Source organism: Lactuca sativa, chromosome 5, assembly GCF_002870075.4.
Source record: "Lactuca sativa cultivar Salinas chromosome 5, Lsat_Salinas_v11, whole genome shotgun sequence".
NCBI lineage: Eukaryota > Viridiplantae > Streptophyta > Magnoliopsida > Asterales > Asteraceae > Lactuca > Lactuca sativa.
Genome location: NC_056627.2, coordinates 350,930,465 through 351,002,553, shown reverse-complemented (window position 1 = coordinate 351,002,553; position 72,089 = coordinate 350,930,465). Strand labels below are relative to the sequence as shown.

Here is a 72,089-nt window from a genome sequence, read left to right as displayed (position 1 = left end):
CCTGATTCTAATTCCAAGATTATACATTTCTTATTCTCCTTGACTTATAAGTTCTCCACCTTTGGTTTTCCCCTTCCATGGAGACTTCCAATCCCACACCTAGGAAGGAAATTTTTCCAAAGATACCCCTCTTTCTTTTGCATATTTCAAAAGAGATTTCAGTTGAGCTGACAAACGAAAGGGAAATTCATGAGAAAAACAGTGTGCATCATTGAGTAGTCTCTGTTAGGCATTTTGTCGTACACCTATAATGCATTAGAAAAACGAAAAGGAAATTCATACTTAGCATTGGAATAACACTATTCCAATAAACACAACCACATCACTTCATAAATATTTTGCTTGAACTAGAAAAGGAATAACCTGAAGCTGAGAATAAGTGAAGTATGTCATCGCTTAGCAGCCTTGCTGCGACGGACTGGAGGTTGGGGGATGCCTGCCTCGTGTTGCTGAGTCGGTATGAATTTGCATCGTCAGCATAATACGACTGGCATAGTAGAAGGCGAACAAGGAATGACTTCGAGTGTAAACGACCAGGGTTGCACTGCACAGTGTGTGAATGTCGACCGGAAGAAACGAAGGTATCTTTGGGTTCGACGAAAGATTATATCTGTGATTTAAATAAATTGTTTTGTTTTTAAACAAATATCAAAACTACGTAGTTTTGTGGTTAAGAGTACCTAACCTTATATACCCTTAAGGGTATATTTACTTTTCCCATATATATATATATATATATATATATATATATATATATATATATATATATATATATATATATATATATTCTAATAAATAAATATATTTTTTCTACATGTCACATTCTCATTCGTTTTACCACATGTAATTTTATGGTTTTTTCATTTTATTAAATTTCATATATATTTAAATATAATAATAAATGTATATCAATTTCATTAATGAACTTCTCTTCTAATTTCAAAATTACTAAATTAAAGCCTCATTAGTTTCCTTTATTTATTTATCTAAATTATTTGTTTAAATTTAAAAGAGAAAAAAAAACACTTTAATTTTAATAATTCAATATTTTTCTCAACTTTCTTATAAATTCAAACCTTTCAAATGTTTATATTTCATATTTAATTTTTATTTGAAAGAAACTCATGTAATACATAGGTCTCACACCTAAGATTATATATACCCTTAATGGTATATAATCTTAGGTACCCAAACCCACCATAATACGTCGTTTTGTTTGATATATTCATTACAATGTTCTTAAACTTCAACCCGTACCTTAATTTACTTTCAATATTTTGGAAATTTCACTATCATCTTTCTCTTACATCATATTTTTTTGCCGAACACCTAATAGGCTATATATATATATATATATATATATATATATATATATATATATATATATATATATATATATATATATATATATATATATATATATATATATATTATAGTTGAAAATGAAAGTTATGTGAGAGGAAGATAAATATGAAGTTTATAATTTTTTTTGAAGTAAATCAAGTTAGAAGTTGAATTATAAGAACCTTGAACAATTACAATGTATATATGATACAAAACAACGTAATATGAAGAGTTTGGTTACCTAAACTTATATACCCTTAAGGGTATATTCACTTTTCCAGTATATATATATATATACATATATATATATATATATATATATATATATATATATATATATATATATATCTTCAACTGCCTATTTATCTCTCTCTTCCCCCTCTTCTCTTCACCCTTCTCTTTTTGGTACACCACTCCTAATAGTGGCAAACATGGTGGTAAAGTGAAATACAGGTGGAGAAAGTTGAGGTAGAGTCTTTGTTATGGTAGAACCGTGGCAGGACACCTACCAACCTAATACGGTAAAACCCTACTAGTTAAAGGTAGATGTTTATTGGGATATGGATAAACAGATAATTTCTATGAAACTCGTGACTTCCAAGACAATTGCAACCCACATAGCAGAACCCATAATTATCGTTATGACTGCTTAATTATGCGATCTTGAATTTTGTTTAGATTTTCATAACTATTAGGGTTTTGATATTCATCTCCAAGTCATCATGGTTTCTTGATAATTCTTAGTTACTTACTTGGGTTTTGATTTTAATGATTGCTTCAATTTTGATTTTGTTTTTTTTGTTAAATGTGACCTGAGCATTTGGAGCATTCTTATGAAACATATGGTTTCAGCGATACACTTAGATGTGATGACACACTTGGATATGATGGCACACTTGGATATGACGACACACTCGGATATGATGGTACATTAAGAGAAGCACTTTGCATAGGAGGAGTCACCAAGTGACATGGTGCCACTCAATGGCTCCTGATGGCGCATCGAAAATGTTCTATGCACATGAAGTGCCACCAAGTGTAAAGGTGTCACTCAATGACACACTGATGTGTCGTCATTGCACCTTGACGATGTGTCATGCATTGGAAGTGTCACAGAGTAATAAGAGGTGCCACTAAGTGACATGGTGTGTCATGAAATAACACCTGATGTGCAAGTGGGGCATCGTTGGTGCCAATGCAATGTCCCACAAGGTTGAAGGTTCTAGAAGTTGTTGCATGGTGAATTGTGATTCATTAACACATTTCATGGGCTAGAGTTTTAGGTCTGATCCCTAGTCTATAAATAGGGATGTTTGCTAGTCATCTGTTTATGTATTGAATTATAGTTTAGTAGGTAAATCTTTATTGATTTATATTTGTAATCTTTATCTGAGAAATCATAAATAAATAATACGCCCCTCTTGGTTATTAACGTATGTCACCTTGACATAAGCATTTAAATATTGTGTCTTTTGTGATTGTGCTTTCGTGTTTTATCTGCTTTATTTCCTAACAAGTGGTATTGTAGTTGTGGTTGATGTTTTGTTGATAATGACGACATCTCACAAGTTTGATTTGGTGAAAATTCAATGGTTCAAATGACTTCACTTTGTAGAAGGTGAAGATGAGGGTACTCTGTAGCACCCGAGTCGCCAGGTATGAAGTTTCTGACTTAGTTTATTTTTTAATTCAAGTAAGGTGGTGGAAGGATGGTGGGTACGGTGGGCGTACATTATGTATGCATGGCGTACTCGTTGCATACGCGCCGTACGGGGGTCCTCAAGCATAATGAAACATCCCAAAAATACAAGCCAAAATTTTCATTTTTAAAATCATTTAACAATCATAATATTATCACCATAAAATATAAACATCAACCATGCATCTCAAAATCTCATAAAATCTGTCAATATATAAGTCTCTCATATAGAAATATCAGAGTAAGCTCCCAGGCTAATAAAATTGTGGTGTGCGTGCCATGCGATCAACTCGAGCCCTTCCCCTTACTAGCTGAAGTACCTGAAACCAAATCTGAAACTGTAAACACAAAGCTTAGTGAGCTCCCCTAAACTACCACATACCATACAAAACACATATAACAAACAACGTAACTTTGGGACTACTCCCAACTGCATCGGGACGAATCCTTGCATCGGCTTACCCCGCATCGGACTCCTTTCCGGCATCGGGCTCACCCCGGCATCCGACTTACCCCAGCACATACATAACATAATCACATAATCACATAATCTGCACCGGGTTTGCCCCGGCATCGGACCGGAGTCCGGAACAACAACATATAACACATAAACTAGCATCATTGGGCTTGCCCCGAAATACATAATACATGGCATAATGACTAACTTACATCGGGCTTGCCCCGGCATAGGGCTTACCCCGGAACACATGACATATAACATAATCACATATACTGCATCGGGCTTGCCCGACATCGGACCGGAGTCCGGAACATATAACACATAACACATAAACATGCATGAATCACAAAGACATCAAGCATACATAGCTACTTCTCGGGACCGCCCCGACATCGGACTGAAGTCCGGAAGCATATAAACTACATCGGGCTATCCCCGACATCGGGCTTACCCCGACATGCTCTACTACTTAAACGGGTCGGCATTGGTGCCTTAGACCCGTTCATACTAGAGGAAAGCTCACCTCACACTGCTGAAGTTTTGCTGACAAAACCCTAGCTGTTAGATGACAGATTTACGAATATGTCAATCATCAAAATAACACCCAATTAATAATTTGGTTCTAACACATCTACTCATAAGTCAATGCTTGGGGTAAAAGGCTGCTTCACCCCATACAAGCTCAAAGCCCAAAAGTCTAATAATGAACCAAGGCCCAACTATGGCCCAATTTTCCAAATTGGTCCCAAACCTCTACATGGTTTTGCCTTAAAGCCTAACCATTTATTCTTGGTCCCACACTTGACATTCTGATGGCCCAAAATCTCGTAATCATCAAGGCCCAAACTATGGCCCATATATGGCCCAATTTTCTAAATTGGGCCCAAACCCCTTACATGGGCTTTACCATAAGTCCATTTGCTTGCTCCTGGATGGCCCAGTATTATCCCAATCACCAAGGCCCAATAGGAAGGCCCAACTCCAAGTCCAAGTCCAATTAGGGTTTCACATAAAATGACAATTAGGATTAAGTGTTTCTCACTTAACCCATTAAGTCCTTTACTCTACTAGGTAAATGATATGGAATAATTTGGGCTTAATACATAATCCAATCTCAATGCCCCAAAGGTGGGTCCCAATAAGTCCAAGGCCCAAATACTCACAATTAGGGTTTTCTAAACCCTAATTAGGGTTTCCACCCAAATATGGCCCAATAGGCCCAAAATTAATCTTTAGAAAGAACGAAGAAGTAAGGAAATGAGACGACTCTTTCTTGAACTATATTATAAACAGGCCTTTAAGCCCACTAGGGTTTTGCTAGTGGGGCACCACCCACTACCACCTCGGGTAGTGGTGGTCAATGGCCGCTCGCGGCGGCGGCCACCACCTTACGGTGGTGGTTATGGTTCTTTTCATTATTCTTTTCTAATTACAATTACAATGCTTAATTCAAAAAAATAAACACACATACTAACTAACACACACACACAACCACCCTAGTGGTGGCCGGCGGTGGCTCGTGGCGGCAGCCACCATAGCTGGCGGCCATGGTGGTTATCTTCTTAGTTTTCCAGCCAAGATTACATCTCAACAACATCACAACCCAAAATACACGCAATGACACCCTAATACCCACACACAACCACCCACCCTTGGTGGTTGTTGGTGGCGGAAAAGAAAGAGTGGTGGCAGCCACCATGGTTGGCAGCCATGGTGGTCTTTTCGCGAGTTCCGACCATCCTCACGCATCGAAATGATGAACGTATACTCCCTCATCGCCCTAACTAGACACACACACACACCATACACACGGGATGACAACCACAACCCACAACATGAACATTTCTGAAACAATAGCTCACATAAAAAAATAAAGAAAACGCCTCCGCAACCACCTTCTCTGCGACAGGCGATGGTCGAAGGCAACAACAACGTGACGGCGGCAGACTTAGGCTGAAGCAGAGAAGAGGATGTGTGTGACCCAACCACGAACAACAACAACACCCACGAACTGCGATTTATGATGTCCTCGTGACTATTTGTCTTTCCCGGCGACGGAACCAGGTCGATGGATGCTCTGGTGATTCTTCGGTGGTGGCGAGGGGATGGCGGTTGGGAGAGTGGAGAAGAAGATGGTGGCGGGTGGGAAATAATGTGCTAGGGTTTGCAATGTAACAGTAGGGTAAAGAGGTTACCGGGTATATCCCGTGTTCCTCCAAACTTCGATCCAAATATCCAACTTCGGCCCCTCCTCACAACTTTGTTTTGAATTTAATTCCAAAACTTACACTTTAGCCCTTGCCCTAGAAAATCTTTACAACGTAGCTCCAAAATTTACACTTAACCCCCACAATTCCAAAAATTATGATAATTAACTCCCATGGCTAACATCCCTTGATTATTATGGATTTTAAGACTCGAAAAAATAATATAAAAATATATTTCTCATCCTCGAGGTTCATTTATTAATTTATTTGTTTATTTATTAATTGAACGGGGTGTTACAACTCTCCCCCACTTAATTTGGATTTCGTCCTCGAAATCAACCTCTATAAATCCTTACATGCCAACCCACTCAAGTAGCCTGGCCACAACCCTGGGCACACCCAAGCCTTCTCAGGGTACCCGTGACCAAACTTCGCAAGGCCCTAAAATGCGCAGATGAAAGAGTTCCTGGCAACAAGATCACATCTAATCTGTCTGAAATCTGTTGTCTTGAGATAGTCTGAATCCCCGACAGACCACTCATGCTAAATCATTATAGATGAACCCCGCGGGGGTGACTTAGCATTACTCAACAATCTGTTATGCTTACCATACATGAGAACCTCAAATACCATTATTGTTGAAGACCCAAAACTGCCTGAAACACTGATCTGCCTGAAACACTAACTGCCTGAACATTGAACTGCCTGAAACACTGAACTGCCTGAAACAGTATGCTGCTACATGGCTACTTTCCAAAATCCATCGAGACCCTCCTGGTCTCAATTCATTCGGCAGTCATCTGAGATACCGAGTTCCAACCTTACTGTGGAACCAAAGGGCTCCCGTATAGTCACCTCACATGACTTTCGTACGAAATCCTTGTCTGGAACTATTTGCCACTAGTTATCATGCCACTGTAGTTCTAACAACCTACCGATCTAACCTATCTATCCAAGACTAAAAGTGATTGATACCTAACCAATGGTAGCCTTATGTCATGAATGACCTTAAGCAGTCCCCTGCTTCCTTGCTCTCATAGTTGTAGTGGTGCTTCTACAGTCTTATCACTGGCTTAACCAGGTCTAATCCGTCTAGGTAATTTCAAAATCTAATCCTTAGATTTCCATATCCTCACTGCTACACCCGAACTGGTGGGTGCTACTGTTCCTTCCGCGTCCTGACAATGTACTCACGCTATCTACCAACCTAGTGAATGCTACGGCTACACCCACAGACTTACAACACTCTATCACTATTTGGCTACTATTAAATGTTACGACTACACCCGCAGACTTACAACACTCAAACACTATCTGGCTGCTAGTGAATGCTACGGCTACACCCGCAAACTGACAACATTCTAACACAATCTGACTGCTAGTGAATGTTACAGCTACACCCGCAGACTTACAAGACTCTATCACTAGATCGAACACGCGCTTGAACCACACTCAACTAAACTCATGTCCTGACTGGAATCCCAAACCTCATTCCCCAAGGCTTGATGGTAAACATTACGGGAACACGATCTCCTTATTGGCAAGTTTTCCCGAACTTCCATCTCACACTATCCTCAAACCATACAAACGCTTGAGTTGTCTCCCTTCCTGACAAGGATGCGAAACTTATCCCAGTTTCAAAATTGCTCATACTTCTGAATCCTTAGATGATTCTCCCCCACTTTGATTCATCTAACGTCTTACATCACACAATACTGGAATGATTCTCAATCCTTCCCACCATTATGTGCCCAATCTGCTGAAAACCACGCTTACCATTGCTAGTGTTTCAATACTAGCCGGCCCAAAAGATCACACCACCTCCAAGAACCCGAATAAATCTTCGGTAATAACCCGCTAAACCCAGGAAGCTCCGAATCTCAATTGGAGACCTCTGAATCTCCCACTGCATCATGGCCTCTATCTTGGTCGGAACGACTAATATACCCTCCTAGTTGACAAGGTGCCCAAGAAATTGAACCTCGCACAACCAGAACTCACATTTGGAGAACTTTGCAAAAATTCTTTCCCTCATCAGAGTCTCTAGCACCTTTCTCAGGTGCTCCTCGTGCTGTTCCTTAGTCCTAGAATAAACCAATATGACGTTATTGATGGGTTTTAGCTATAAGAACATCCTATGTGCTCATACAAACCCTAATGCTTGGATCTAGGTTTCTCTATTGTACATGCAATTCATCCAAGACTATAAACCCTAGATCTAGAATATGATAATCAATATAACATATAAATAAGGGTTTAGATCATACCTTGATTGTTATGTAGCAATAACAATCTCAAATCCTTCTTGTATTGACTTTAGAAAGCTTAGAGTCACAAATGTCACTCCTCTAATGGTTCACAAACACCAAGAGCAAGAGGATGAAGAGGAGAAGAGAAGGAGGCTGCCCAAGACGTGTGGAAACCCTAGAAGAAAGCTTGTCCACGTTTTTGGGGCATAAGGGCTCTATATATAGTGAGGCTATTAGGGTTATCTAACAAGGAAACCCTAATTTGGATGCTTAAGCCCTAAGCAACCCATGGACTCCTTTCCTTAAAGGCCTTGGACAATTTCTAATGGGTTTCCCCATAGAATTCGTCCAACCTTATAATATAAGGCAATCCATAGCCCAATTGCAATTATCTTATAATTACAATTCTAATCCCTTAAGTTTAATTAATCTCTTTTAGTCACAAACTTAATTCTTATTAATTATTGACAAATATTAATTAAACAATATGATTTCTCCTTTAATATATTATTCTCATAATATATTAATAAATCATATTTAATCCTTTATCTCCATAATTCATCCTATCAAGTTGCTTTGGTGAAGGCAACCCAAAAGGACCATGCACCATCGGGTCAAGTACATACCAAAATAGTTATGGACTTAGACACTAATCCAACAGCTATACTCTCCCAATCCTGCAATTTGGGAAATGCTCTATCACTGTTCACTAATGCTTCTCGGTATGCAATTGGCATATTAAATCTCTTGAAAATATAATTCAGACACAAACCGGGGATAACTCATGGTTACACTTACTTAAACCCTTGGAACGAAAGACTCCATCGTGCAGTTTCCCGCATGTGTTGTACTGAATCCAACCATGCTGGTCCCTCAAAAGCTGATTTGAAATCTAGGGTCTCCTCCTGAGACCCCTCGATATAAGCAACTGATCTGGTTCCCTCTTACCAATGTGCTCCAATTCCATATCCCGTTCTCAAGCTCTAAAAGTCATATCATTCAGGGTCTTGCACGCCGAGATACTCATGATCTCACTGCTATCATTCTACAGTATGTTCTGATATCTTACCTTACTCATTTCCTCTTCTGTTGCATATTGCGGTACCATAAAAGCTCTTTCCCGAGACTTAGCAGCGATCACTGTCATAGTGTCAGTCGTCTAGTGGAGATCTAACAACTCTCGCGCCAACTGTTGCGCCTCAATCGCCTGGTCACACTCTGCCCAGAATCTAGTCTAAAACTCATCCAATGACATAACATGAACTACTTCATCACTTAACTCACTACCAACCTCTTCCAATCAATCTCGTTCTTTGTCCCTCAGGAGACAGGAAGTAAGTCGGATCTTGTCTCCTTTCGAGACAATGTCTAGTACGAAAAGTGTTGGTGACATCTGCTAACCATCTGCTGGTAACAATGAGATCCCTACCCCTCATGACAATTTGAATCCTCACAAACTCTGAATTCCCGAAACATCAACGTACGGGTCCCTATCATGACTGTTATCTCAGTGCAGATTGCACTCGGCCTCTCATCACAAATCTCTATAATGCCCTCTTTGATCATACTGAGGATCATAAGAGTCTGGTCAATGATACTGCACGTAATCTCAAATAGGATGAACTCCCTCATCTGATCATCGAGCTGCCCAACTACAGAGTCCGAGCCCGATCCCGATCCCTCGTCGACACCAGAACTACCATCTGGTCTACCACGTAGCGTCACTATACTCAGAAATATACCATCACTAACATCACAATACTCATCAAAACTCGAGGGATCTTACACACTACAAGTTCCTTAGTCTTATCTCAACCCTCCTTGATTCGAGTACGGATCCTCTGCTTTTAGTAGTACGGGCCCATAATACCTTCCACATCTATCCGTACTTTCCTCAAGAACTGCCTCGACTCCACCAAGTCCCTTCTACTACTACCGTTCTATGCTACTTTCATCCTAGGCTTGCCCTGGGCTAATCACCAGCTCACTCTCTTCCATCAGCTGCATAAGAAGTCCCTGTTATCTTCCGCTAACTAGATCGTGAATACTATTACATATCACTAAGACTAGATAATTCTTCGAATGAGAGATCCTACCCTACAACGGTTGGACTCAGACAAGAGCTGCGCAGTAGAGCTAGACCTAACCTTATGAAATTATTTAATCCTCACAATATGTAATGTAACATATTCATTTACTAGTTAGTAAAAGACAACTAATACTCCTAAAAGCACAAAGCAAGCAGCATTCGAGCGTCGAGTACACATACTCAAGCATCCACTACCCTAACTATCATACTTACTAATTTGTACTAGCATGCAGTTCTCATAAAGTTGAACACATATAACAGGCACATAAGACATCCTTCCTAAATCCTTAGTCCTAATCTAGCATGTTGTTCTAATAAAGTCAATAATCATAACATAGCATAAACTTGTATGGGTAATTTGAGAGTACTTACTTGAGCTCGGCCAATTGCATGCATCACACCCTTTTCTCTTTTCAAAGTTCTTTTCTTTCTAAAAATTCTTTTCACTTTTCCTAAAACTCTTTTCTTTTCTCAAAACTCCTTTTTACAATAATTGGTTTTCCTTTGAAAATTTCTATACCAATTCCTTAGTTTGAGTTCAGACACATCCATAAGTGTGCCCGAATCCCTCAAACCAATGCTCTGATACCAAATTGAAACATCCCAAAAATACAAGCCAAAATTTTCGTTTTTAAAATCATTTAACAATCATAATATTATCACCATAAAATAGAAACATCAACCATGTATCTCAAAATCTCATAAAATATGTCAATATATAACTGTCTCATATAGAAATATCAGAGTAAGCTCCCAGGCTAATAAAATTGTGGTGTGCGTGCCATGCCATCAACTCGAGCCCTTCCCCTTGCTAGCTAAAGTACCTGAAACCAAAATTGAAACTGTAAGCACAAAGCTTAGTGAGCTCCCCCAAACTACCGCATACCATACAAAACACATATAACAAACACCATAACTCTGGGACTACTCTTAACTGCATCGGGACGAATCCCGACATCGGCTTACCCGACATTGGACTCCTGTCCGGCATCGGGCTTACCCTGACATCCAACCGCATCGGACATCGGGCTCACCCCGGCATCAGGCTTGCCCCGACATCGGGCTTACCCCATCACATACATAACATAATCACATAATCTGAATCGGGCTTGCCCCGACATCGGACCGGAGTCCAGAACAGCAACATATAACACATAAACTAGCATACATCGGGCTTGCCCCGAAATACATAATACATGCCATAATGACTAACTTACATCGAGCTTACCCCGGAACACATAACATATAATATAATCACATATACTACATCGGGCTTGCCCGACATCGGACCGGAGTTCGGAACATATAACACATAACACATAAGCATGCATGAATCACAAAGACATCAAGCATACATGGCTACTTCTTGGGATCGCCCCGGTATCGGACCGAAATCCGGAAGCATATAAACTGCATCGGGCTATCCCCGGTATCGGGCTTACCCCGACATGCTTTACTACTTAAACGAGCTGACATTGGTGCCTTAGACCCGTTCCTACTAGACGAAAACTCGCCTCACACTGCTGAAGTTCCGCTGACAAAACCCTAGCTGTTGGATGACAGATTCCTGAATATGTCAATCATCAAAATAACACCCAATTAATAATTGGGTTCTAACACATATACTCACAAGTCCATGCTTGGGGTAAAAGGATGCTTTACCCCATACAAGCTCAAAGCCCAAAAGTCTAATAATGAACCAAGGCCCAACTATGGCCTAATTTTCCAAACTGGACCCAAAACTCTACATGGTCTTGCCTTAAATCCCAACCATTTATTCTTGGTCCCACACTTGACATTCTGATGGCCCAAAATCTCGTAATCATCAAGGCCCAAAATATGGCCCATCTGTGGCCCAATTTTCCAAATTGGGCCCAAACCCCTTACATGGCTTTACCCTAAGTCCATTTGCTTGCTCCTAAATGGCCCGATATTATCCCAATCACCAAGGCCCAACTCCAAGTCCAAGTGCAATTAAGGTTTCACATAAATGACAATTAGGATCAAGTGTTTCTCACTTAACCCATTAAGGACTTAATCCAGTAAGTCCTTTACTCTACTAGATAAATGATATGGAATAATTTGGGCTTAATACATAATCCAATCTCAACCCCCCAAAGGTGGGTCCCAATAAGTCCAAGGCCTAAATACTCACAATTAGGGTTTTCTAAACCCTAATGAGGGTTTCCACCCAAACATGGCCCAATAGGCCCAAAATTAATCTTTAAGCCCACTAGGGTTTTGCTAGGTCCATTAGGGTTTTGCTAGTAGGGCACCACCCACTACCACCTCGTGTAGTGGTGGTAAATGGCGGCTCACGGTAGCGGCCACCACCTTACGGTGGTGGTTATGGTTCTTTTCATTATTCTTTTCTAATTACAATTACAATGCTTAATTCAAAAAAAAAAACAAACACACACACACAACCACCCTAGTGGTGGCCGACGGTGGCTCGTGGCGGCAACCACCATGGTTGGCGGCCATGGTGGTTATCTTCTCAGTTTTCCGACCAAGATTACATCTCAACAACATCACAACCCAAAATACACGCAATGACACCCTAATACTTACACACAACCACCCACCTACGGTGACTGTTGGTGGCGGAAAAGAAAGAGTGGTGGAAGCCACCATGGTTGGCAACCATGGTGGTCTTTTCGCGATTTCCGACCGTCCTCACGCATCGAATGGATGAACGTATACTCCTTCGTCGCCCTAACTGGACACACACACCATACACATGGGATGACACCCATAACCCACAACATGAACATTTCTGAAACAATAGCTCACATAAAAAAATAAAGAAAACTCCACCGCAACCACCTTCTCGGCGACAGGCGATGGTCGAAGGCAACAACAGCCTGACGGCGGCGAACTTGGGCTGAAGCGGAGAAGAGGATGTGTGCGAACCAACCACAAACAACAACAACACCCACGAACTACGATTTACGATCTCCTCGTGACTCTTTGTCTTTTCTGGCGACGGAACCAGGTCGATGGATGCTCCGGTGATTCTTCGGTGGTGGCAAGGGGATGGCGGCTGGGAGGGTGAAGAAGAAGATGGCGGCGGCTGAGAAAGAATTTGCTAGGGTTTGTAATATAACAGTAGGGTAAAGAGGTTACTAGGTATATCCCGTGTTCCTCCAAACATCGATCCAAAGATCCAACTTCGGCCCCTCCTCACAATTTTGTTTTCAATTTAACTCCAAACCTTACACTCTAGCCCTTGCCCTTGAAAATCTTTGCAATGTAGCTCCAAAATTTACATTTAACCCCCACAATTCCAAAAATTATGATAATTAACTCCCATGGCTAACATCCCTTACTTATTATTATGGATTTTAGGACTCGAACAAATAATATAAAAATATATTTCTCATCCCCAAGGTTCATTTATTAATTTATTTGTTTATTTATTAATTAAACGGGGTGTTACACGTACCTATGTGTACGTTGGGTGTAACCAAGCAAGCGACAAACCCAAATTTTTTGGTTTGCACCATATTTAAGGACCTTAAATAGGGTGCCTCAATTCCCTTACCTTTTTCATCCTTCATTGCTCTCGTAGGGAAAATCTCGAAACCTTAGCCACCTTGAGTGCATTTGTGAGCTTTCTTGAGTGATTGTGGTGTTCTTTGGTGACTTTGGAGGAGAAGGAAGCTTGGGAAGAAGCAAGGACGTGGAAGGAGCTTGTAGATCCAAAAGTTTGGCACCATTTCTAGCCTATTAAGGGTATAAAGTCTGAACCTTGATCATTACAAGCTTAGATCTAGGTTTAGGGTAGAAAATGGTATCTTTTGGGCCCATAGTTTAGATTCTTGGAGTATGAGCAATTTTAGATCGTATGAGTTGTCCTTTTGGACTCTTGGAAGTGATTTGAGTCATAAAAATCGGATCTTGATGGTTAAGCTTCAACCGTGCAAGTGTTAGTAACCATCCAAGTGTGCTTATGGACTTGATTCATGATTTGAGCCCCATCCTTGCATGCAAAATCATAAAGTTTGCAACTTTCTGGCTTAAGACGTTATTTGGGACTTGGATCTAAGTTTTGGATGTTGGGTCTTAATGGATTAAGACATGGAAGTGGATTTGGGTGGCATACTAGTACGCCATGCGTACTTCAGTGTATGTTGCACGTACTGGGCAACATCACGACTCATGGTCAATACCCACGTACGTTGGGCGTACAAGCCAAGTACGTCGCGCGTACGCAGTTAGTGGGCCTAGAATATTTTTGTGGCTCGTTTGGTGTTGGGATTTGTACTTGTTTAGGTTAGGCCTCAAGCCCAACTGTTGTAACAATACATTTTTGGACCTAAGGCCATTTTAAGTATTTTTGGGCCATATTGGGCCTTAGAGGCCCTATAGTGGGCTTGGATGCCTTTTTGGGTTTTTGTGGATTTAGGCCTTGGAGGAAAGGAGGCACAATTAGGAAAAGGTAAAGGAACCCTTTTACATTAAGTCAATAATTAGGGTTTTAGACTTTCGGGTTAGAGTGTGACCTAATTTCCAATTAGTGTTTTAGGCTTGTGCGATAGGGAGAGGAGTTCGCGAGTCATCCATTGAATGTAATTTGATACCCACGATCTGAGGTGAGTCTTGCTTCGCAGTATCAGTTGGTCGAAGGCACCAAGGCCGACCTACTAGTTTATGTTGTAGTACGATGATTGTATTTGTGATAATTATCAGTCATGCCTGTATTTGCTTGATGGCTTTGTGATTTATGTTATGATACTTTGTGGTAGCAGTAGGGGTGAAATAGACCTGGTATCTGGTTGAAAATAGACTGAAGGGGATTGCAAGCATCCATATATGCTTGATAGTATCTGGTTAAAATAGACCGAAGGGTAGGCAAACATCGAGATACGCTTGGCAGTATCCGATTGAAATGGACCGAAGGGGGTAGGCAGACACCCATATATGCTTGACATTATTTTTTTTGTATGTGGTATTTTAAGAGAACTCACTAAGCTTTATGCTTACACTTTTCAGTTTATGCTTCAGGTACTTCCAATTCGAAGGGGAAGGGTCCGACCTGATCGCACCACATCACTCTATGTTTTTTTCCGCACTTAGTGATTTCGGGAATTTATACTATGATAACATGTTACAATTATACTATTTTGACTATTTGAATATCAGTTTCTTATGAAAGAAATGAATTTAAAAACAAAATTGTATCTGTATTTTTGGGATGTTACATACTCTTAGTTCAACAATGATGCACAACAACATTGGACGGAGAAGCGAAACTGCCAAAGAGCATGGCGGCTATAAAGAACATGCATATTCTGACAAAGTCACATGGTGCCATTACGTTGAGTTTGACACATGAAATACTGAGAGAAGTTGTGGATCAAACAGGTATTGTTGGGCTTTGGGATAAACTTGGTGGCAACTACCAAAAACAATTCTCTGACAGCCAAGTAGTATTAGAAGCAATGTTTGTATACACTAAGAATGTCTGAAAGTAGATGAATGAAGGATCATATAGATAACTTCAATCACATTATATTGAATTTGCAAGGGGTTGATGTGAAGATTGAAGATGAAAATCAGGCTCTCATTCTCTTATGTTATATTTCGAACTCACATGAAAATTTTGTTGATACCATTATATATGGTATGCCAGCTATCACAGTGAATGATAATGATTCTTTGATGTCTAAATAATTGAAAATAAAGTTTCAGTTGGAGACAAAAGTTTCATTCCTAGTTTGTTCGCATGGATAAGAAGAACAAAAGATATAAGTGGGGAAGCATAGGGAGCCCACATTCAAAATTGAAGTCTAAAGGTTCATCTAAGGAAAAATGTAATCACTGTAAAGAGAATGGGCACTTCAATAGAATTTGTCCACAACTTAAGAATGGACATTTCAAGAGTGAATCAAGCAACAATAACATTGTTGATGTGGTTCAGGAGAGTTTTGATGAAGGGATGATGGTGATGTACTGATTGTATGTAAAACTAGTTCTTCTAATGCTTGGATATTGGAATCAGGAGCATATTATCATATGACATACAATCATGATTGGTTCGGCTCCTTTAAGGAGTGGAATGACAGAATCAAGACGGTGATGATGGGATGCGTTGTATCAAGGGTAGTGACATTAAGCAGAATAAGATGTACGATGGTATGGTCAGGAAGTTAGATTGTTGGTATGTTCTGGATCTTCAGAATAATCTGATTTCTCTTGACACTTTGGCTAATAATTGAAGTATGTATGATGGTGAGGATGATTGGGTTAAAGTCTCCAATTGTGCTATGGTGGTGATGAATGGAAAGATGAATCATGGAAATATATCGTGGAAGGCAGTGCAGTTAGGGAAACGGTGGTTGCATCCCAATCCTTGGATCAATGTGATGATAAGACAAAGTTATGGCATCGTAGGTTGGGACATATAAGTGATAAGGACATGTTGGTTCTAAGTAAACAAAGATTGTTTAGTGGGGTGGTTACCAGAAATATGAAGTTTTATGAAGCTTGCATTAAGCGGGAGCCTCGCAAAATGAAGTTCGATATTGGTCAACACACAAGTAATGAAACCCTTGTATATGTTCACTAGGACTCGTAGGGTGCATATCTAGTTAAATCTCATGGTGAGTGCTCATAATTTGTGGCGTTCATTGACGATTATTCAAGGAAAGCATGTTTGTATTTTTTTTAAAGAAAAAAATATGAGGTGTTCGGGAAGTTCAATGAGTGGAAGACAATGGTTGAGAAACGGACCGGAAAACATGTCAAGATCTCTCAAAACTGATAATGGGTTGAAGTTCTACAATGATCCATTTGATAACTTCTGCAAAACATAATGTATAGTGAGACACCACACTGTACGACACACCACAACAAAATAGAGTGGCAGAACGGATGAACCAAACACTCATTGAACGTGCAAGGTGCATGCGAATACTTGTTGATTTATCTAAGCAATTATGGGCAGGATCAGTGAACACTGCTTGTTATATATAGTGAACAGATCACCGTCAACTGTTATAGACTTGAAGACTCCTCAAAAGGTATGGTCCGGGAAACCCTCTGACTGTTATGGTTTACATATATCTGGATGCCCTGCATATGCTCATGTGAATGACGGTAAACTTGAGTCAAGGGCAATGGAGTGCATATTTATAGGATATGCGACAGGAGTAAGAGGTCATCGACTACGGTGTATAGAAGAAGGAATAACTCCTAAATTTATCATGAGCAAAGATGTGACCTTTAATAAATCTACCATGGGTAACCAAGGAGGGGTGATAAAAGTATAACATGGAACAAAGATCAAGGTGTTTGTAACGTCCCAAAAATTTATAGTAAAATTTTCATTTTTAAAGCAATAAACCATACAAACGAGTTGTTCCAAAACCGATCAAAGTGAATATATTATTTAAACATCATACTATATATTGAAAGTTGCCAATGTGGAAAAATCTGGTGGATATGGTGCACTCACGATGGGCCCTTTCTTTTCGTACCGGAAGTACCTGAGACCATAAACATAAAACCATAAATACAAAACTTAGTGAGTTCCACAAAATACCACATACCATACATAAGAAAATGAATACTATGACCTAAATCATAGTCTTACAATCACTTCCTGCCATGTGTCAAATCATGGTCTTTCCTTGCAATGCCGAGGGCCAAATCCCAGTCTTACATACAAGTGTCAGAGGCCAGATCCTGGTCTTTCATAAAATTATCACAAAGACAACTAGCATTCTACATAACAAAGTAATGGGCCAACAATAGTGTCTTCGATCCTTCAGACACAGTGAGGAGGCTCACCTCTCAATCGGAATGATCGCTGAACAGGACACTACTCCAAATATCAGCTCTACCAGTCACCTATTCATTGGAACATGACCAAACTTAACTTATAATAAATATACCCAAAATACCCCTAGGTCAAACTCCTGATCAAAGTCAAAGTCAACCGAGTCAACTCGGTGAGTACGTTGGGCGTACCCAACAGGTACGCGGGGCGTACTACACGTTTGACCAAAGTCGAGGGGCTGACCACGTACGTGTAGCGTACCCTTTGGTACGCCCAACGTATGCGACTACCACCCTTTATTCCCATTAAGAGCTTAATCCTTAAGCTCTTTAGTCCAAAAATCCAGATCTAGCCCTCAAATGATGTGATTAATCATAAAGTTTCCAACTTTATGATCTTACATGGCTAATAAGTGCTCAATACCAAATATCCTAACTTATTAACTCTTTAATACAACTTAGCTCATGCATGGAAGGAAACTAAGGTTTAATATTACATTTTTATGGTTTCTAGTAACCCCATGCTCGATAAAGTTTCCAACTTTATCCATTAGAATGGTCCAAACAACAAAGATTTAGTCTTTAAGTTTCAAAGGGACCAAATGTAACATCCCAGAATAGCAAGAGTAAAGTTGAAGGGATAAAAGAGTAAAATGGGAAAGAGCGACTCGGCGAGTCCACGAGTGGACTCGGCGAGTAGGGTCGTGACTTAGTCGCGTGTTAAGTGGCCGACTCGGCGAGTCAGTGGATGGACTCGGCGAGTAGGCGCTGAGTGGAGGAAACCCTAAATCCGAAGGATGAGCCCTATATAAAGAACATTATACCCTCTCCCCAACCTCTTTACCCTCTGTAGAAGTCCAGAAAGCTCTAAGACGTGATTGTGAGGGATTAGAGTACATTTGGAGCTTGGAGAGGTGATTGTTGAAGAAATTTTGAAGGAGAAGAGACTTGGATCAAAGGGCTTTGCAAGGATCCGAATTAATCTTCTCTTGGAGCTTCCTTTTGAGGTATTATTTCATTGTTTGAGCTGCTATTGTCTAGATTCTTCATTTTTGGGGGTGTTGGAGATCATATCTTTTGGTGTATTGGAGTTTAGAGGTTAGATCTGAGGTTGCTACCTCAGATCTGGAATGGAGAAGGGCAAGAATGCATAAAAGTCCCTGTTTGTGAGTGATTGATGGAGTTATCTTGTCCCAAGCCCAAACCCTAGAGTGAAAGTGCCTAGATCTCCTTGGATTCACGTAAAGTTTGCCACTTTACATGATGGATGGCCTTAGGAAGAGTAGATGTATGGTTTGCATCATCTGCATGGATTGGAAAGTCTCTGTATGGATTCAGACCCGGTGGTACTCGACGAGTCATATAGGTGGACTCGGCGAGTTGCTTGAAGATAGGATGGAACTCGACGAGTTGGATGGTGATGGCCTGGAACTCGACGAGTTGGAAGAACAACTCGGCGAATAGGTTGAAGATAGCCTTAGACTCGACGACTCTGTTCTTGGACTCGGCGAGTCTTGTCGAAGAGTCCCAATCTTTTCTGGTTGAGCCGTGAATCGGTGAGTCAAGGGATGACTCGGTGAGTGTGTGTGAGTGGACTCAGAGTTGTTGAACTCGGCAAGTCTCGGGGTGACTCGACGAGTTGAGTCGCGGATTGGGGAATTTCTGAGCATGGGGACTCGGCGAGTCATCGGGTTGATTCGACGAGTAGATTCAGTCAGGGGTTGACTTTGACTTTGACCAAGGGTTAACCAGTTGTCTTCCAGGGGTATTTTGGTAATTATTGAGTTCAGTGCTTTGGTGTTGTTCAGTGGAGGAGTTCGTGTCGGAGTTTGGAGCAGTGGGATCTTATCTGTTCAGTCGGCAGTTTCGAGGTGAGTTATCCTCACTATATCGAAAGGGTCTAAGGCACCAAGGTCGGCCCTTTTATCGGATTGAGATCCGGGTATTTGTTGTATGTTATCGCTTTGATATGTTGCATCCTGGTAGCTAGGATGGTGTATGTTAGAGACTTGGTTGAGATCGGTATCCTGAGATGTAGGGTGATGCTATGCTAGTGACCGGTTAGGTCGGTATCCTGGTTAGGATGATGATATGCTATGTGATCTGTTTGATCGGTTTGTTGACTATGAATGCTTATATGATTGTATGTTTATGTGCACATGGTTGTTTGGACTGGAGTTGGGTTGAGGCGGGTCCTGCTTTGTGCTGTAGGCCAAGATACCCAAGGTGGACCGGTTGTCCCGAAGGCCCAGCGAGCGGTCCGGATAGACTGTAGGCCCCAAGAGGGCGGACCAGACGTGCCGAGGCTCGGAGAGTGGACCAGGCCGACTGAAGGCCCGGTGTGGGCGGACCAGTCATACTATAGACTCAGAGAGTGGACCAGGAGGATTGAAGGCCCGGGGCGGGCGGACCAATCACACTGCAGACTCGATGTATGTGGTTAGATTCGGAGAGTGGACCAGGTGGATTGAAGGCCCGATGCGGGCGGACCAATCACACTGCAGATTCGAGGTATATGGCTATACTCGGAGGGTGGACCAGGTGGACTGTTGGCCGGTGCGGCGGACCAGTCACACAGTAGACCCGAAGTGCATGGCTGTTTTGTGATCGGATATGTTATGGCATGTTATGCGTGTATGGTATAAGTGGTTGGTATTTTTGGGATATCTCACTAAGCTTTCGGGCTTACAGTTGTGGTTTAATGTTTTTTTTAGGTTCTTCAGGAGACCGTGGCAAGGCGAAGGCGTGATCGTACCGCTCCTCGTGTTTATGTTGTGATGAGATTCTGGGAATACTTTAAATAAATTGTATTGAAAACCTTTTTGTAATAACTTTAATGGAATCATGTTGTTTTTGGAAATTTTAAATTGGTTGGAATTTTTGGTCGTTACACCAAAAGTGCATATTTTTCAGCTTAATCCATTAAGTCCAAGTCTCAAACCTTTAGATCTAAATCAATATGATTTTTAGATGGATAAAGTTTCCAACTTTAACCATAACAAGGCCATAAACTTTCAAGATCTAAACTTTATGCACTAAAGTGACCAAAAGCTCATAACACACAGAACTAGCTAGTTCTAACAAATGCATCTTCAAGATTCAAGCTTTATACCTATAAAAGAAAGATCAAGGTGAACAAAGTCTGGATCTACAAACTCTAATGTACCCAACACTTCCCCAAAGAGCTCATTTTTCTTCAAGATGCACCGAGAACACTACAAAGCACTCAAGAACACCTTCTTTTGCTTAAAAGACTCAAACTAGTGTTAGAGTTTTAAGAGAGGGAGTTGTAGAGGTAAAGACCAAGAATGGAATGAGTTTGGAGAAGTTAAGAAGCTTAAATAGGGCTCAAACCACGAAAATAGGGTTTGGGAACTGATCGCGTACTTTCGACGTACTCTAGGTATGCCTAGTACACATTTTGTACTCCTAACATACTATACTAAGCCCAAAACTTTCCTAACTTCAAACGATCATAACTTCTTCGTTCCAACTCCATTTTCAACGATCTTTATATCCACATAAAGGTATTGAAGAGCCCCACACTATTATCTAAGTTCGAAACATCACTTTTTCTGTTTTACCCTTTGACCCTAACACAAACAAACTCTTGGATACCGTAATCTACATTACCCACATCCAAATGGGTCTAAACCTCTTTTTCCCAAAGCCCGAAGCCTTATGATACTTGATCTTCGGGTTACGACCCCAAATTATAAAACGACTTGAAACATGGTGTTACAGTGTTAACCAGAAGGTAGAGTTCGCAACATAAACTCCATACAGAGTTGTGATAAGTGAAGAACAACAGTCAGGCAGGGAACATGTAACATCTAATATAGGTATGAGTCTATGCTTCGAATGTTAAGTTTTAGAGTTGAGTTTTTGTGCTTTAGCCCCTTCCACGGTGTGGTGGGTGGCTTACCACGACACCACGACGTGGTATTCATTTAAGGTCGCGTTGGGCCGCTGCAATGAGCTCAAAACCCTAAGCCTTTGATCATGAACCCTATTTAAGGAACGATGGGGCTAGGGTTTCGCGTGATCCCAACCATCTTTTCCAGAAATGACCAATACCCTAGCTTCCCTAGCAAGTTTCTAAGCTTTAGAAAAATTAAATGCTTTTTTATTTTTTTTTCATTTATCTTGTTACTCATATAAGATTATGACATTTGGATACAATTAATTGTGTTTTTAGTCTTTTGATTTTTACGATACTTAGTAAAAAATAAATAGTAAAAAAATATACAAGATATTTGATTGTAGTTGATTTCTGATAGATTTATATCACTCCGCAATCCAAAGACCAGGGTTTTTATAGAGTACCAAGGGTTTTTTTATTTTATTTCTTTGTTGCTCCTCAAATCTTCCACTTCGAAGAAGAAAACACTGTACAAAGCCTTTTCTTCTTCCAATTTTTGACCAGCTAAATCTATCTTTGGTAAAAATGGCGACTCTTGTTCCCCCTCCACCAGCGGCGGCGGCGGCGGAAACTATCAAACCGGAGAAAGTCGATTACATGGACCTACCATGCCCTATTCCTTACGAAGAAATCCACCGGGAAGCCCTCAGTTAATATCTTGCTGCTCTTGAACCTCAATTATTGAATTGGTATCGTTAGTTTTGTTTTAGTTTTTGCTGTAAACGATTTAGGTGATTGATTTGAATGATCACATAAACCCTAATCCATTATCATCGTTAAACCCTAAGCTACTTGATACTTTTGAAATTTTTTACTTTCTTGATTGGAATTATTTCTATGGTCACGAAATATACGTATTTATCTCTCCGTCTTGGGGCACCGGAGCCTTTATCATGGGATCAAGATACCTTCATAGTATTTTTCAAATTGGGGTTCTTGCTCAACTCTACATATATAATGCACCTTTTATTCAAAACTTAAACGTTCAAGAGCAAATCCTACACAGACATTCGATTCAAGAAGTTAAATCTATTGTTATGGAAATAGTATTTTCCTTAGGACGATTTGTTGGTAAGTGATGCAACAAGACTTATAAGCAATGACCACATTGTATCAATTCTTAAATAATGCATTGTTATTTTCTTATTGTATGCAACAATCTGTGATTGGTTGACTATCTTGATGTTTCATATTGACCCAAGGCACATTCAGTTTAACGGGTAGTGATGCTTCCATTGAATCAATCACCTGTAAACTAGAAACATAAATGAAGTTTTACCTTCAACAGCATCTTAGATTGAATATTTTCTTGTTCTCTAGTGTCCTTAAAGGCTGATTATTTTGAGGGGATGCGAGTTGATTTTACTAAGGGACTCAATCAGAGATTCTCACTAAGTCACAGGTACTAATTCCAAATCAACATATGTTCTTTGAGTTCATATGAACTTTCCTCCATTTCTGTTTTTATAATTATCCATTTTTGAACTTTATAGTATTGCCATGGGACCCACGGAGCTTCCTTCTCAATCTGCTGAAGTAATTAAAATTCCAACTGCAAACTATGAGTTTGGTGCAAACTTCATAGATCCAAAGGTAGGTTATTTATGAGTTATGACACTGTGTCATCTTTAGGATCTTAGTTTGCTTATTGGAAGGGCATATTTGTAATTGTTTGGTGTGCTGTAGTTAATGCTTATTGGAAGAGTCTTGACTGATGGACGAGTCAATGCCAGAGTGAAATGTGACTTGTCTGAGAATCTTACCATGAAGGCCAATGCTCAGGTGGAAGGGTAGATTAGTAATTCTTAATATTTACATATAATACACATTAAGCCTTTTTTGGATGAATGAACATTATCGATAATTCCTTGTGTTTTTCTTCTCAGCTTACAAGTGAGCCACACATGTCTCATGGAATGTTCAATTTTGAGTACAAGGTAAATTATTAGTCTTGTATGCTTACAAGTTCTCCATTTTATTAAATTTTATGTCATTTTATTGGTAACTGGTTATGCAATTTGTATGCAGGGTAGCGACTATCGGAGTCAATTCCAGCTTGGAAATGGTGGTTTACTTGGTGCTAGTTATATTCAGGTAAAAGATTTACCATCTTTTATATTAAATGTCTGGTTTTATTTTTTAGTGTTAAAAAAATAAAAAATTAATATTTTGGTTGCAGAGTGTTACCCCTCACTTGTCATTAGGTGGGGAAGTATTCTGGGCAGGTCAGCATCGTAAGTCTGGTCTTGGTTATGCTGCCCGATACAATACGGATAAAATGGTAAATTTCTCAAATTTTAACATGTAGTATATTTTTATTTCTAGTATATGCATAGTCTATTCTATATTTCTATTATTAACTCAAATTCATATTCTTTGTTGCTACAGGTTGCCTCAGGACAGATTGCTAGCACTGGAATGGTGGCTCTTAGCTATGTTCAGAAAGTGTCTGAAAAGGTAAAATCTTGTTAAATGTTGTTGGTATTTTTTTTTTTTCACTTATCAGCTTATTACATTACATTTGTCTCCTTTGTTGTATGTAGGTTTCATTGGCATCTGATTTAATGTACAATTACATGTCAAGAGATGTCACTGCCAGCTTTGGCTATGATTACATACTTCGCCAGGTAAGTGAACAAAGCCATTACTGATTTTTTTTTTTTTATAATTTATTTTTTATTTTATATAAATAACGTTTGGGAAATTGGCATGGAGAGATTTTGCCACCAATTTTCTTCATTCAAATGACATGTCTAGCTACACTCAGCTTCTCATGCTTTTTCTAATAAATGAGCATTTTAAAAACTCATCTTTTTAAGCCACATATAATTAATTTTTTTATATATAAAGACTTCAATAAATATGAATGCTCAAAAAAGGCTTCAATTTTTTGTCACAAAAATAAATAAATTGAACTAAAATACATTGGGTACAATAAAAAGTTATCATTTTTCGATTCCATTGATTTTATTATTTACATTGACAGTGTCGGCTTAGAGGCAAGATTGACTCAAATGGCTGCACATCTGCTTTTCTTGAAGAAAGGTTGAGCATGGGTCTTAATTTTATCATCTCTGCTGAGGTCAGTGCATTTATATAAATGGAAGAATTAGAAATATACCTTTTCTTTAATTTTATTCTTATCACAACATTCTACTGTTAAAATTCTACCTATGTTTAGTAATCTCATCCAAACAGAAAGCAGTTTTCATTGCTAGAACTAGTAGTTAGATTTTTTAAAGTATTAATAAGAAAAAAAAAGTTGAAAATACAATGGCATAATTAGGTAGAAATTTCAAACTAAAATGTTGTAATATAAAGAAGTGATAATTTGCTATAATGACCTTATTGCTAATTTTTATCAACATTCAGATCGACCACATGAAGAAAGACTACAAGTTTGGGTTCGGATTGACAGTTGGAGAATAGATAACAACATGCTTCATTGCTTTGTGAGTCAAATTGATTATTTTTTTCAATCTTGAGGACACAAATATTTGAGATTTATTTTTATCTTTTTTGAGCAATATAACTTGTGGGTGGCGCTTCCAGCTGCATGACAGTTTAGAGTAGCATTTACCAGTTGTAGGCATTTAATTTTGCAGTTTGGAGATGTAATTTAATGTAGTCTGTTTTCAGCCATTTCCATTCCCATTTCCATTTGTATGGATGAATCATAATAGGGGATAAACTACGGTTGATTGTGATTGTGATTGATGGGACAAAATCCAGAAAAGATACAAGTTCAAAAATGAGAAACCCTTGTCAAATATGACCAATCCGTGAACCAATTGTGGAAAATGTTGAACCCATTAATTTAGTTTCTTGTTAAATTATTTTACAAAACCAATGTTTCCTTAATGAGTTGAGAAATTGTTAGTTTTAAAAGATTCATTAGTATTAGTGTTAAGATGAAACAATTTAAGATTTACAAGTTACACAAGCTACTTGAACCAAGAGAAAACGGTACCATTAGACCATCCGGTATGGTAGGGAAAAGGCCGTGTAGGAGCTGACATGGCATGCCAACCTACGCGTGAACACCGCTCCAGGCGTCCGTAGGTGGCTTGTGGTGTTGTCCCATCCACGAACGAAGACAACGAATCGCATGAGGAGAGAGAAAGCAACTTAATCAACTTAAAAAAATATATTATTAAATTTTTAAATTTAAATAACATCTTACATCTTTTACCTATATATACTATACACTTTACACTTCTAAAACAAAAATTTCTTCTATTTTCTTTATCTTTTCTTTAAAAATGGATCCAAACCAAAATACCTTACCCATTCCAAACACCTCAAATACTCCAAATGGTTATCAAATGCAAGAGATTTTCTAATACGTGCCCTAAGGACACATACAAGAAACATTAAATATCACAAATATTATCATACTTAAATGTGAAATTCATTTATTATAAGGAATATTATTATAACTAAATATGAAATACATTAATAATAGTTTTCATAATAAATGAATTTCATATTTAATTATGGTAATATTTATGATATTTAATGTTTCTTATATGTGCCTTAGGACACATATTAGAAAATCCCTACATGCAATTATTGGACTCTCTAATTCAACAATAACCTTTATTCACTAACCTTCCATACAACCCACAATTCTTCCAACAACAACGACCACAACAACAATTCATTCAACCCCAATTCCAAGGTTTTCAACAACATTCTCAACAATTTCAACCGCAACAATTCCAAACACAATCATCTAAACTCTCATTATCTCAATCCCAAACTGTAAACCTCGACAACGACGAACGTGTCCAAGAAACACCACAACTATCTCGAAGAAGGCAACCAAAATCAAAAGGGGAAAAAAGCAGTGGCTTGGAACGAAGAAGAGGAAGAAGCTTTAACGAAAGCTTGAATTTTCATATCGTGTGATTCGAGAAGAGACAACACACAATCCGGGGAAAGTTTTAGGAATCATGTTTTGGATCACTTTCACGCGCTACTAGGAAGGCAAGCGGATCAGTCGTACGATGCGGTCAACAGAAAATGGCGTGATCTATGAGCGGTTTGCACAAAGTTTAATGTCATATTTGAAAATCTAAAAAATATGCAGAAAAGTGGTTGCAACGACTTCAATATTTTATCAACCGCGTGCTACCAATTCAAAGTTACCAATAATGGTAAACCATTCGGTCACCAAAAAGCGTGAGAAGTTTGTCGTAACGGTCCAAAATGAGTCCTTAATCCGGAGACGTCGCATTCGGACTCGACCACCGGCTCCAACAAAAGACCAAGAACTTCCGATTCGGACACAAGTTTTGGGCTAGACCTCAATGATGACTTCGATGTTGCCGATGCAGTGGGTCCACCAGAAGTCCAACTTCGTTGACCACCGGGAAGGGAAAAAAGCAAAACGGGCGGCGTCTTCAAGCGGAAAAGCAACCGCAACTAGCGACGCCTGACTTGTGGAATCCATAGATAAAACTCTAAGTTTTCTAGAAAAAAGTTACGAATCAACGGAAGAAGCACGTCGCCAAAAAATCGCTCTTACCGATCTTGAAATCATAAACACAAAGCATAACCGGATCTCGACCCGGAATATGGAAAGTAGGTTCTAATATTTATGTTTTAGTTGACATGTTTTATGTTTTTTAAGTAATTTAGGATAAATAAACAATTTAGAGTTTTTTTTTAATATGTTTTTTAAGTATTTTAGGATTTAAATTTGTGTGTTTTAAAATTAATGTAATGTGTTTTAATTTAATGTTTTTAGTTTAATGTGTGTTTTTATTTGAATAATTTTTTTAATTTAATCTAATAATGTCAAAAAAATGATGTGGAGTGGTAGCTATTTTCAAGGGCTAGTGGTTTGATAATGAATTTGTAATGGAGCTGATATAATACTGATGTAAATCATTTTTTGAATGTGTTGGATGTGACATGCCCCTTAGCTTTAGTTCTTTAATAAAGTTTTTGAGGTTAGGATATTTAGTTCTAGGTATGAGGTCTTGTCACACCTAATTCATCCAACCAAGAATAAGATTCCATTGCTTATTCATCTTCACCAAAATTTGAATGCACACTAGTAAAACAAATCAAACAAAATGAAGTTTTAGAATGTTGTCGATGTGAAACTAAAGTTGGAATGAGGACATTAAAGACAACTTTGACTTATGGGAGACGTTTTTTTAGGGGTCGTAATTGAGTAAGTTCATAAATGGAGAAAATCAATTGTCTGAGCTTGTGTTTTGGACATATTGTTATAAATATTTTTTTTGGCCAGAGTTTTCCGTTTTAGACATATTTTTCCATTTTAAACCGATATATTTTTTTCCTATTTTGAGCAATATTTTTCTGTTTTGGAATGTTTTTTCTTGTTATGGATAGTTAGAATAGATTTTATGTTTTGGACATAAATAATAAAGTTTGTAAAATACCTTATGTTGGTCAGAAATCAGAATATCAAAGGAATACCTCTTTCTTGTAGCGATATGATGGTTGTATCTAACCCGTCCGATCTTCTTTCAAGCTTTAAAGCAAATTAAGATACATTGAAATAAATGTCATATGGATTAAGTTTCACCCGGGTTTAATTTTCATGGGCTAAATCCCAAACTCTACCATAATGGTATATACAACATTTCTCTCTGTCATAAATAATGCCTTAACACCTTCCATTTGACAATTTACACCGTCCTTACCGTGCAACATACTTCCTTAGAATGCCAACCTTATCTTATTTTATTTTATTTATTTTTTACAGTGTGATTTATTATCATATCCCCTACATAAAGTTTTACAATCCAAGAGGGAGTAACTAGGGACCCAAGATTAAAATTTCTTGAACATCTATGCTTATCATTCAAAGATTTCACCTGGAACATCTATGCTTATCAAAAGTTGTTTCATGTCTAATACAATAAGTGCACAAGCACTTACTTTATTTCATTTTCTTTCCCACAAAGTACCAATAGAATCCTATAATTATTTTTAGCAAAACGTAAATGGTACCCATCCACGTTTATGCCCAAATTTCTAAATTGGAAATCTTCAACGAAGAACTCTTCTTTATTCTCATCCACTTTATACAACTTTAGTATTTCGACATCTTGGCATAACAGGTACAAAAAAGATCATACACTATGTTCCTTATAGTATATGTAGAAGTAACATATTCTCGTCTTCACTATAAGTGCTGTTAAACTTGAAGGCTAAAAGACACACACTTTTACACATAGTAAGATTATACAGGAAAGCATTAACATGAAGAAGGAAAAACTACTTCTGTATTAACATAAAAACAACTGAACATCATGCCTTATGAGACTTACACGAGAAAACAAACTGACAACTAAAGGTAACTTCTACCAATAAAGTAACTACCCACTACGGAAAGATAAAAGCTGAAAACTGAACATAAAGAAATAAACATAAAATTGACAAAATAACCCATGCACATGCATTTAGGCGTTGTACTTTTAACACTTCCCCTCAACACCTAATTTAACTATCCCCATAGCATCACAAAACTCAAACAATTTCTTGTTGGCCAAACCTTTTGTCAAGGAATCTACAACTTGCTCTGTGGTGTTAATATATTTCAGATCAATGTCACCTTGTAACACATTTTCATGAATGAAATGATAGTGTACCTCGATATGCTTGGTTCAGGCATGGAACGTGGGATTCTCAGCAAATTGTATAGAAGATAAATTATCACAGAACAATGGTACACTATAGTTCACCTCCTGTTTAAGATCCTTTAGCAATTGTACCAGCCATACACACTCCTGAGCTGCCATTGCAGCAACTCTATACTCTGCTTCTGTTGTTGATAACGAGACTATAGGTTGTCGTTTACTACACCAAGTTACCACACTAGATCCCAACATGAACAAGTAACATGTGGTTGATCTACGTGTATTGACATCACCAATATAATCTGCATCACAGTAGCCTGACAGCTTGCTTTCTTCTCCTTTCTTGAAAGAAATACCCCAATTTAGTGTCATCTTGATATAACTTAGTACCCTTCGTACTGCATCCAGGTGAGGCTTTCTTGGATTTTGCATGAAGCGACTCAAAACTCTAACAGCAAAGGCTATATTAGGTCTCGTTAGAGTTAAATATATAAGTCTTCCCACAATATTTCTATATATTGAAGCATCTTCCAGTTCTCTACCTGCTGTTGCACTAAACTTGACATTTGCATCCATGGGTGTTACTGCTGGCTTGCTATCTAACATCCCAAACTTATTTAACAGGTCTGTGGAATGTTTCCTTTGATGCAAAACAATCACATCATGCTGGTAGCTCAACTCTAAACCTAGGAAATGATTCAACCTTCCCAAGTCTTTCATATAAAACCGAGTGCAGAGATTTTCTTTGAGCCGAGTAATCATTTCATCATAGTTTCCTGTGATTATCAGATCATCTACATATACCAGAACCACAACAACCTTGTCTCCTTTACTTTTAACAAAAAGACTTGCATCAAAAGCAGTTATAGAATATCCGTTATGTTCGAGAAATTCAGCAATCTTTCCGAACCAGGCTCTCGGTGATTGTTTTAGTCTATACAAGGCTTTCTTAAGATTGCATACATATTGTGGATGGGTTTTACTTACAAAGCCCTGAGGTTGATCCATTAGAATCACTCAATCAAGTTCTCCATATAAAAATGCATTACTCACATCCATTTGCCACATATTCCATCCTTTACTAGCAGCTAAGGCCAGTAGAACTCTCACTGTGGTTAGTTTTGCTACAGGGCTAAATGTTTCTTCGTAGTCGAGCCCGTATTCTTGAGAGAAACCTCGTGCAACAAGTCGAGCCTTCAGCCTTTCTACTGAACCATCAGCTTTCCGTTTGACTTTATAATCCCACTTACAAGATTTTGGCTTTGCATTGGTTGGTTTAGGAACCAATTCCCAAGTTTGGTTTCTCATTAGAGCAGTGTAATCTTCTTCCATGGCATTGATCCACTCCTTTTTTAGGCAAGCTTATTGGTACGAATCAGGTTCTATTGCTACATCTTCAATTACAACAACATTTGCATATCTGGGATTTGGTTTCTTTGGTCTTGATGATCTTCTCAGACTCAAGTTTTCACCACCATCTTCATTATTGATTCTTGGATGAAAGCTACCAGTTTTCCATGGTCTAGAACTTTGGGATTGAGCTTCATCATCCTCCAGAATAACATCTACTTCATCAAGTTTTAAGTTGACATCAGAGGATTCAAGCTTATCCTTAAATAGACCTGAATTTGGAAGTACTTCACGATTTTTTGACCACCATGATGAAGCTTCATCGAATACAACATTCCTTGAAATGTAGCACTTTCCTGTGGTTGGGTCACAACAACGCCATCCTTTCCTTTCTTGATCGTATCCCGCAAAAATACATCAAAATGCTTTCTTTTCCATTTTGCTACGAAGATGATTAGGCACAAAAACATAAACAATGCAACCAAACACTCGAAAATGACTTACATTAGGCTTTATATTCCACAGCTTCTCAAACGGTGACAGGTATTTGAGCCCTTGTTGAGGTATTTTGTTGATTACATAAGTTGCAGTCTTCATAACTTCTGCCCAGAAACGCCCTTGTACGTTTTTATCATGTAACATGCTGCCACAAATCTTGGACAGATGACGATTCCTTCTCTCTGAAATTCCATTCTGCTGTGGCGTATTGGGACAAGTCAGTTGTCGTTTAATCTTGTGTTTCTTCAAATACATTGAGAATTCATCAGCAAGATACTCTCCCCCATTATCTGAGCGTAGACAACCTATACTACCTCTAGTTTCTCTCTCAGCTTCAAGTTTGAACTCCTTAAACTTCATGAATGCTTCTGACTTTTCTTTCATAAAATATACCCATACATATCTTGAGAAATCATCAATGAAAGTTACCATATACCTCATGCCTTTGATTGATGACTGTTTCACAGGTCCGAAGACATCAGAATGAACGAGTTCTAAGGGAGCTTTCGACTTATACTTTGAACTTTCGAAGGGTTGTTGATGCGCTTTTCCAAATTGACACCCAACACAGATAATATCCTTTCGGATTTCTAGTTGAGGAAGTCCTTTCACCATCTGTTTCTTCATCATTAAGTCAAGTTTATCATAGCTCACATGACTTAATCTCATGTGTCACAGGTATGCATTTTGGTTGCTTTTTGTCTTTTCTACATACGCCGTCTCAACCGACATCACATAGATTGAATCAGCCCGTCGTCCCTTTAGTATAGGTTTTGATCGAGTTTCGAATTCTTTGAAGATCATCACATCATTCGGACCAAACAACACATAGTGACCAGATGAGGCAAATTGTGAAACTGAAAGAAGATTCTTCTTCATACCCAGAACGTGATAGACACTTTCTAGTCTCAGTTCTTTGTTGTTATCTTCTGGACGAACACTACATTGCCAACATGTGCAATTGAGAGTTTAGAGTTATCGGCTATCACAACCCCTCGACTACCGCCATAATTGATAGAATCTTGAAGTTTCTCATGCTCCCCGGTCATATGGTTTGAACATCCAGAGTCAACAGTTCATTCATCAAGACTATCTTCACTATTTTCAGCAGTTGCACTAAACGCCACTTCGTCCTTGACTTGTGCATACAAAGCTTCTGCATCCTAGGCTTCTTCTTCTTGCGATGCTGCAACATTACCCTCTTCAAACTGTTCTGATCGACAGTTGCGTGCCATATGTCCCTTTCGGCCACAATTATGACACTTGAAAGGAAATCGTTTGTTGGAACGATGGTTGTTTTGTTTATCCTCGGATGGTTCTCATTTTTCAAACTTACGAGTATTCTTCCCCGACTCATAGTTTCTAGTTTTATCAGAGCTCTTTTTGTAGTGCTGACTAGACTGTGATCGATACTTTCCTTTACCCTTTTCTGCATAGAGGGCTTCTTCATCAGTCTTAATCGAGTCCCCACTCATCTGCTTCACTAAGGCTTCCTGTCCGGCTAGGAGATTCTCAAATTCAACGAGAGAAGGTTGAGTGGCCCAACCTTGAACCGCTGCTACAAAGCTTATGAATTCTGGTTTTAGACCATGAATTATAATCCTTTTCATCCTTGTTTCGCTTATCTGTGACTGAGGATCAAGCTCTGTAATTTCTTTGCATGTAGACTTTACCTTGTGAAAGTACTGGGGAATTGTCATATCCCTCTGAGATACAGATAGTAATTCATTCTCAAGAAGTTGTAACTTAGCATCATTCTTCTTAGAGAATAAGGTTTTCAACATATCCTAAGCCTCCTTTGGAGTCACTACATCCCTGATATGTTCCAGAATATCTTCTTCAACTGTTGTTTTTAAAACGAACATGGCCTTGCCTGCTTTAATCTTCCACTTGCGTAAGGTTCCATTGTTGTCTTTTGCCGCCGGGTGACTTGTCTCTGACCCATTTACAGCTTCCCAGAGATCTTGCCCTTGCATGTATGACATGATGCAGGTAGACCACGTGTTGTAATTCTGGTTGTTAAGTTTCTTCACTCCACCAGTAGTTTGAAGGTCAGTCATTGAACCTGGCTTTGATACCAGTTTGTTAAACTTGAAGGCTAAAAGACACACACTTTTACACACAGTAAGATTATACAGGAAAGCACTAACATGAAGAAGGAAAAACTACTTCTGCATTAACATAAAAACAACTGAACATCATGCCTTAAGGCTTACACGAGAAAAGAAACTGACAACTAAAGGTAACTTCTACCAATAAAGTAACTACCCACTACGGAAAGATAAAAGCTGAAAATTGAACAGAAAGAAATAAACATAAAATTGACAAAATAACCCCTGCACTGCAAATAGCAAGAAAAACTACTTAAAATTATAAGAAAATCTTTAAACTTGACAACAAATGGAAATTATTTAAATACTCACCTTCTATTACTCAAAATGCTAAAAAAATGTGATACATGTTATAGGAGAGATGGTGAACTAGTAGGGTTGGAGTTTTCACTTTTTTGGCTCTACCAAATGTGAAGATATATCGAATAAGGGTGCAAACGAGTCAAACTATTCGTGAGCTACTCGAGATCGGCTCGTTAAAAGCTTGATTCAAAACCGATTTTAAACGAGCCCGAACTTAATATTAAGTTCGTTTATTAAACAAGCTTGAGCTCGAGCCTATAACACTAAGCTCGGTTAGGCTGACAAGCCTAAATGAGCCTATATATAATATAATTTATTATTATTTTTATATATTAAAATAAAAAATATTTGGGGAATTAGGAACTTAGGGTATTAGTAAATAAGGTTCTTAACGAGCTCGAACCGGACTTAAAGCTTATTTAGACACGTTAGACAAAAAACGAGCCGAGCTCGAGCCCGAGCCGAGCATGAATAATTTTTTACGAGCTTGATCCGAGCTCAGTACAAAAAAGCTCGAATCAAGTCGAGTTCGAGCCCGGGCCTCGTATAACTTAAACGAACCCGAGCCGAGCCTGACCAGACTCGGGCTCAACTCAGATTGTTTGCACTCCTAATATCGAACCAGTAGGAACATTCATATGTAAGAAAAATGATGCGTTATATATATATATATATATATATATATATATATATATATATATATATATATATATATATATATATATATATATATATATATATATATATATTTTAAATTTAAATACCATATGGAATTTAATAAAATAGGAAAACCACAAAATTACATATGGACTAAAAATTAATTCAAAATAACCACAAAATGACATATGGCAAAATGAATGAGAGTGTGACAAGTGGCAAAAAAACCTTCATTTATTAGAGAAAATATATATATATATATATATATATATATATATATATATATATATATATATATATATATATATATATATATATATATATATATATATATATATTTTGATGGTTTTCTAAACATAGAGTACTATGTTACGTTTTTTTGTTTTTTTTTTCTTTTAAAAAATTTGAGTTTAAAGTCAAGATTTGAATTAGTTAAAGAGTTTGTTGTTTTAGTTAATATATACAACGTTATAAAAACAATATAAATAAATTAGATCATTTCATATTTTTGTGATAAATTACTCCCCATTCCCCACCACCGCACCAGCCCCATGTTTCTTGTAACTTGTCAGTTCTGCAATGATCCCTCCCGGGCCCCGACCATAATAGGCCCAGTGGCCCACATCACAAAAATTCATTATTCTTACGTTTATCATTTATAACATGAATCATCATAAACACTTGTGCTATGTGTATATCTCCCTTTAGTTTCTTAATTAAATAGTTATTAGAATCTTCATAATTAGAGCCGGGATTTTGGTTTACATATATAAATCATTAACTTGTGGAGATCTTCTGACTGTATAACTACTATTTAACAAATCCCATCAGTTACTATCGTGACGGGTTTCTGGAATTGCTCGGATATTGGGAATTTTATAGTTTCGTTTATGGTTCTGCTGCAATTTTTGAACGTTGAAAATCAAAAACCCATGGAAGGAAGAACTCCTGCTTCTGGTTTTAGCACCATTGTAGATCAAGCAAGTTTGTTTTCAGTTTTTGGAGGCATTATCATGTGTAAAGTTGTAAGTACTTTTACTCCTAATTTTGTCTATCTGAATTTTTGTTGTTAGTGATGATAAGTTGTTTTAATGGTTAACTGGTTATCAAAATGCTTTGTTTTTACTTGAATTCTAAAAAGGTTACATTAATTTTTGTGTTGAAGGCTTATGATTTGACGGGTGTAATTAGTCCCTTGGTCTTCAAAGGTTTTAACAAACTCGAAAGTGTGCAGAAATTCGAATGGAAAAATCGGTTATGTTCTTTTACTTGATTTAATTATTACATTTCCTTTAGCTTTTTGTTGGATTAAACTTACGTGTATATCATTTCCTTAGCTCACTTGATGTTAGTTCAAATATATGTTTTAGGGGCATCTCGACCTTCCATGCACTTTTTGTGGCCATTGCTTCTTATTACTTTTTGGTCGTTTCAAATCTTTTTGATGAGCATGATCAACAGGAGTTCATCGTCTATCGATCATCTGCATCATCTAACACTATACTTGCGGTATGTGATCATTTTGTAATCATCATGTTTTATTTTGTGCTGTGCCATATGGCCTAACAGACAACCGAGAAAAATGGTGTGCCTATTTGGTAATGCCATGAGACAAATTTTCATATGTGGCTACGTTTCATTTTCTGGGTTCTATTTATATGGTATGTAAAGATAGAGATATAAGATTGTGGGTCCCAAGTCCCAACAATTATGGTGGGTCCCACATCATCGGGAGAAAATTTGTATGTCTAATGAGTTTTCATATGTAAAGACCAAAGGTTTATTTTCTAACACATTTTATATGTTATGAAAAGATAAGATCTGATTGTGGGACCTATTTACGAGAAATTATAGTGTGACCTACATAATGGAAAACTGAGACATATCGACTGTAATTAATGTATTTGTATATACTTGTATCATTCCAGATGTCCCTCGGTTACTTTTTGTCAGATTTGGCGATGATTATATGGATGTATCCGACTTTAGGTGGTCCAGAATACGTAAGTATACAGATGATTATATGAATATATCATGTTTTATTTAGTTTTGATCTCTCTCTCTCTCTCTCTCTCTCTCTCTCTCTCTCTCTCTCTCTCTCTCTCTCTCTCTCTCTCTCTCTCTCTCTCTCTCTCTCTCTCTCTCTCTCTCTCTCTCTCTCTCTCTCTCTCTCTCTCTCTCTCGTCTTTTATAGGTATTTCACCATGGACTCTCTATGTTCGGTATCATTCAATCCCTTATATGCGGCCAAGCTCAGTTTTACAACTTTATTGTTCTTTTCTCGGAGATCACAACACCATTTGTTAACATAAGATGGTATTCATAGATGAAAAACACTACAAAACTTCATTTGTTTTTCTTCGGATTAATCGATCATTAGATATGCATATGTAGGTATCTTGATGTTGCCGGGAAGAAGAACTCCATGTTTTACTTGTTGAACGGCGTTGCAGTGTTTGTAGGGTGGTTGGTAATGTCTTTTTATCCTAAGGACATGCTTTCTTTTTCTCCCATTAAGTTTTATATGGTTAAAATAATGTCTAGATAAATGCTATCTAGATAAATGATATGATGTCTAAACAATTTAGAAAAATACGACATAATTAGGGAAATGCAAAAAATACATTAAGAGAAATATCGTAATAAGTTGGAACTTAGGGAAACTAACTTTATCTATTAAATCATTTTTTACAACTTGTGGTCATGCAGGCTGCGAGGGTCATCTTGTTCATCTTCTTTTTCCACCACATGTTTACACATTTTGATCAGGTGAATTGATGCAACCATAGTTGATTTGGAAGCTGGAGCAACCTTAGGGTAACACCTGATTAACTGTCCGATCATCCTTTTTGTGTGTTGTTTTAGGTGAAGCAAACTTATTGGACAATATTTTGCAGCTTGCTAACGATCCCGTCGGTATTGACGATAATGAACTTGTTTTGGTTTTGGAAAATTGCCAAAGGATTGATCAAAACTCTCACAAAGTTCACAAGACATAGTCATGGGAGTTGATTGCTGTTCTTGTATTTATTTATTTATTTTTTTTTTTTGACCTTTTGACATGGAAAAATTATAGTGCAAAATCAAACCATTAAAGTGTGAGAGTAACGATTGGGTAAATTACCGAGAAAAACATCATTTACTTTTGCTATTGATATACACGATGTACTTTTTTTACTCGTAATGCCAATGCATTTATATTTTTTTCTAACCATGATAACAACTTACTTTAAATCTATTTATCAATCATAACAACTTTTTTATTTTTTATTTATAGTATGTACTTAATACTCATAATAACATGGTTATATTTTATTACCAATACGAGTAATGTACTTTATGGTTATATATCACTATTATTGATGTAATAACTACAGGAGTATATATATATATATATATATATATATATATATATATATATATATATATATATTGTTTTTTATGTAAATATGTGTTATTATGGCTTTCATATCTATAATATCGATACTAATATTGAAAGTATGTTCTCATTACCCAAAACGTATGTACAATGGAGCATATATACTGCTATAAACATACAAAGCAAATAAGGCTATCTATACAGGCCTAGCCCAATACAAACAAATATGGGGTAGATAAAGCGGCCGGCACACTTTGAGCAAGAGGTTGAACAACATTCAAACTTTTACGAAAATCGTTAAAAAAAAGTGGGAGTCTATATCTATATGTTTGGTGCATTGTGGTTGCACCGGGTTGGAAACCATGTAACATAGGTAACATGTGAGGGTAATTTGTTTTTTTTTAACATGTGAGGGCAATTTGTTTTTTAGGTTTAACATGGATTGAGTTTATAATTATATGTAAACTAGACCATTTATGTAGGGGTGTTCGTTTGGATGGATCGGTTCGATCCGATCCAATTAAGTAAATCCAAATGGATTTTGGTTTTCAAAATATGGATCCAAATAGTCCAAACTAAATTCAAATCCGATCTGATCCGATCCAATTACAATTCGGTTGGATCGGTTTTTATAATTCGGTTTTCAAAAACCATAACATTTTAAAAGGACATAGAATTATAATATGATCTAATTTTACAAAGAAGCAAAAATAAATTATTTACTTGTGATTTAAAATTTATAAACAACCACTAAGAAGGCATGTTATAGTTTATTATTTAATTGATAAAAAAACTTTTGACAGAAAGTACATATTAATGTCTTTTACAGGTAAAACCATTTGAACTTATTTAAAAAAATTATAAAATTAATAAATAATTATAGATATATTGAAAACAAAAACATAACAAATTGTTATTCAGTTTTTTTGGACTATTCGGTTCTTATTTTATATACCAAAACCAATCCAAAATCCAAAATAATAATTCGGTTTTGTTGAAAACCAATCCAAAAATCCGAATATCCGAACCAAATAGTCCAATCTAAATTGTCCAATTGGACAATTCGGTTTTATCCAAATAGTGAATAGCCCTACATTTATGTAATTTTGTCTTAGTTACTATCCGTCTCAAATTAATTGCTCATATTTGACTTTTAAAGTCATTATTTTTCAACTTTTGACCTTAAATAATTTTTTTTAATAAATAATACTTGATGCAAAGTGGGGACCTCTCCCTCGTATAAACCACTAAGTTGAAGGGATGTCAAAAAGTCTCATGGAACCCCGAACCCACCGGGCCGCGATCTTATATGTGGAATATTTGTTAAGAAAACCGGAGGCAGAGACGGGGGCAAAGTTAATCCCTGTTTTAGTTTCGGGGGCGGGAACGGGGTGTAGGTAGTCCCGTCCCAAACCCCCCATGGGGGCCTCGTGAATATATATATATATATATATATATATATATATATATATATATATATATATATATATATATATATATAATAACAAAGATTTTGAGCTTCCAAAACTAAAAAATAAAAACAAAATATCATGTTTTTAAGTTGTTAGTATAATATTTTTGAGATGTAATAACATTTTTGTTTTTAACATGTAAAACTATGTTATAAATACGTATTTTTAACCCCCAAAAAATAGTTTCTTTAAGCCCAATAAAAAATATTCCAAACAATTGGGGCGGGACGAGGAGTAATCGATGAATTCGGGGGATAGGGAGGGAAGACTAAAAATTTCAGAGGCAAAAGCGGGGGCGGGAAAATCCGGAAATTTTGGATGTAATCCCTGTCCCATTTGTCCGCTGTTGACATCCCTATCTAAAATTATTTATATTATGGAAAATCATTAAAACATAAAAAATAATTAAACTATTTTTTAATAAAATGAAATGTACTTTTATGTATTTAGAAAAGAATAAGTTTTTATAAACCATTTATATGTATTTTTACGTATTTAGTTTATGTAAAATATATGTTTGTAGATTTTGATAATTAGAGAGATGGAATGGAACGCATTTTCTTATTATCACCAAGCCAATAAAACAGTTCTTTAAATACAATCCAGAAAGCCAAAACTAAACAACCTTAATTAAAGGAAACCATAAAAGATAATAAATGATAAATATGAAAAACTGATTAATAAGATAATGACTATCGGCTAAGAAATATCCGTTCCAATATTCCCCCTCAAGTTGGAGCGTGTAAATCTTGCATGCCCAACTTGACAATTAAGTTTCGAAGTTGCTGAGCTTTTAATGGCTTGGTAAGAAGATCGGCTATTTGACCTGTGGTATTAATGTACATGGGACGTATTTCATCCGACTCAACTCGCACTCGGACGAAATAACAATCCATTTCTACATGCTTCGTTCTTTCATGAAAAACTGGATTGTTAGCAATGTGTTTGGCAGCTAAGTTGTCACAAAATAAAGTAGTTCCTTCCGTAGGTGCTTCGCAAAGTTCCTTAAGCAATGATCGAACCCACAATATTTCACTGACTGTGCTAGCCATTGCCCTGTACTCCGCTTCATCCGATGAACGGGAAACAACTGATTGTTTCTTTGACTTCCAAGATATGGGAGGACCACCGAGGAGGAGCAAGTACCCGGTGCGAGAACGTCTTGAAAAGGGACATCCAAGCCAATCGGCATCACAGTAAGAGACTAGTTTCTGGCCTCCTTGGCGGGGTATCAAAATACCTTGACCCGGGGTGGCTTTTAAATATCTTAAGACACGAGTAACCGCATTTATATGATTTTGTCTAGGGTCGGAGACAAATTGACTTAACACATTAACAGAGTAAGAAATATACGGGCGTGTGGCTTGCAAATATAACAATCGCCCAACCAATCGCCTGTATTTACCAACATCAACCTTTTCTTCTTCCTCATTCTTATCGAGTTTTAGATTTTGTTCCATGGGAAACCCACTTGGACGACACCCTTGCAAGCCACTGTCCTCTAAAATGTCCAAAGTATATTTTCGCTGACTAAGGACTAAACCCTCCTTCGTACGAGCCACTTCGATTCCCAAAAAATACTTCAAGGTGCCGAGGTCTTTAATGCTAAATCTGTGGTGGAGTTGAGACTTGGTGTATTGAATCATGTCCATATCATTGCCAACAATGATCACATCGTCAACATAAATCAAAGCTGCTACAAAAACTGCATTTTTGTTGTATATAAACAACGAATAATCTGCCCTAGATTGAGTGAAACCAAGCTCTAACAGAGATTGGGTGAACTTATGATACCAATTACGCGATGCTTGTTTGAGGCCGTATAGTGACTTCTTGAGGCGACAAACACGTGTATCATTGTCTTTTGAGAAACCTTGTGGAAGCTTCATGTACACTTCTTCGTTGAGATCACCATGTAAGAACGCATTGTTGACGTCTAACTGGTGTATAATCCAGTCCTTCTTCACAGCTAAAGTAAGAAGAGTGCGCATCGTTAATTTTGCAACAGGCGCGAAATATCGTGATAGTCCACTCCTTCCATCTGTGTGAAGCCCTTTGCTACGAGCCTGGCTTTGTAGCGTTCGATCTCCCCATTTGGTTTATACTTGATCTTGTACACCCATTTAGAATCTATTGCTTTCTTTCCATCGGGTAAAGGTCCCAAGGACCACGTTTGATTTTCTTCAAGCGCCTTGATTTCACGTTTCATGGCATTTCGCCAATTTTCATTTTGTGATGCCTGAAAGAAAGTTTTAGGCTCATCATGTGACGTGATGGCCGCTAAAAATCTTTTGTGTTTGTTAGAAAACTTTTCATAAGTCATATAATGAGCAAGAGGATGTACCGTGGAGGAAACTTGATTGGAACTTGGGTGTGCATGATCGACAGACGGTGGGATGTTAACTTTGTAATCCTTGAACTGTGAGGGTTGAGTCTTGGCCCGTTGAGAAGTACAACTTGAATTGTTCAGATATTGCGAGTCACCATTATTAGGTGACAAATCGTTATTGGCTTCGTCAGCTCGTGTCATATCTTCTAGTGGGTTATTGGGCTAATTACTTTGCATGGCTGAATCCATGTCGTCGGCCTCTTCTCTTACAATGGATGCGCTGGGATTTTCTTTATGGTATAAATCACTTTCCATGTCGAGTCCAGGGCCATCAGTTGGTTGAGACTCACCAACGATTTCATTCTCTACCTGGTTTACATTCTCTTTGTGGCTGGAGAATGGGAAGACGTTTTCAAAAAACTTGACATCACGGCTTACGACTATTTTTCGTTTTTCTAAATCATAGACTTTGTAACCCTTTGTGCCGAAAGGGTATCCCAAAAACACCCCTGCCTTTCCTCGTGGAGTAAATTTATCTCCATTTGTTTCGGTGTTCCAGAAGTAAGTCAGACAGCCCAATACACGCATGTGCTCATAAGGAGGTTCTTTTCCATATATTATCTCATATGGCGTTTTGTATTTTATTACCTTGGAAGGTAATCTATTGATGATATAGGCAGCCGACAAAACACATTCCCCCCAAAACCTTATGGGTAACTTCCCTTCAAATCTCAAGGCACGCGCTATTTCCAAGAGGTGCCTGTGCTTTCTTTCCACAACCCCGTTTTGTTGAGGGGTATGTGGACAGGTTGTTTCGAGCTCGATGCCGTGATTAGCATAGAAGATTTTCATGTGATTGGAGGTGAACTCTCCTCCATTGTCACATCTGATTCGTTTAATATTCTTCTGGAATTGTGTTTGGATGAGATTGTAAAAACTGATCAAATAATCACTTGCCTCGTATTTGTGCCTGATTATGTAAACCCAAACAGCCCTACTATAATCATCAACTATAGTGAGGAAATAACTTCCATGTGTAAGTGAAAATGTTCTATAACCACCCCAAATATCACAATGAATCATCTCAAAACAATCATTCGTTTTTATTGTACTTGTAGGAAAAGGGAGTCTAGTTAATTTAGCTCTCAGGCATGAATCACAAAAAGCTTCTTTAGAGTTACTACTAAAATCCTTACATAAAGAAATATGAGATAATTTTTTATTTGATGGGTGACCAAGTCTTTTATGCCATTGATTTGTGGTAGTGACTGCCATAGCTCACCGACCTTCTTGCATGATCCCCATTATGTAGAGTCCACCAATGCACTTACCCATTCCAATCAAGCCCTTCGTACTCAAGCCCTGTATTACAAAGAAATCCGGGAAAAAGGTAATGGCACAATTCAAATTTCTCGTTAGTTGACTGACAGATATAAGGTTGCATTTAAAATTTGGTATATAAAGAACTCCTTTAATTTTAATCCCTCCTTTAAAGGTAAGTTCACCGTTTCCTTTGACGGGAATGGTTTCGCCATTGGGGATGGTGACGGACAATTCTCTACCTCCCGTAGTGAAGTTTTCAAGAGACTCCCGATTGTAAGTCATACATTCAGTTGCTCCCGAGTCAATTATCCAGTCACTTTCATTATTAAATTTACCTGCCATGTTTGCCTTCGGGGTATTGTTGGGTTTGTCGTTGCTGCTCTTGCTGAGAATCTTTAGAAGCATTTCATATTGTTGGTTGCTCAATCCTGGCATCTTGTCAATGCACGTTTCTGCCAAGGCTGCCTTTGGCTTCACCATATCCTTCTTTCCTTTCCCTTGCCACCAGTTCGAGTATCCAACAAGCTTGAAGCACCCGTCTCTAACGTGTCCATCTTTGCCACAAAAGGTGCAGTGTCCGGATTTATTGTTAGAGCTTGTCTTGCAGGTCTTTTGCCAGTTCTTTTTGTGATTATGATTCTCACGGCTGACTTGCTGCGAGGCTTGGAAGGCAGCGACATCTGGAGTGGTCGTGATCTTTCTTCCAGGAACAATACTTCGCTGTTGTTCATCTTCCGCTACCAAATGGTATGTTGTCCCGAGGCTAGGCGTTGGCTTGGTGGCTAGTATTTGGGTCCTCATGACTGAAAATTTGGCATCAAGACCCATTAAAAACTCGTAGAGTCTTTCTTTTTCCTTAAGTTCAGTAATTTTCTTTCCGATATTACACTCGCAGCCATCGCATTCACATCGAGGAGTCGGCAAAACGGAATCTATTTCATCCCATATACCTCTGAGTTTGGTATAGTAAGCTGAAACAGAGGTCCCTTCTTGACGTGTTTGTGTGATGGATTGCTTGAGTTCATATCCTCTTGGAGCACTTTCCTTCCCGAATCTTTTGTGTAAATCATTCCAGATTTTGAGGGCAGTGTTGGCATACTTCACACTGCTTCGTATCTCCTTGTCCATGGAGGTAGTGAGCCATCCTTTGATCATGGCATCACACCGTATCCACGCCATATACTTTTCGTTACTTTTGTCGGGTTTAGGGAGGGTGCCATCAACGAACCAATCTTATACTTTGCGAACAAAAAATTGGTCATCTCTTGGCTCCAGTAATTGAAGTTGTTGTCGGTGAGGCTCTCATTTACTTGGAGCTGTTACGGATACTCAGAAGGATGCAGGTAGTATTTTGAATTTGCATCGATCGGTTCTGGATTGTTTTTGGATTTGCCTGGATCATCGCCTGCCATGATGACGATGCCTGTTTATGGTTTTGGTGTTTCCGGAACCTGCTTTGATACCATGTAGATTTTGATAATCAGAGAGATGGAATGAAACGTATTTTCTTATTATCACCAAGCCAATAAAACAGTTCTTTAAATACAATCCAGAAAGCTAAAACTAAACAACCTTAATCAAAGGAAACCATAAAAGATAATAAATGATAAATATGAAAAACTGATTAATAAGATAATGACTATCGGCTAAGAAATATCCGTTCCAATAATGTTTTACTGTATTTAAAACATATTTTTACACTTTTTTTATATTTTTATGATAAATCTTATACGAAAATATAATTTTTAAATAAACAATGGTTTTGCAAAAGTTGATTCGAATGATTTTGGTTTTGTAAGAAAAGCCATATATATATATATATATATATATATATATATATATATATATATATATATATATATATATATATATATATATATATATATATATAAAGGCAAAACTGCAAAAATGGTCCCTACGGTATGTATTTTTTTGGGGGTTTTAATCCAAACCACGAATTTTTTTAATTGGTGGTCTTTTTGAGCTAGTTTCTTTGCGTTCTGGGCCCCTCAGTAAATTGAAAACTTCTGATATATATTTTATGCTTTTTCTTTTTAATTTAAATGAAAAAAAATAGTTAACTAATTTGGGGCCTACATCTCTGTGTATGTGTGCGTGTTGCATCTTCTACTCTCTCTCTCTCTCTCTCTCCCCCTCTCTCTCTTTCTCTTTTTCTTTCTCTCTCTCTCTCTCTCTCTCTCTCTTTCTCTTTCTCTTTTACTACACTTTAGCCCTATTTTCCTTATATTACATGGTCCAGAACAACGAAAAGATATCAAAATTTTGAATCTATAGCTCCAAAAGTCATGTTTCGCACCAGAGTCAGCAATTCCAAAGAAATGAACATCGACAGGGTTATCGTTGAAAAGGGATTTGTATACGAAAAGGAAACACATCTGACAGTTATGAAAACCTCTATGTTCTTCGTCGGCGATGGCTTCGCCATTTACAATTCCAACGACCAAGTCGTCTTCTGTGTCGACTCATACGGTCAAGACAATCGTGATGTAGGTGAACTCGTTCTCATGGATTCCTCCGGTCGTTGCCTCCTCACCGTTCGTCGAAAGGTATGCTAGATGTTAAATTGTTAATTGTGTGCTTTTGCTCTGATTAGATTTACTTTACACATGTCAAGGATTTCAATAACCTATTGATTAGGGATGTCAACGGGGCCAAACGGTACGGAGAGTGCATCCCCCACCCCCGCCCCCGAAATTTCCTTGTTCCCCCGTCCCCGTCCCCGCCCCCGAAATGTTCAGCCTTCCTACCCCCACCCCCGCCCCCGAATCCCCTTTATTACCCCCGCCCCCGATTGATTTTGGGCTGTCTTTTTTTTTTGGCTAACAGAAGTTGTTATTTACGCTAAAAGAAACTATTTTTTAGATAACAAATAATTATGTATAGCTGAATTTTACATGTTAAAAATAAAAAAAAAAGTTATTGCATCTTAAAAACATTATACTAACAATTTAAAAACATGTTTTTTGATGAATTTTGGAACCTCAAAATCATGTTATAGTTTATTATATTTATATATTTAATATATGTAAATATGTGTAATTTATTAACGGGGTCCCCATGGGGATTTCGGGACGGGATTGCCTATCCCCGCCCCCGCCCCCGAAATTAAAACGGGGGTTAACCTTGCCCCCGCACCCATCCCCGCCCCCGATTTTTTTTAAAAAATTTCCCCAAACGGGACGGGGCCCCCACGGGAACGGGGTCCCACGGGACTTTTTGACATCCCTACTATTGATTAACAGAGACCAAGTCTACATCAACGGTGGGAGGGGTTTTTGGGTGAGAGGATGGAAGGTGATAAGCCGATATTAGCGTGAAGAGATCTTCGATCATCGGAAAGTCAAACATGACGGTGGAGATGTTCGACGATCATTCGGAGGAGTATCATATCGAAGGATGCTTCTCTTAGAGGAATTGCACGATATATGATTCAGCGAAGGAAACAATGGCGGAGATCAGATGCAAAGTGGATGCTTCGACTAATGTGATGCTTGGGAAAGACGTATTCTCCCTCACACTGAAACCTATTCGAATTGAGAGCCAATCTTCTTCTCCAAAATCGATTTACAGTCTTCAATTTTTGTGTGTGTTTATGGTTGGGGTAGAAGAAGCGAGGGCGGGATGTGTTTTTGATCTGCCTTCGAATCAATTCTTTTTCGCCTTGGTTGCTACCACCGGAAACGTAAATTAAACCCTTAGAGGGTCGTCGGAAATTGATCTCTCCGCCCCTCTTTGCGATTTGATCAAACATCACCGGACCATTTTTTCTGCCTGTTCGTCTTCTTCGATATGCCATGGAAAAAAGTCATTTCCCCTTATTTGTGTTGGAGAGAGAGAGAGAGAGAGAGAGAGAGAGAAGTATGTGGGCCCCTATTTTTATTTTTTATATATAAATATTTATAGGAAAATGAAAAATAAATATAATAGGGGCATAATAGTATTTTCAGTTTACTAAGCGACAAAAAACGCAAAGAAACTAGCTCAAAAGGATCACCAATCAAAAAAAGTCGTTTGAACTAAAACCCCCAAAAAATACATACCAGAGGACCTTTTTTGCAATTTTGTATAAAAAAAAATAAAAAATAAAAATAAAAATAGTATGAAAGTTTTTTTGGGAGGGTCTTATCTTCTCGGTGACACGAACCATGAAGGGAGAAAACAAACAAAAATTTATGGGCTGCAATACCTCTCGGTATTGGCAGTAAGTAATCAAATAAAAAAAAGGATTTTCTTTTGGGTATACATGTCATTTTTATTTATTTATTTATTTATGTTTTTGCAGAAACTAATTTAAGGCTGCAAATGATTAAATTTTATGAGGCTCAATTTTTTTGAAACTCAAGTTTTATTGCGTAAATAACAAGATTCTAAATGACATGAGGTGTGATGTGGCATCAATATCAAACCTTAAGTTTTACGAGTCATGGCAAGCAATGACATTTTTCAAAGCGTGATATGTAAGGTGGTGATTTTATATTAATTTATAATTATATTAACATATAAATAAAAATTTATATAAAATATAACTAGTTTTTAAAAATGTTATAACAATAACTAATAGCAAAAAGTTAACAAAAAACACAATAGTTGTATCCTCAATTAGAAATACATAACAACGAGCAAAGAAACGTGTCTCAAACGAAAAAACACGCGTCATAACACGCCATAACGCACCATATCTCGCATTGTCACGCTTTACGCCTAACAACAACGTTATAAGGCTTTTCGTAACAGCAAAATCACGCTTCACGTCATGGCACGCTTTGACGCGCCTTTTAGAACACTGGTTAATAACAATGTTTTCTAAATCATGTGTTGCGGCAGGAGTTTAGCATTTAATTTTGTGATATAAGATGTTTGTTTGACGTATTAAAACACTATATGTTTGTAACTTTGAGATTGCTTTCTTAGGAAGGAGGGAGATCTTCCTCCCAACCCACTAAACACATTGTCACATCAACTTTTCTTTCTCTTCTCTCTTAAATTTTTTCCAACCAACACATGGAAACCCAATAATTCTTAACCAACTCAACTCACTCAATTAAAAACATACAAAATAATTACGGTACAAGTTTTAAAACACATAATACAAAAGAAAAAAAAATAAAAAGAGAAAAGAGGAAAGAGGTTCCTCAAACTGTTAGAGAGCACTAATTCTTCAAACCACTACCACCCAAAGCTTGAAGAGGTTCTACCTTGGAGGTAGCGTTGGTATCTCCCCCCCCCCCCCCTCCCCTTAAAAAAAAAGCGAATGATACCCACCTCCCTTCTTAAGAAAGCTAAAGTACTATGAATTAAGAAGAATAAAAAAATTTACTCGAAAGTTAGAGTGCTCAATGACTATCAATATAAAGTCATATCGACTTCTTCTTAGGTTATTAGGCTTTGGGAAGTGGTGCGGTATCCGAGTGTGGTATCGCCACCATGGGAGGGGAACACTGTCGTGTGCTATCTGAGGTGCAGTCTAGCCGCAGTGTGGCAAAATATGGCCGCACCTCCCCCCCTTCTCTCTCTCCTATTTATTTTTCTTTAGAAATCCATTTTTCTTATATTAAAACAAAACCCTTTAACGTCTATTTCCAATAAATATAAATATATAATTTTCTTTTTCTCATTTTAACACTTTTCTCTTCCATCAATATCTTGGTTTCTATTTTTTTCATTTAATTTTCTTTTCATTTAATGTAAAGATATCTAGATAATAATGTTTGTTAATAATAATGAATCTTTTTTATTATATAAACTATTAAGTATGGTTTTATGTTAATATGAGTAATGTTTTTTAAGTAATGGTATGTTATGTTTTTGTTAAAATTAAAGTTTTTAGTTAATTTAAATTGTTAAAAAATGCATAGCACCATTCATTGGGTGTGGCAAAGAATCATATTTTTGTGGTAAAATATGATTTGATGTCTATGTGGCAATGCATTCACTTCTTGTAATCTCTTTTGTATCTTATGCCACTTGTCATTAGTAATTTCATTTTGCTTTTATGTTTTCTTTCATTTGCACCCATCCTCCCTCTTGATATATATATATATATATATATATATATATATATATATATATATATATATATATCGTCAATAGTCCATATGGACGAGGCTCTTATGTAACTCAATAATAGTTCAAAAATAGAAGAAATGTCAAAACTCATTTGGAGATGATGGAAAAGTTTTTGATTTTTGCAATTATACCAATAACTAACACAAAATTTTGATGATTACCATGTTTTATTGAACTCTGCCAATCAACCATAATTTCTATCATCTGCAATACATGAAATCTATTATCAGAAACAAAGATGTTTCAAATAAGAATTGTAGGATTTATGGTATATTCATGCTATGTTATGAATCATTAACAAAACATGAACTCAAAAGGGTATGTATAGATCTGAGTACCAAATTTTCACAATCTTAAAAGATCAAGATCCTTGATGTATTTTTTAAGTGCCAAGTGCTAACAATATATGACCATTTGTAACATTCCAAAGTCATATTAAAATTTTTTATTTTTCCAAAACAACCCCAAGACAATAATTGTTTACAAAACCATTGTTTCAAAAGTGATAATCAATAATCAAACTATCCCAAAATCCAAATAACATAAAATTCGAAGGATGTGCACGATCACGTCTTCGCCTTGCCACGGTCATCTGAAGTACATGAAACAATAAATTGAAACTGTAAGCCAAAGCTTAGTGAGTTCCCCCAAAGTACCACCAGACAACATAACATATACAAACATTGCATGTTGGGTCCAATCAGTCACCAGACTAGAATACCCTCAGGACCACAGCCAACGGGCTGGATTACCCCCGACCTAATCAGTCATCGAATTGGAATGCCAATATGCAACGGGTCCGCTCAACCATCAGACTTGAATACCCTCAGGTCCACAATTATCCCCGGTCTGTTGGCTCACGCACATAGCAGTAAAGCCTCAACCCAAACCATAACATGTCAACATACAAATAACAAATAACATATAAATAGTTAACCGACAAACAAGCAGATCTACAGATCACTACTGCATAACAACATCCTATGTACCAAGACACAAATCTAACAGATTAGTATAAGATAGAAACATCCTCTATACCATGATACATAGTCAAATGGGCTTGCATTGGTGCATTCGACCTGCAACATCCTATGTACCAAGACACAAATCTAACACCGCTCCGACTATTAGCTCTACTGGTCACCTATTCATTGGAGCATGACCAAACTTAACTTATAACAAAAATACCCAAAATACCCTTAGGTTAAACTTGGTCAAAACCTGGTCACAGTCAAAAAGTCAACCAAGTCAACTCAGTTGAGTACATTGGGCGTACTCAAGCTTGACTAGAAATTGGGGTGTTGAATGCGTACGCGCAGTGTACCATTTGGTACGCCCAACGTACACGACGACTTCTTCACCCTTCTATTAAGAGCTTAATCCTTTAAGCAGTTTCGTCCAAATTCCAGATCTAGTCATCAAATGTTGTAATTAACCATAAAGTTTCCAACTTTTATGGTCTTGCATGTCTATTAAGTATTAAGTGCTCAATACCTAAAACCCTAACTTCTTAACTCATTAAGACATCCTAGTTCATGCATGGAAGGAAACTAATGACCAAGATCACATTTTTATACTTCTAAACACACCAAAACGTCTGAAAAGACAACTTATATGAATTAGAGTGATCTATACTCATAATACCAGCTCATGGGACCAAAAGAACACAAATCCATGGCTAAAAAAGATCTAATCAATACCTCATCAAGTTTAAAGCTTTTTTACCTTCAAATGGTTTCAAATGATGATGTGATTCTGGATCCAAAGTGTTCCACTCTTCTAAGATGGTCTCCTATTCTTTCTTTTTCCTTCAAAGTCACCAACATACACACATAAATGGCTCAAGATGCTCTGAAAAGGAATAGGGTTTGCAAAGAGGTCGAAATAGGGCTTGGAGGCTGATGAATGAAAGAAGTCTTGAGAGTTAAGGATGTTTAAATTGGGTCAAAACCATAAAAACTAGAGATTGCGATTCTGCCACGTATGCCTGGTGCTTCGCCCAAAATTTACGAAAATGCCACTATGGGCCAATTTGCAAATAATTCTCATACATAAGGGTTAAAAATGTAATTTACCTAAATTATGAATGTTACACCCTTATTATAAAAATAATACCTCTAAAAGATTATAGAAAATGAAATTTGTAACATCTCATTTTCGCCTTATAATATAAACGACCATAGAGTCACATAAATAAACCTCTTTGATAGATGACTATTTAGGAAAAATAGTCTTCAGGAACGTTGTAGTAATCACAAATAAGAGTGTGTGTATAGAGAACGTCCAAATTTGACTTCGTGAAGGGAAGTTATGAGTTTTAGGAATTGCGGCATAACAGTGCGTGACACTGAAACTTAATTTAGGAAAGGTTGATTTTTGGGAAAAACAATCTAAACGAGAATTAAAAATGTCGTCGATATCTATCCATCGATTTAAAGACAGTCAAGAATGGATATTGCATGCGAGAGTTATGATTTTTATACAGGTTTTAACAGTCCAATGCTGATAAAAATATAGATATAAAAATAAAGTGAGAATTAGATGAGAGAGTCTAAACGAAAGTTGTAGATCTCGTCGATAGTTACGCGTGTATATAAAGAACGTCGACAACAGATCTTGTATGAATTAGATATGATTTTTTGAATAGTCAGAAAATCGAACAAGCAAGTGCGCATGCCGACAAGGTGCGCGACACGCCTTTGATACACCACCAACTTGCCAACACACATCACCACCCAGACAACGCCACGCCAGCACCGCCGACGATGTGTGCAGTACACATCCCGAATTCGCTATAAACTACAACTTTCAACCCCTTATTCCTCACACAAATTCTTACATTCTCTCTAGTTCTTTGAGTCCGGTTTTTGGAGTTTTTTCGGGAGTTTAAAAAGTTTCATTTTTAGTGAAACTCTCGAGCATCAGCGGGCCCGGGAATTAGAAGTCGGGTCGAAGTTCTGCCAGTGCAAATCCCAATTTTCGCTAGAAACTCACTGTAAATTAGTCTACACATATATGCTTTTAGTGTAACTTATATTTATATTCATAGTCATTGTTATGTGTGTATGTGTGTGTTTGTGTGTGTCTGTGTGTGTGTGTGTATATATATATATATATATATATATATATATATATATATATATATATATATATATATATATATATATATAAGATCTATCAGTAATTCCAGTTATAATGTTGATTGATCTACTAATGGGAGAGGTGTCTAGAAAGGTCACCTTGGCTTGGTTGTTGGATTTCAGAAAGGCTATAAGCCGAAATGACCCTCCATTCCAACTGTCCGGCCTGGTTGATCTTTATTTGATAGAACTCTTGGTATTCATTGTGATTAGTGAAAGAACTAGCTTTCATTACCAAATCGTCAAAAGGCTAAACAGTATCATGCAGTTACCGCCGGTAGTCCAACATGGACTGCTTTACCGACGGTGAATACCGCCCCTCTCCCCTATTTTCAGCGGCGGTGAAGTGTCGGTGGTAAGGTTCCACCGATGGTAAAGATTTGAAAAATGGAACGTTGGAATGCTTTGTGACCATTGTTGCCATTAAATTCTTTTTTTTTTTAATTTTCCTTACCATCATAAATACAAACATAAAATAAAACCTATTCACTCAAACCTATATTACTTTTTTAAATACATTTACATACCTTTTCTAAAAAATCATCTCATAAGAATGGCAAATCCATTAAAAATTTGTAAGTCGTTGCTAACTGTTGGTCAGGCTGTTGTGAAATCATGGGAAATGATTATGGATATGGTAAAAGAATAAGAACAAGAAGAACAAGAACAAGAAGATGATGATGATAATAACGAAGTCCAACCTAGGACGTGGAAGATGCTTCTCAGAGATCGTTGGGATGAAAACACTCCTCTAATGGCACACTACTTCAATAAAAATTATGTTTACGGGGAACACCAGTTTCGACGTTGATTCCGAATGGCGAAACATTTATTTCTTCGTATAGTAGGTGATGTTACTAACATTTCTGAATATATTAGATAATGTCGAGATGCAAGAGGAGCAAATAGGTTTTCGAAAATTCAAACATGCACAATTGCGCTTCATCAATTAGCTTACAATTATGTTTCCGATTCATGGGATGAATATTTTCAAATGTCTGAGTGAGCTAGGGACAGTTGGATGAGTTTTGCAGATGCGTTGTCACTATTTACGGTCCAAGGTATTTGCGTAAACCCACTTTTACTGGCGTCCAATCATTATATGCTCATCATGCTAGTGTTAATGGCTTTCCTGGTATGCTTGGAAGTATGGATTGTCTTCATTGGGGTAGGGTAGTTGTCCTAATGCATGGAAAGGGCAATTTACACGGCGTGATAAGTGTCACCCCATAGTCATACTTGAAGCTGTTGCGTCACATGAACTTTTCTAACACCCTAAAATATGAAGGTAAAAATTTCATTTTTAAAACAACCAAAACACCCATTTATGATTTACTAAAACACTTAAAGGTATTTTATAATAAAAACAGTTATCAGAGTATAATCCCAAAATCTTAAGGTTGCCGAAAGATATGGGTATATGTGTTGCGATCAAGCCAGACTCTTCCCTTTCGAAACGGATGTACCTGAAACCATAAACAACAACTGTAAGCACAAAGCGTAGTGATTTCCCCAAATACCACATACCATACATAACATATTATTCATACATATCCAACATTCAATAGGAGGTGTTGTGTGCCAACCATAGTCTTGTCATTATGCCACGAGCCGTATCCTAGTCTTTCCTTGCCAGGTCGGGGGCAAAAACCATAGGTCTTACAAACAAGTGCCAGGAATCACCTCGTTGTTTTCCATGAAAGCATCACAAAGACAACTAGCATACAATCTACAACTAACTATCTATTTAACTGCTAGAGTCCGAACCCTAGTCTTGCCAGTTTTGCCAAGAGCCACCTTCGGGTCTTTCATATAATTGCCAAGGGCCACCCCTTGGTCTTCCAATAATATAAACCAAATTGGTCGGCATTGGTGCCTTCAACCCATAGTACAGTGAGGAGACTCACCTCAGACAGCTGAAACCTACGGATAAAAATCTAACTGCAGATTCGCCAAAAGCCATGCGCTATCAAATACCAAAATGACAACCCATCAATAACTAGATCCTGACTCACACTAAGAGTCCAAATAAGGGTAAAAGATCTTCTTGATGGGTTTTAGTCATAAGACATCCTATGTGCTCATACAAACCCTAATGCTTGGATCTAGGCTTCTCTATTGTACATGCAAGTTATCCAAGACTATAAACCCTAATTCTAGCATATGGAAATCGATATTAACATATAATTAGGTTTAAGATGTTACCTTGATTGTTATGTAGTAATAACAATCCCAATTCCTTCTTGAATTGACTTTGGAAGGCTTAGAGTCACAAGTGTCACTCCTCTAATGGCTTACAAACACCAAGAGCAAATGGAGAAGGTATAAAGAGAGAGGGGAGGTATTAGAATTCGTCTCTAGGACCTCCTGGGAAGTCATGGACGAATTCATGAGCCTTGGGGTCTTTATTATAGGTGTAGAGATTAGGGTTTTCGTCTTTATCCTTATCTAGTTGCTTGCCCATCAAGTAACCATAAGATAAGCCTTGAAAACCCTTATCCTAGTCGAATTCTAAGGCTTTATCACCTTAAATTCGTCCAACCTATTAATAAGATAATCCTTACCTTATTTTGTAACTATCACATAATTACAATTCAGCCCCTCTAGTTTAATTAATTACACTTGATCACAAAATTAATTCTTAATTAATTATTGACCAATATTAATTAAACAAATATGATTTCTCCTTTAATATATTATTCTTATAACATATTAATAAACCATAATAACCTCTCTCTTTATTTATTTCTCCAATTAAGTTGCTTTGGTGAAGGCAACCCAAAAGGACCATGCACCATCGGGTCAAGTACATACCAAAATAGTTATGGACTTAGACACTAATACAACAGTCTCCCACTTGGATAAGTCTAATAACTATTCTGCGTATGACTTTAGATCCTGATCTGCAATCGTAGCTTTCCAAAGCCACTGTCAACTCTGATCCTATCAGATACGCGTGTCCTTAGATAAGGGATCATATATTCCTCCATTCTAGATATCATATGAGATATGATTTCAAATCATTCTCTTTGTACTATATCTCGATTCCCGATTTATGATGATTGACTAATTGAACAAATCAAATTAGCCCTAGCCCGGCCGAGCATTTGCGTTTGTCATCACAAAATCATCGAGGGGCCCAAAGATATCGCTTTTATCCTACCTTGGATAAAAGGAACGGATAAACTTTGATACAATGCTTGCTTGTACTCACTCACCGAATCACACACAACAATATGTTTTATAACACCAAGTTACTAGTGCGTTTACATATTATCAATGTGCAACCGATTCGCAAGATACAACTCACACATCTCGGTTTCAAGAATATAAGATGTTATCGTCTCACCAATCACTCGTGATACAATTCATGGAGTGATCCAAGTGAGCTTGGGTTTAATCCAATGCTCAAATTCTCATTCATAAGCACTCATGAACGTTGCAGCAAACATTTGCTTATGTCTAATACCTTATAGACAATCCACACACCAATTCATGACAGTCTTCATTCATATCTACTTCCAACATATGAACGACTGTGGCCCATTTGAATAATTCGATTATTCTTAATAAACTCAATTATTCTGGAAGTCAAAACATGCAAATGTGAAACACAAGAATAATACTAATCCCATATGGCCTCAACCCTTTGAGCATAAATAAAACACCTTTTATTTATCACCATATTGATTACTCATTATTTGTCGTTTTGGGTAATCAACTTCTTACTTGAATTATTACACTTGTCCCATGCTCTTAGCATGCACACAATGTTTATCTATGGTTCTTACTTTTGAGAAATAGATCAAATTAAACACATTTCCAACCATTCTCATTTCAAAACTCCAAATCCTTTTTCATAAGTGTAAGAGTATCAAATACTTGCCACTTATAGAATATGCTAGATTCTAACACTTTATGCAACGATCCTTTCGTAATGTCACTGTACCAAAGTCACAAAGACTATTGCCAAATGATATTACAAAGTCCTCTATCGGAGATTGTTATAAGACAATTCTTTAGGTATGATGTCTCTCACTCAAAGTACATTCCTTTGAACATCCTTTTGCATAAAATTTCCTAATCTTAGACATAGATTTTTTCAATATTCAATTCCCAATATGGACACGCTTCCATATTTTCCATATGACAACTTATTCTTAATAGAATATTTTCTATTCATAATAATGTCGATATGGTCCATTCAATACCATGCTTCCAACTACTCACAAGTAACCAATCCTCGTCGAACTTTGGATTGTTCTTTGATAGTTGTTTAATTATTTTAGTCAAAACCAATTCTAGTTCCTTTTCCCTCTAAATGCGCTCGACATTTGGAAAATTTTAGAATGGTCAAACATTAAAGCATTTGCAATCGATCCTATACCCGAAACGTATGGGACACGACGCATAATGTTTTATTTGCTATGTTCTCAAAATTCGAATTGTGAAGAGGAATGTCGTAATCATAATCGAAATTTTAAGAACACAGTATATACCTTTGGCTAAATTTATTAACATTTCTCAATCGAATCCTTTAGATTTGAAATGAAGCAAAATATTCTCTCTTTTAATTATAGCAAAACAACTATTCCATCCTTACGACTTTGTACAGAATGACTCTTGTTTTCTATAATTAATATTGCCAGTTTGCAATACTTGCCTTAATAATCATACAATCATATCATTTATGCTCCCACTATCATGATGATTATTACAAAACATAACACTTATGCTCCCACTAGCTTCGACATGTATTCATAAACATCTTAACTTTCAGAAAAACAATGCTTATTGAATTTCTTAAGTTCATGTTTCTAATACTTAGTGCTTTGATAATCTTTTATCAAGGCTTCTTGACCTTATACACCTTTGCCTTCGATAGTTCATATGTGTGTCTAAACACTTAAGACTAATTGCCAAACCTCACAATTCAAATTATAGAAAGGGATACCGTAACCATAATTGAATTCGAGAATTCAATTTTACAATCACTATCTTCTTAAAATCTTTCTTAGTGAAAGCATTTCCTCACAATCATTTTCATGAAGGAGGAAATCTTATGACACTTAGATTTAAACGGTGTATGTGTTCCTATCCATGTGAATTTGTTAAGATTAAAGTTTACGACAAATTCAAACTCATATGGACCGAACTTTCTTAATCTTGATTTCTTGCCTTATGGTAGCACAGCTGCCCACCATGTCTTCCAAGTAGTTAAGCAACTCACCTTTTCCTATCAATGTACCTTTCATTGATTAAGGTGATTTGCCTTTTATGCGTTCAAAATGAGAACTCATAGAACTCACATGCATAATTAACTCGATTGGATTGGTACAGAAACAAAATAATGTCAACACGATAGGTTGTAAACCTCAACTCGTGTGCTAGTGATGATCGATAAGGTTTATTTGATTTGTTCTTGAAACCTTTCAAGACCATTAAGACTCCCACTTACTCCTTGACATATAAGATTCTCTTGTCAATAACCATTTCTTGACAAACAATTATCCAAGAGTTAGTGTAGCTCATATCAAAGTACTTCATAAATTGGTCCTAGTTGGTCTTTGTCTTATCCAAGACATCACCACTTTCCACATTTGATGAATGTTATAAACCTTACTTTTTCACTCGATGTCACAATCTTAACTTTAAGAATTGTTATTGGAACGAAGTATGATTGACTTATTGATTTAACCATTTCTTCAATTCTTGATTCCTCGTCTTAGACATACAATTGTACTAAGACTCATTTAGTGGATCAATTGAGATATGGTTCTTAATCATTAAGACCTATCATAAAGCATAAAAGGTACTCTCCCATCTTCTTAGAATGGAGAAACTTTTATCTTTCTGCCTACTTGATTCTTCTTATTCGTTCTGCTATTGATCTAAATCCTTTAATCAATTCAGAATTACACTTAATCTTGTAAGTATAATCATATTTACTAAACCTTTAGTAAATCATGACGAATATCTTTGTTACTCTTATGGTGGACTTGATCAACACACAACTTTGTGTATTCGATCTCCAAGTCCTTTACTTGACGTTTTGTCAATGAATTAGTCCAAATATGAAATTTCTCATTCATCGTGCAACCAAGTTGCACGATTCCAAGTTTCTGTCCAATTGAAACTTGGGCGATGAGAAACTCTCCCTATTTGGTAAACTCTCGACTTTCCACAAATAACATAAATAAGAATCATATCCATTTGTTGTTGAAATATGCAAACACCAATTGTCATAACGATTTCATTGCAAGGAAATAAACAAATAAATAAATAAGTCAAACAAAAATTTATTTTATTTATAAAAGCAGCGGAAAACATTTGTCCTTACAATGCAAAATCCATTGAAAACTATGTATTTCAAAAGAAAAACTTCTAACAACTCTATCATAACTATCTAAGCTCAAAATCTAATCTTCAAGTCCATGCGATCAAGATCCATTCCTTGTGATTAGATTCATCTTGCTCTTTCACCAAGCTTCCTTTCTTTTCACCGATCCTGTAAAACATTCAAATGCAATCTTATTACATTATGTATTAAGAATTAATGAATAGGAACTTAATGGAGTTAGTGGATTTTACCTGAAGCGCAGCCATACTCTTTGACTCTCCCATCTTCTGGACTCTTCAGGCTCTTTGGGCAGACTTGTATCCAACACCCTTTCTTTTGGCAGCAAATGCAAGTCGGTTCTCCTAGAACGTCCTCGGAAGCATGGTCGGTTGACTTTTCCAACAAATACGCTCCATTGCTTCGCCAAATCGTTTCTGATTCAGCAGCAATGAGCATGTAAGTTAGGTCAATGAGGTTGTCATCATGATCCATCATATAATACTTTCTTTTGAACTCATTATATGATTCAGGAAGTAACTGCAAAACCTAATTCACATCCAACTCATCTGGGAATGACACACCCAACATTATCAACCTATCAATGTGTGATTTCATTCCTAGAACGTGGGCACACACGGGTTTACCATCTTCATGTTTCATTTCCAATAGGGCCTTAGTGATATTGAACCTTTCAATTCTTCGATCTTGTGGGTTGTGGAGAACAATAGGAGGAGGAGGAGGAAGTGAAGCATGATTTCTCGTTCCTCGATTGAATCGTGGAATACCATCTTCATGTGGAATGCTTGTTCCACGGGATTTGGGAAGACCATAGTTGTCGAACTTTGACATCTACAAAACGGGAGAAAAACAAATTCAAGTTAGTTGATAGATTGAGTCCTTAGTAAATCACCCAAATGAGATACTAAGGCCAGGACCCAACACAATATTCTACAACTCGGGAGAGGGATGCCGTAACCCTAATTGCAGAATATTTGAAGGTAAGTGAATGACGATTCACTAATTTCCACCACGAAAAACGAAAAAGAAATTTAAGTTTTAAATCTCTGAAAACTCCTAGATCCTTTGAGATTCATTGAATTTTCAATGGCATGTTTAAATCTCGATATGCCCCTTACAAAGCGGATGTGAATAACCATGCAAACTTACATGGTGCCCTCACATGTTACAGTCACCTATTCGATATGCCGGTAAACCACACACGCTCCACCGAACTATGACAAATATTGAGTCACCCTTTGCTACCATTGCTTAGAACCATTTAGTGTGCCGGTAAACCACACACGTTCCACTAACGTCTTCACAAGGGCACAAAGTGTAATTTCATGGAATTGCATCAATTCACTTTTGCCTAAGTAACTAAGATTGGGAATTTTATGAAAACATTTAGTTACTTTAATAATTCATTATACTTATAATGGAAGGTTTCTTCCTATCCTACCCGTTTGGCTAACGACCCTCCGCTAGTCAAGAGTGCGGTGGGTAAGAGTGGATACCCATTCAATCGCCATTTTATAGGCAATTTCCTTAAACACCCCTAATAGACCAGCTTCGTGAATGAGGCCTACTAACGGTAAGACTGACTTTTACTCATACATATATATAATGTTAGACTTTTAATGTTATATATAGTATAGGGTGTATTTTACACTTTTAAAATATTAGGTGGTCTAATTTAACAATTATACTTTTAATTCAATTAAATTGTAAACCTAAACTTTTATGGATTTATTAAACCTCTTTTAATTATACACTTTAATTAATCAATAAAACCATAAGGGTGTGATTTGAACTTTTTCAACACTATACTAGAGTTTTAGAATTTAACATTCCTAAGTAAACTTTTAATCAACTTTTAAATTCCAAAACTTGAGGGCAAGTTTTGAAACATTTCAACACATTAGGGTTTAGAATTTAAATATACATCAAAATTAAACCATTTAATCACAATTTAAATTCCAAAAATTGAGGGCAAGTTTTGAAACCTTTTTCAAAACATTAGGGTTTCAACTATTTAAATTTCAAAACAACAAAACCTTTGGGTTCAAATTTAAACTATAAAACCTAAAGGGGAAAATATGAAACTTTTCAAACCACAAGGATCAAATAACAAATAATCTAAATTAACAATTAATCACATAATTATCCATATTTGATTTATTTAATGATTTCTTGCAAAACAATTTATCAATTTAGTCAAAATAATTAATCAATTATCACATAAGGAAACAATTATCTTATTAATTGATAAATATCTTCAATTAGATCAAGAATATATAGTCAAATATATTATAAAATCGGATTTATATTGATCTAATATGATAAGGTAACTATCCCAAAGCAAAAACAGCAAGAAATCCCGAGATATACTCCATCTGACGAGTTGACTCGTCGAGTCAGGCTTGGACTCGTCGAGTCTGCATGGACTCAGCGAGTTCAGCTATGGACTCGGCGAGTCCAGCCTCCAGAACATCAAAAATCGAATTTTTCAGATATACAATGCATCAATACAATTGAAACCAGTCTAGGCTCTGATACCACTGATGGGTTTTAGTCATAAGACATCCTATGTGCTCATACAAACCCTAATGCTTGGATCTAGGTTTCTCTATTGTACATGCAAGTTATCCAAGACTATAAACCCTAATTCTAGCATATGGAAATCGATATTAACATATAATTAGGTTTAAGATGTTACCTTGATTGTTATGTAGTAATAACAATCCCAATTCCTTCTTGAATTGACTTTGGAAGGCTTAGAGTCACAAGTGTCACTCCTCTAATGGCTTACAAACACCAAGAGCAAATGGAGAAGGTATAAAGAGAGAGGAGAGGTATTAGAATTCGTCTCTAGGACCTCCTGGGAAGTCATGGACGAATTCATGAGCCTTGGGGTCTTTATTATAGGTGTAGAGATTAGGGTTTTAGTCATTATCCTTATCTAGTTGCTTGCCTATCAAGTAACCATAAGATAAGCCTTGAAAACCCTTATCCTAGTCGAATTCTAAGGCCTTATCACCTTAAATTCGTCCAACCTATTAATAAGATAATCCTTACCTTATTTTGTAACTATCACATAATTACAATTCAGCCCCTCTAGTTTAATTAATTACACTTGATCACAAAATTAATTCTTAATTAATTATTGACCAATATTAATTAAACAAATATGATTTCTCCTTTAATATATTATTCTTATAACATATTAATAAACCATAATAACCTCTCTCTTTATTTATTTCTCCAATCAAGTTGCTTTGGTGAAGGCAACCCAAAAGGACCATGCATCATCGGGTCAAGTACATACCAAAATAGTTATGGACTTAGACACTAATCCAACACTTCTTACCGTTCCTCTAACTTGGCCCAAGGCCAAGGCCCAATCTAGATGACCCAAAATCCCAAAATCTACCATAAGCACTCAAGGCCCAAATATGGCCCAATTTTCTAAATTGGGCCCAATCCATTTTATGGGCCTTCACCCAAGAGATTCCAATAAAGCCTCAATAGCCCAACCATAAAATCTAGATAGCCCAACATGGCCCAAGACAACCAAGCCCATCCTAGCCTACAGTCGAAGCTTAAAACAAGAAACACAAGCCTGCTAAGTACGCGGGGCGTACTCAGCCTGTACGCTAAACGTACTGCATGAAAGGCTTGTACACGCAACGTACAAACTTGTATGCCCAGCTTACTCACCAATCATGACCAACTTTTCCAATTCAGCTCTTAATCCATTAAGACCTTGATCCAAACTCACATATGACTTCTCCAAGGTGGTTAATCACATAAAGTTGCCAACTTTATGTGCATGCATGGCTTAATGGGGACCTGGAGCTCAAAGGAGCTTAATAAATGACTTAATACATGGATGAGACCAAAACCACCATAAAGTTTGCACCTTTACGCACAAGGAACCCTTAACGTGTCCAGATCTATAAGGCTAAGTTCCAGAAACGTCCTTAATTCCCAATCACCTACCAAAGGACCAAAATGACAAAAAACATGCCAAGGAGAAGATCTAAGAAATGAAATGACAAGGTTTGAACTTTATACCTTACAAGCCACCAAAAGAGGATGAGAAAGTTGGATCTCAAAGCCCTCCTCCAAAGAACAAGTCTTCAAGATTCTTCTTCTTCCAGATACACAAAACCCACCACAAAAACTTCACAAGAGCTCAAGATTACTAAACATGGGGTATGGAATGAATTAGGGTTTTTAGGATATAGAGGTTGGCTAAGAAATGATCAAAAGAGGCTAACATGTGGCTTATATAGGGTACAACTTGAAAAATCAGGGTTTTCTTAACTCTCCCTCATACGCCTAGCGTACGAGGCTACAGACCCGCGACCAACATCTACTAGTATGCTAAGTGTACATCAGAGGTACGCCCCGCGTACTACTTATAAGGGCCAAAACGCAATTATTTCAATTTTGAAGGGCAACAAGGAACATCTCCATTTCCAATCATTACACCTTTGGATTTGGAATGCATTTTTGGTGCTCCCGACTTAAACAACGATATTAATGTTCAGACATGTCGCCCATATTCAATGAGTTTTGTGATGAACCTGCACCTAACCGTCCATTTCAAGTGAATAGGATGACGTACGATTATGGGTATTATCTTGTTGATGGTATATACCCTGAATTTGTCGTGTTTGTAACAACGCTCACATGTCCCTGTGATCGAAAACACAAAAAGTATAAAACATTCCAAGAAAAGGTTAGGAAGGATGTCGGACGAGCATTTGGAGTCCTCTAGAAGCGTTGGCGCATATTACAACATCCGACTCATCCTCGAAGTGTGGAAAATTTTACTCGTTTTATGTATGCGTATATCTTTTTACATAATATGATTTTGGAAGACGAGCACAAAATAATTTTTCTGTTTCAACCAAATGACAATGCATCCTCAAGTGCGCCAATACCATCTGGTTCCATCCCATGGCGTGCAAGAAGGGTGGTACGTGACAATCAAAAACACCACGCGCTTCGAAAAAAATTTGAAGGAACATATATATCGGGTTAATGAAATTGATTTAAATGAACCGACTGACAATGATATCAGTGAATATTCGGAATGAAAGATTTTATTAAGTTAGTAAATTTAATTTTTATTTTATATAATTGTTAAATCAAATGTAATGTTTTTAATTTATGAAATGTTATGTTATTTTAATTAGTATTTATTTTTATGTTTTATGTAATTTTTCAGATTTTTGAATTAAAAAAAAATGTTGGATTAGGTGTCTAAGCCCATAACAATTTTTGGTATGTACTTGATTTGATTATGAACATGGTCATTTTGAGTGCTTTCACTCATGCAACTTGATAGGATGACAAAAGTAAAGAGAGTAGAATTTATTATATGAATAATAAATTGGTACTCGGAAATGGTTTTATTAATATATTACAAGATTAATATAATATTTGGAAATCATATTATTTAATTAGTATTGATCAGAAATTAATTTAGTGATCAAAAGAGCCTGATTAGATAATTAGGGGGACTGTTATGCAAATCATTAATAGTTGCATAATTGGGCTGATGGACTCCATAGAGTGGAGTGGACGAAATTTATGGGGAAGCCCATAAGATTTCGTCCATGGGCTCTAAAGAAGGAGTGTGTGGGCTGCTTGTTGCCTAAGTTAGGTATTAGGGTTTCCACCTGAAAACCCTAGCAGCCACAGCTATATATAGGACCCCATACAAGGGGATTTTCAGATTACGCATTCAAAAAAAAAAGAAACCCTAGCCGAAAGCCTTCTCTCATAAGTCATCTTTTTGCATTGGGTGTTTGTGACTCCATTAGAGGTGCAACACTTGGGGCACTAGGCTTTCAGAAGTCAAAATCAAGAATGATTAAACTTGCTATTGCTATATAACAAAAGAGGTAAAGATTCTAACTCTAATCATATGTGATATTCAATATATGTATGTTAGTCATAGGCTTATTGCTTTGGTATTCATAGTTGTATGTTCAAATTAAAAAAACCTAGATCCAAAGCAATTAGGGTTTCATGCACCATAGGAATGATGTTATGTTCAAAACCCAACAAAAAGTTGGTAGTAATAATATTTAGTTTTAATACAAGGCCACTCCTGAGAAAATAAATATTCACAAAGGCCCACGACAAACCATAAAAAATGCCCTTATGGTTATTATAAGTTTTTATTTTTAAATAAAAATATATAATAAAAAATTGGACTTTGTGCAGCTGCCTATTTTGCATCCCTCGACTCCCCATGTTTAAATAAAAATGCAATTAAAAGTGAGTTCTATGTGAAAGAGTGAAAAAAAAATGCATGGTAATCATTTTTTTTATAGAGGTTATATAATAATAATAATATGGGTTATAAAATGTTGTAGTGGTGTGTGACGGCCTGTAGCTTAGAACGAGTGAGGTGTGGTGCCCCACACGCTAAAAAGGACGGCCATGTGCATTAATTCCGTCAGCAACGTTTGAATAGAGTATACACGTATTTATGAGCATGGTCTATCTTAGGGAATAAACTCTAAACTCTTAAGGGGGAACCATGAAGACAATGATAGGTACAAAGGGTTACATCATTATTTACAGGAAAATAAGTTGAATTTGATTAAAAGTTATCTAAAATAAGAATGCTATATTTTTATATACATAATCGAAACAAACATCTCGTATATGAACCACGAAGTAGGGTGTTTGAATGTGTCATTAAATTACTCATTAATATGTGTTATAAAACTTTCAGTTATTTATAATAACCAAATAAAAATTATGAAAAAGTTTATACAAAATTATTATCCCCTTATTAAATGAAGACTTTTTGCCACATGTCAATCTGTCATGAGTTTTAACACTTATCATTTAATGGTATTTATGAAATAAATATTATCCACTTGTTAATTTTTGATTTGTTTTAATTATTAAAATTAAAGTCATATACTTATATATATAAAATATTAAATATCATATATATGATATTAAATTGCAATAAATACGTTTCTTCCTTTCTTATTTTAAAATTATACATTAAAAAATATTTTATGTTTACATTTTAATGTTTAATCTTTTTTTTTAAATCAACCTATGCAATACACGGGTCTCACACCTAGTTTTTAATAGATATAAACTGTTTTACCCTAACTCAATTATTTCTAGGAAAAGATGTTGGAGGTTCAATAAAAATAAAATAATATGGGTGCTGACATATTTTAATTAGAGATGTCAACATGGATAAACGGGATGGAGAGTCCATCTCTCACACCTATCCCTAAAATTTCCCTTGTTCCCCTGCCTCCGACCCTGAATTCCCCTTATTACGCCCCTGCCCTCATTAGCGTTCCCCCGCCCCCGAATGATTTTCAGCTGCGTTTTTTTCAGACAAAAAGAAATTGTTGTTTGTGCTAACAAACAATGTTATTTATAACAAAATTTTACATGTTAAAAACAAAAATGTTACGACATCTCATAAGCATTATACTAACAACTTATAAACATATTTTTTTTTAAAAAGTTGGATGCTCAAAATAATGTCATTATTTATTATATTCGTATATATATATATATATATATATATATATATATATATATATATATATATATATATATATATATATATATATATATATATATATATATATATATATATATATATATATATATATATATATATATATATACGGGGTCCCCATGAGGGTTTCGGACTTTCGGTATGAGACTGCCCATCCCACCCTCGAAATTAAGACGAGGGTTAACCTTTCCCTCGCCCCATCTCCTATTCTTAAACAAATACCCCCACGAGACGGGGCCCCCACGGGAAAGGGGTCACACGAGACTTTTTAACATCCCTAATTATAATCATGACGAGTTGTTGAATAATGAATACGTTCTATTTACCCGAGTCTAGGACCATTCAAGGTGTCCTGATTGAGATTGCTATACTTCTTTAAATTCTTTTTATAACGTTTAAAACCTTTTTATTAACGTGATTCATAATTATATGTATATATTAACTGTTTAATAGGGGCGTTGGTAAAAACAAGCTCTTTTTTATTACTTAGATTTCATAAAAAGCAAAAAAGTCTCTATTTTTGTTAATTGTTTGAATATTAAGACGTGTTCTGTACACAACGTTTGGAAGATTTTGGTTTGTAACTTTTAAAAAAATGCTCGTTAAAAAGAAAAAAAAATCGTTTGGCGACATAGAGGTGTACCTTTTAGTCTAAATAAAGCTCTCCAAAATCAAAAACTACATAGAAAAACTTTCAACAAAACGCTTTAAACTCAAATGTCATCCACTACCAGCTAATTTTGTTGAGTGCGCATTAACTATTTTTGTTTATACATAGAAGTAAATCTATTTAATTAAAAATAAGTTTTGGATAATCAAACAAAACATTAAAAAAACGAGTATATATATATATATATACCCAAAAAATAAAAGACTTTTAAATTAGAAAAATAAAGATTTGTTAAAGCGGGCATGAGCACATACTCAGTTTTAATTTCTTAGAACCGAAACCGTGACCAAAATTTTTTGGTATAGTGGAATGGAAATCATGTTTGAATTGGAAACAAGAAAAAATAAACGAAAAATATTTAATTTAATTGAAAATGTAATATAGATAAAAAAAATATAAAGAATTAAATAAATTAAAAAATAATATCAATTAAATAATAATTTGAATTTAAATGCTTAATTTAATAAAAAAATATTAATAATTATAGATCAAATTATAACAAAAAAATCATTCAAAAAAGAAAAGAATATAAAAATATAAAAGTTGATAAGATTAGATGAGATGGAGCTGACAAAGGTTTTTTATTTTTTTTAAGAAACCCTTAAAATATAAAATAATTGTGTTCAAAAAGTCATAATAAAAAAACTATAAATAAGCAAATAACTTTACATTTATTCCAAAACTATATTTTATTATAATTTTGCTAAGTCACCACATGGGTTTAGCCCAATATAAATAACGATGGATCATTAGCTCATTTTATAAGAATGAATGATTTACCAAATCAACCCCTTATATTTTTAATTAGTCTCTTTCCATCCATCAGATTGTTTCGGTGCCATGCAACCCAAATAGACCATGTTACTCTCGGGTCAAGTACATACCAATTATAGCTATGAGCTTAGACACTAAATCCAACAAGATCATCTTTGAGGAGTGAAACTCTTTGGATCCAGAAAGCAACACCTTTTGGCATCATTTAGAGGTAAAAAGATATGAACTTGATGAAGCTATGCTTAGATCTAGTTTGGCCATGAAAGTTGGGTTCTTTTGGTCACATTAGTTTGGTATTTTGAGTATGAGCTACTCCTATCCGTTTAAGGTGCCCTTTCAGACATTTTGAAGTGTTTAGAAGCATAAAAATGTGGTCTTGGTCATTAATACCCTACCATGCATGAGTTTTGTTGTCTTAATGGGTTAAGATGTTAGGGTTTTTAGTATATAGCACTTAATGGCCACGCAATACCATAAAGTTGGAAACTTTATGGTCAATGAAAACATTTGGGGCGTGGATCTGTAATTGGACATAAGGGCTTAAGTATTAAGCACTTAATAAGTTGGGAAAGAATCCAAGTGCATACGTTGGGGGTACCAAATGGTACGTTGCGCATACGCGGTCCAAGCCCTCGCACTGGTGAACATCTGAGTACGCCCCAGGTACTGGATGAGTAAGCCCAACGTACTCGGCCGAGTCAACCCGGTGGACTTTTGACTTTTTAGCTTTGACTAGAGTTTGACCAAAGTGTATTTTGGGTATTTTGATATTAAAATTAGGTTGGGCAGTGATTTGAATAATAGGCTACGGTAGAGCTGGTATTCAGAGCAGAGATTTATTCGGCTTTTGTTCGGACCGAGATGTGATTTTTCATCACTGTACTCATGGGTTGAAGGCACCGATGCCGACCTACTAGATTATGTATCCTGGTTATAGAATAATGTTATGCTAGTATATTATTGATTAGTAGATCTGTATGATTATCTGTATTTGTTGGTTATGTGTTTATGTTTGTCTGTTACATATGTCCACATATTGTGGTTAGATTGAGGTGGTCTTGCTTTATGCTGAAGGTCAAGAAACCAAGGGCGGTCCGGATAGGCTGTAGCCCTGCGAGGCGGTCCAGTTAGGACGAAGGTCTGTAGAGTGGTCTAGGGGACTTGTTAACGTATCCCACTAAGAATACATCAATTGTAAAGAGCTCACATATGATAGATGTGGCAGTCAAGGATCGATGTATGCCTAACACTGAAACCACGCTCTCGCCCTCGCGATCTCATGAATATTCCTTGGCGCCCAAGAACTAAAGCCTACTCAGAGACAAAATAGTACCAGTCGTCTCCCAGAGCGACAAGTGTCATGCTTAGGGCCACGACTCCTGATAACTTTGCACCAACATAATCTAATCAGCAGTGGAGCACGATCCGCCAATCGGACGCCTTGTAACGCCCGTAGATCAGGGCTAGTCAATTTAGAGACAATAAGAGTCAAAAATGACTTTTTGATAGAAGATTATTTAGGATGAATAATCCTAACTAAGTTGTAGTATATGTTACAAGGTTTCCGTACATATAAAGAACGCCAAAATCCGAGTTATAACGAAGAAGTTATGACCTGTCAAAGTTTCGCGACAGAACCGGCACGACACAGCGCGACGTAAAAAGTGAATTTACGTTAGAGCGATATTTAGCCTTAGCAATCTAAACGAGAATCGAAGATCTCGTTGTTGGTATCGAAGCGATAAAAAGTTAGGCGAGAACGGACGTCAAACGAAGAAGTTATGAATTTATAACGAAGTTTTCTGTCGCGGCCTATTAAAAATAAATAATAAAAATAAAAGTCAAAATTAGCCGACGGAGTCTAAACGAAAGTTGTAGAGCGTAGTCTCACCTTCGCGTGGATATAAAGAACGTCGAAAACAGAGTTCGTATGAAGAAGATATGAATTTCCGAAGTTTATTAATCAATTTGTATTTAAATTTAAAAGGAAATTCGGAAGCATTATCCGAAGGAGTCACCGGTCTGATCCGAGGTACGCGCTGCGTACTCGAGTACGCCCCGCGTACTCCGAAGTGTCGACATTCGCAGCAAGTGGCTTCGGATGACGCACGCAGTGACGTTTTTCGGACCAGTACGCCCCGCGTACTGGCGTACGCCCCGCGTACTCCGAGGCTCCAGCCTCCTATAAATAGGATGCGAGGGCAGCCGACCCAATTGCCAATTTCTTCTCTTCTCTCTCCCGTTTTGCATCGTTTTGCGTGCCAGAAGTACCCCGAAGCCCCGGTATTATACCCTAGCCCCGAGGCAAGTCCCGAGATCCCGAAGATCCCGAAAAGTGCGGTTCCCGAGTCGAAGCTCTGCCCGCGAGAAGTTTGATTTTCGAGGAGATCTTCCAGATCTGCTGAGGAATACTACTTCTATAAGCCGTAGTGCTGTCGGATCGTCTTCTGATCAAGTGAGTGTGTAGTTATTTCTTCTAATACAATAATACGAAGTATTTTATATAAAAATACGTGCTATGTGTATATTTTTGGTTGTGTATGTGTGAATGAGTATTCACTCTCTTCTATCTTACAGATCTGCTTATTTCTTTATGAGATATGTGTCACGTGTGTGTGCCTCATCTGTTTATGTGATATATGTGTTGATTAAAGCATGCTATACAGGTTTTCTTTAAACTATGTATACAAATGTATATTTTTATCTACTAATATTGTTGGGTAGAACATGGGTAGATGGGTTAGTTGGTGACTATGGAGTTAGCGCCTGCTGTTAGATAAACCTTGGTGACTATGGAGTTAGCGCCTGCTGTTAGATAAACCTTGGCGACGATGTGACTTCGTGCCTATTTGATGAACCTTGGCGACTATGGAGTTAGCGCTTGTTAAGTAAACCTTGGCGACTATGGAGTTAGCGCTTGTTAAGTGTACCTTGGTGACTATGGAGTTAGCGCCGCTTGAGTAAACCCCGACGACTATGGAGTTAGCGTCTTATAACTATGGATTTAGTACTCGATAGATAAACTTTGGCAGCAATGGATTTCGTGCCGATTCCTTAGGAATAAGTGAATGAAGGATAGTTGGTTCTTAGGGGGAAACCTTAAGAAAGATGATGGAGATGGGTATTTGAGTTGATTGTTTGATAATTGAATATAATAAATGTATTATTGTGGGTTGAAAACCCTATATGCTCACCAGGCTCCCAAGCCTGACCCACTCAGTTTTCTTTTCATTACAGGTAATGACACAAGAGTATAAGTCGGCGGACTTGACGAGAGATTTTGGATTATAGATCAGTAGTTGAATAACTATTGTAAGGTCTATTTTATGTTGTTTATGCTTTTGGTCTGTAACGAACATGACATCCCGAGGTTTTATTATTTAATAAAAATACATTCTTTTCGAGAAATGTTTTGATAAAATGGTTATCATATTTTATTTTGGGAACAAATTCCGCAACCGTTTCCTTTAAACGATCACTCTGATTTTGAAAACAAAGCATAAACAAATCGGTCTTTTCTGGCCGTGAAATTGGGGATGTCACAGTTGGTATCAGAGCATTAGTTTAAGCGAACTAGGAATTTGTAGGATTTCTAGACTTAAACTTAGAATGCTAAGCAATGATTGCGAGTTGAGTGTGTCCATTATATTTTAGGTAGTACACCTAAATTGACACAGGCACTATTTTATTTTAGGAAAGTTGCCTAAAATGCTTTTGCGTGCTAAACGTTTTGTGTGATAGCTATATTGATGCTATTATTTGTTCGGATCTATGGTCTGTTGCCGACCGGATCTGGAAACCTTATGTGTATAGGATTCTAAGCGTACATCTACGATATTAGAACTAGCATATAAACGTTTCGGAGTGATAAGGATGATTTGAATATCTATCGTGATTAAAGATCTAATTTCACCATATTCGGTGTATAGATCAAAAATGGTGAGAACGAGGAGTGGAGTTGGAAATGCTGATGAGAACAGGAATCAAGTACCAGTAATTGAACAAATACCTGTTGTGGCAGCAGCGCCTGAACCAATGACAATGGCCGGAGTTCAAGTGATGATCCAGGCAATGTTGAATAATCAGATGGAAGAAACTAGACGTCTGATCAGACAAAATCGCGAGGAATTGTCAATTCGAGTAGAAGAGCCCGAAGTAAATGGAGGGCATTCTGAAGGAGGAAACTATAGTGGGACCGTTGGTCAAGCCAACCCACCAATAGTTCGCCAAAACAACCAGGATAGAGGAAATGATGGACGTGGATGCAAGTACAAGGATTTCATGGCATCCAAACCACCGTGTCTTTCTGGGAGCCCGACACCGGTGCAAATCATGGACTGGATCTCCGAGATGGAGACAATGTTTGAAAGTTGCGAGTGTAGCAACAGACAGAAGACCGCTCTTGCAATCCCTCTGTTAAAATCTGGAGTATTGAGCTGGTGGAAGTTACTGGCTGGTTCAATGCCTAAGGGGGAAGCTAGCAAGATGTCTTGGGAAGAGTTCGTGGGGCAAATGAAAATGCAATACTGCTCTGAGCAGGATCTTCTGGAAATCAACAATGAGTTTCAGAATCTGAAGAAAGGAAAATTGAGCGTTACTGAATACGCTACGAGCTTTACGGAGAAGATGAAGCTTATTCCATACCTAATTCCGACTGAACTTTCCAAGGTCAACAAGTTTGCCAATGGATTACCAGCGGACTTTGG

The 72,089-nt window shown here is 37.0% G+C and overlaps 4 protein-coding genes and 1 pseudogene across 5 annotated transcripts; 3 read left to right on the top strand and 2 right to left on the bottom strand.

Moving 5' to 3' along the window:
* The first annotated feature begins 22,141 nt into the window (after positions 1–22,141).
* On the top strand, positions 22,142–25,465 carry LOC111878762 (mitochondrial import receptor subunit TOM40-1). The gene is made up of 11 exons (XM_023875265.3): positions 22,142–22,401; positions 23,073–23,154; positions 23,246–23,345; positions 23,439–23,534; positions 23,639–23,689; positions 23,781–23,846; positions 23,932–24,033; positions 24,141–24,209; positions 24,296–24,379; positions 24,739–24,834; positions 25,125–25,465. The coding sequence occupies exons 1-11, from the start codon at positions 22,278–22,280 to the stop codon at positions 25,179–25,181; spliced, it is 927 nt and encodes a 308-aa protein (XP_023731033.1). The 5' UTR covers positions 22,142–22,277; the 3' UTR covers positions 25,182–25,465.
* A 3,933-nt stretch (positions 25,466–29,398) lies between these two features.
* On the bottom strand, positions 29,399–30,379 carry LOC111878718 (uncharacterized mitochondrial protein AtMg00810-like). Its single transcript, XM_023875221.1, has one exon. The coding sequence runs from the start codon at positions 30,377–30,379 to the stop codon at positions 29,399–29,401; it is 981 nt and encodes a 326-aa protein (XP_023730989.1).
* A 9-nt stretch (positions 30,380–30,388) lies between these two features.
* On the bottom strand, positions 30,389–30,703 carry LOC111878719 (uncharacterized mitochondrial protein AtMg00820-like). The gene has a single exon (XM_023875222.1). The coding sequence runs from the start codon at positions 30,701–30,703 to the stop codon at positions 30,389–30,391; it is 315 nt and encodes a 104-aa protein (XP_023730990.1).
* A 3,967-nt stretch (positions 30,704–34,670) lies between these two features.
* LOC111878785 (uncharacterized) lies at positions 34,671–37,467 on the top strand. Of its 2 annotated transcripts, none has more exons than XM_023875291.3 (8): positions 34,671–35,315; positions 35,456–35,544; positions 35,661–35,799; positions 36,219–36,293; positions 36,485–36,606; positions 36,685–36,760; positions 37,000–37,059; positions 37,156–37,467. In XM_023875291.3, the coding sequence occupies exons 1-8, from the start codon at positions 35,181–35,183 to the stop codon at positions 37,300–37,302; spliced, it is 843 nt and encodes a 280-aa protein (XP_023731059.1). In that variant the 5' UTR covers positions 34,671–35,180; the 3' UTR covers positions 37,303–37,467. The 2 variants fall into 2 exon arrangements, with proteins under 2 accessions (XP_023731059.1, XP_023731061.1); XM_023875293.3 differs by having other exon boundaries at positions 37,000–37,107; positions 37,188–37,467.
* Positions 37,468–45,132: 7,665 nt separating this feature from the next.
* Positions 45,133–46,872, top strand: LOC111878720 (protein LURP-one-related 12-like; annotated as a pseudogene).
* Positions 46,873–72,089: the final 25,217 nt, after the last annotated feature.

Coding starts and splice junctions, on each gene's coding strand:
- LOC111878718 (XM_023875221.1), bottom strand. CDS start 30,379: ATGGATCAACCTCAGGGCTTTGTAAGTAAAACCCATCCACAATATGTA.
- LOC111878719 (XM_023875222.1), bottom strand. CDS start 30,703: ATGGAAGAAGATTACACTGCTCTAATGAGAAACCAAACTTGGGAATTG.
- LOC111878762 (XM_023875265.3), top strand. CDS start 22,278: ATGGCGACTCTTGTTCCCCCTCCACCAGCGGCGGCGGCGGCGGAAACT. Junction 23,155..23,245: donor AGATTCTCACTAAGTCACAG/GTACTAATTCCA, acceptor TGAACTTTATAG/TATTGCCATGGGACCCACGG. Junction 23,847..23,931: donor TTGGTGCTAGTTATATTCAG/GTAAAAGATTTA, acceptor TTTTGGTTGCAG/AGTGTTACCCCTCACTTGTC.
- LOC111878785 (XM_023875291.3), top strand. CDS start 35,181: ATGGTTCTGCTGCAATTTTTGAACGTTGAAAATCAAAAACCCATGGAA. Junction 35,800..36,218: donor CATCTAACACTATACTTGCG/GTATGTGATCAT, acceptor GTATCATTCCAG/ATGTCCCTCGGTTACTTTTT. Junction 37,060..37,155: donor TGTTTACACATTTTGATCAG/GTGAATTGATGC, acceptor GTGTTGTTTTAG/GTGAAGCAAACTTATTGGAC.